General features: G+C 45.2%; 2 protein-coding genes across 2 annotated transcripts; one reads left to right on the top strand and one right to left on the bottom strand.

Annotated features, from left to right (window-relative positions):
- The first annotated feature begins 14,068 nt into the window (after positions 1-14,068).
- Positions 14,069-21,066, top strand: CLDN16 (claudin 16). Its single transcript, XM_009866942.1, has 5 exons — positions 14,069-14,182; positions 18,820-18,922; positions 19,182-19,346; positions 20,430-20,621; positions 20,927-21,066. Exons 1-5 carry the CDS (start codon positions 14,069-14,071, stop codon positions 21,064-21,066), a joined length of 714 nt encoding a protein of 237 aa, XP_009865244.1.
- An 8,599-nt stretch (positions 21,067-29,665) lies between these two features.
- TMEM207 (transmembrane protein 207) lies at positions 29,666-33,713 on the bottom strand. Its single transcript, XM_009866941.1, has 5 exons — positions 33,639-33,713; positions 31,776-31,813; positions 31,315-31,359; positions 30,725-30,867; positions 29,666-29,814 (listed from the first exon to the last, which is right to left on the bottom strand). Exons 1-5 carry the CDS (start codon positions 33,711-33,713, stop codon positions 29,666-29,668), a joined length of 450 nt encoding a protein of 149 aa, XP_009865243.1.
- Between the last annotated feature and the right edge of the window lie 25,683 nt (positions 33,714-59,396).

The raw sequence follows: 59,396 nt of genomic DNA, 5'->3' as shown, positions 1-59,396 counted from the left end.
AGCCGGAGCTATAACCCCCTTCTTCCGTGCAGAACCCCTCCGTGAGCCAGCCCGTCGGACGGGGGAGGTGGAGATAGGGCTGTGCCAGCCCCCCCTGCCCTGTTGGTCTTTGTGTGACCCCCCTTCCTCAGCCCAGCCCAGTGCCAACACTGCAAGGCAGGGGCAGGGGGGCATTTCCCACCTGGCAGCCTCACTGGCCGTCTCCCCCGGCACCCAGCACACCTGGGAATAAACTGATACAGAAAAAGCAATAGAAAAGTCATGGAAATTATCAGTACTATGATTTTAAAGGGCTTTCAAAGAGGCAGCTGAGTAAACGCTCATCATCCATGTACAAACGTTGCCAGCACCCTAAATCCAAACTTTTGAATCTACCATTTTACTAAGGACGATGTGCTGCACATCTTTGCACTACTGGGTCTCTCTTAAAGGGGAAATTTCGCTTTTTGAATGCTTCAGTGATTTGCTAAGGTTTATTGAACAAGGGGATTACAGACCAGGAAGGAGTGTCCCCTTTCTCGGGCGTGTATTTGCGCAGTTACTCTTGTTTCCCTTTCTCCGACGTGAATATTGGAGTATTGACAGATCTGGCCTCAGAACAGGAGGAGTAAGAAAAGGCTGTCTCCTCCAGAGGGTAGGGAGAGCAGCCGCCATGGCCTGGGTGGTGCTGCCTGCTTTCCCCACGGGCTGGATGGAGGGGACGTTCAGCCTGGACCTGCTGTCATCCCAGGCTCTGTGATAAACAGGTGATAATTACTGATAAAGGTCCTGCTGGAGGTAGGGATGGGGTTGTATTGTTTTGACACCGTGGTTTGCTACATTCTGATGACTTAGGAGATTTTGCTGGAGCTGCTTCCTGAGATTTGCAAACAGACAAACAAACAGACTCGTGATTACCTGGCTAGTCCTGCGCAATGCCGGGGAGGGGGGTCAAAGGGGAGAAAACCGACTGCAATCTCGCCACAGCGGGCAGAGACAAAGCAAGGCTGGTTTGCTCTGAAAACACTTGGGGCTGCCGGTCCCCAGCGTCCGGGCAGCAGCGCTGGTGTGATGAAATCCAGCCTAGTTACCTGGTAGCAAACTTTTCCAGTCATGCCTTTTTTTTTCACTTTTGAAGGATTCTGCAGCTGAAGAAACGGTGTTTTCCTGGGTCCCTGTGGATCCCAGTTTTATGGCTTTGGGAGCAAAGAAGAGGAAAGCAGCAAAGTTTTCTCTGGCAACGCAGAGATAACAAAGTAGATGCATCTCTGTGTGCATCTCTGAAGAACCGTGCTACAGGGACGAACCAGCATGGTGCCGGCTGCTGGAGCTGGTCCCTGGGAGGAATGACTCCTTACCTGGTGAAGAGTGAGGGCAGAAACCCACATAAACCTGAGGAGAACGGGCTTAGGAGTGCCTGGATTTGATCGCTGACGTCTAGGTAGTCATATCAGTCAAATAATGCCCGCCTGCAAAGGAATGTGCAGTGTTCCCAGGTGCTTCAGAACACTGAACTGACTCATCCCCTCTCCTGACCCTTCTGCCACCTCCCAGACAGATTAGGCAGCTCCTCACTGACTCCTGCAGTGCAAGGTCAGCTCTGGGCAGTGGTACAAGTACCAGAGACACTTTTGGTGGGTTTAGATCCTTTGGCTACAGATCCAGAGCAGCCAGGAGGGGGAACAGAGGTGTTTTGTGTGGGAACGACTTGGGCTGTAGCACTCTGACCATGCTGCTGGCTCTTGGAAGGACTGCAGTTAATGCCCACCCTGTACAGGGAATAAGTTGGGTTCAGGGTTTGTCCTGGTGTCACCCTTTCGGGCCAGTTTGTGCCAAATCTGTCCATCGTGTCTGGCTTCTGGGACACAGAGTAGGACACCATGCGTCCTCAGTTTCTTCCCCCTCCAGAAGGACACAGAGATTAGACTGAAGACAGTCTTATTCTGTGAAGGGTGCTGTGGGATTACAGTCTACCACTGCCAGGAGAGGTGTGCTGCGTTCCTGAGGGGCTGTACAGAAGTTCCATTGCTCCTCTGTCCCTGATGGGTGCTGTACTGGGCAGTATTACTGGGTAAATGTGTGACAGAGCGGCCTTGGCTCAAACAAAGGTGATGAGATACACTGAGATACACACACATGCTCCTGGACATCCCATAGTCCACATAGGCTGCAGCATAGGCTCTCCCCTGTGCCTTTGCACACACTTTCGAGACACAATTTCTATGCCTGCATCTTGCTTTGTGAAAGTGAGAGCTTAAAGACAAGATGCTCATATATCTGACCATTAAACACCCCTGACAACTGGTATAAACACCTGGTGCACAGAATCCCAGCTTCATGAATAGCCAATTTATATTTTGCTTTCCAGGGACAATTTGAAGTTGATACTTACTTCTCACATTTCATTAAAGATTTCAAAACCCAGGAACTCTTTCTGTGGACATCACAAGGAATTTACAGAGCAAGATAAACACTGAAACTCCTCTTTTCCCCTTCATTACTCATCAGTGTTGTCAGTGCTCTGGAATTTGCACAGAATTTTACAGCATCCCTGGGAGCATCATGCCTCCTCTTCTAGACTTCCTTCCTTTCTTTGAGATATGAAATATCTTATTTCTTTTCTTTAGATGATTGCCTGCACTGGTTCAATGCGCAAAATACATGCAATATTTACTCAATAGTCACACAGCCTTTCCTGCTCCGCCTAAGATTCTTTTTCACTGAAAGTTCCAAAGAGTTTTCACTCTATTTTTACCTATTTTTTTCTACCTGGCTTTTGGGGAAATACTGTTCCTTCAGATCATTAATCTTAGCTGAAAGACCTGGGTTTATCCAAGATGTTGCAATCTCCTCAGTATTAGTTAGGCTAAAGTTACTCCACTGCTGACAGTCCTTAGTGACCGACCTGTTCTTAAGTAAGCATGTGAGTCTTCGTTTTTGAGCTTTACAAAAGCAGGATCGAATGTACATAGACAGTTACTGAAATCAAACTGGGACGCTTTATTCTGCAGGTAGACATACTTCTCTAATTGCTCATAGACATTGTCCTTATGTGCAACAGTCTTTGCTGCACTGTGCAAATGCTTAACTCCTTGGTCATATTGCTCCTTTGGATGTTGTTAGTCAGATGATCAGCCTCGCCCCCGTACTCAGCAGACATTTGTGCTCTGTGGGTAGTAAATGATACCTGTTTCCTTTTCTGGCAAAAACAAACTTTAACGCTTGCCAGGACTTGCAGGTGAGCAGCCTGGTTTCCTCTTCCCTCGGATATTTCTTTGGGAAGGTCTCACTGTGCAAATGCCTGTGTCTGGAGAGCACGGGGTCACTTGTGATCTCCTGTCCTGGCATCCCCTAAAGCTGTCCTCTGGGCTGCCCTGAAATAATCCTTGAGCTAAAAATGATGTATTAGGGGGAAAATGCCTATTCTGATTATAAGTTATTATAAGTTATTATAAGTACAGGCAGGTGTGCAGAACAAGCACAGCTGTATAATCCTGTTTCAGAGCAAAGAAACAAGCTCCACATCTGGACCAGAAGACGGGAATGGCCAGGCAACATCAACCCAGCTTGTTGCTTCAGGTGGCAGCCAGTCAGAGAGCCATGGAATAACACAAATACATAATGACTCTAGCCCAAAATTTGTTACAGCCCACCCTGATCCATGTCCGAATATATCCTGAGCCAGTGCCAGTACTTTTAAATTTGCTCCATAAACCTGGCACTTTTTTTTTTTTTCCCTTTGGAAATTTCTGGCACCTGCAACATCCTGCAGCAAGGAGGTTTACTCTTTGTTCCACAGGGAATTACAACATTCTGTTTCGTCTGAATCCTATACCTTGCTGTTTCATTTGATGTCCCCAAGGTTCTGGGGCAGACTGGTGGGATCATGTGCATTTACCTCTGATTTATATTGTCTAGGAAAAAAAACTTTAAAATTATTTGGTTATTTATCTGCAGACTGCTTTTTCTTCTCTCTCTTCCACTTCCCTATCCATCCAGGAGAAACACTTTTTAGCTCCAAGCACTGCTTTGCAAGGCAGCGTCCAGATGTCTTTGCCCAAATGTCAGGAAGATCTACAACAGCTACAAATCTTCCCTGTGATTAGTCCAGACTGTGTCCAACCCAGTCTGCAGTGAGGGGCAGATGTGTTTGACCATGGTAGCCGCTGAAGCAGCCAAAGATCATAAGTTTCAGGGCTGCAGAGCACAGTAGCAGGAAGAAAGCTTAACCCTTCATCAGCTGCTCACTGTTGAAGGATTGGCACCCAGTAGAGATTTTTAAAAAGTTTATTGGATAAAATCTACCCCAAATGACTCTCATGATTCTAAAAGGCAACAGGATAGTGAATAGTACCAAAACCAGAGCTTTTCCTCACACATCTGAACTGAAATCTCCGTTTCCCGGAGGAAAGCTCAGATTTCTTCTCTGGAATTGAAATTTGTGGCTGATGGAGGCAGCATCAGTCATAGGGACTGACTGGTGTTTTTTGACTACACACAGGGAATATATTGGGAAAATCTGATTTAAAATGGGTTGTATGAATTATTCCTTCTCAAATGTTGGGGGCTAGAAACACCATAAACCTCCCTGTGTTTGGTCAGCAGACATGACCTGGAGTTCCTAATCTACTGGAGATAAACCAAGCTAATAATCAACCCTCTTCTTGCAGTCATTCAAACATTCATGTTTCCTCACTGGCTGTAATAAAACTACAGTTCTGGGAGTGGTTTCACTCTAAACTTTACATGATGGATTTCATCTGGCTGTAGTTAAAGTGTGCTTATATGTAACACACTGAAATTGCATGAGGCTGGAGGGTGGCTGAACTCTTGGCTTCTTCCCCACACCACCCTCTGGTGAGGGCTTGGAAGGGATCGTGTCTCCTCCCAGTGTCTTGGTTTTCACCTGTTGCCTTTGTTTATTCTCGTCTCCTGAACCAGCAACCCACAAATGACCACAAGGCCTGAGACTGTCCCTCAGAATGCCCGAAAACACTGAAATCATTCCCATCTGTAAACAAGTGGTTTTGGCATGTATAAAGCTGCGCTCTGTGTGTCATTACCCACAGCTCTCAGACTGCAGGGCTGGTCTGTGCAAAGCAGCGTGCTGCTGAGAAATAAAGGTGGTTCTGCATTCGGCCACTCACATGTTATTTACCAAAGTGATACTGGAAGCTCTGATTGCGATTCCATGGCACGAAACCCATCCCATGGAAGCCAAGGAATTTGACCCATACGGTAGGATTTATTTTGCTTTCGATTTTTCTATTTTAGGATTGTTCTTTCACTGGACATTCTGTACCAGAGGCCAGATAGAAAACAAAAGTCGGACACAATCAAATTAATGGAAACAGTGAGTTTCACAGTACTAGAGAGGTAATGGTGGGAAAAGCAGGGAGCTATTGTACTTGATTCTGCATGCTATCTGAAGAAGGCAGTTCTATGTATCATCAACAAATGTCTTTCTCAAAATGCATGAAACTAATCATGGTGCCGGATGATAGGACTGGTGCAGTGAGGCATCTAGGGAAGAGTCTCAACAGTGAAGTGAGGGGTGGAGAGTGTGTCTTGTTGGAAGGGTCAACCACAAAGCGTGGCTGCTTTCCTCACCATGTGCCACTAGGGCTAGGCAGAGCACAGCAGCTGCTGGCGTTGCAGTCCCAGGGTGGGAGAGGGGAAGCAATGAGAGTGAGATCCAGGCCTGACTGAGAGGGAGAGCAAGACAGATATCTCTGTGTGTGTCATACTCAAAGCATGAATCATGAGAGATGGGCACCAAGGTCCCAACAAGATAAAATTCACCTCTGGCACCATCCATGGAAAAGTTTTCTAAGCGCGGTTAGAAAAACCTCTCTCAGCTCCTCTAGGGAAAGGCCTCTGTGAAGATCTAACCCTTGATATCCAGTCATCCTGTCTACTCTCACTGTGTTCCTGGTGCCTGCAAGGTCTTGGTCCTGATCCTCCAGAGAACAGTTATAGCAGGGATCACACTTCTACACATATCTCACCAAATGTCCACCAGGGACTCAGTGATTTGTGCTTATGTACAAGCTTAATGGCCAAGTTAGAGAACGAATTTCCTGAGACTGGCAAGTTAAGAATCTGATAACCTTCAGGATCATCACTGAAAAATTTTCTATCTTTGTAAGAACCTCAGGTCATTCTACCTCAAATCAGATGAAGAAAAGAGGAGGCATTGGAATGATACAACAAACAGACGGAAGGAGGAAGAAGAGAGGATGCCTCATGACTAGATGTGAAATCCTCTGCCAGAGTTACCATCATGAAGCCAGAGTTACCACGACTTATGTTGCTCACCCAGTGAACAACTAAGCCATCAACCTTGAATACCCGTGAGTCTGGTTTTAGGGCAGCCTTCATGTCAAGGAAAAACCCAAGCCATAGTCAGCGTTTTAGAGATTGCTCAAAGATTCTCATCCCAGGATATGGCTATGTCTCACTTTTTTGTGCCTGGACCACAGCCTCTATGCATTTCCTCAGTCCTTATGACATGTCAGGTAATTGGTGCTGGGAAGATAAAGTGATCCAGAGTCCCTTCAGGGCCCCTCAGCTCAAGAGAGACATGGAACTGCTTGAGAGAGTCCAGTGCAGAGCCACAAAGATGGTTAAGGAAGTAGAATATTTCCCTTATGAGGAAAGGCTGAAGGAGCTGGGTCTCTTTAGTTTGGAGAAGAGGAGGTTGAGGGGTGACTTCCTTAATGTTTATAAATATGTCAAGGGGGAGTGTCAGGAGGACGGAGCCAGGCTCTTTTCAGTGATGTCCAGTGACAGGACAAGGGGAACGGGTGCAAGCTGGAAAATAGGAGGCTCTGCAAAAATATTAGAAAAAGCTTTTTCACTGTGAGGGTGACAGAGCCCTGGCACAGGCTGCCCAGGGAGGTTGTGGAGTCTCCTTCTCTGGAGACTTTCAAAACCCACCTGGATGCGTTCCTGTGCAATCTACTGTAGGTGATCCTGCTCTGGCAGGGGGGCTGGACTAGATGATCTTTTGAGGTCTCTTCTAACCCCTAATATTCTGTGATTCTGTGATTCTAGAATGGCTCTGTGATAAACTGCTGCAAGATTTGTAGTTCAGAGTCAACATAAAGGCTAAAAAGATGAGGTTTCAGCTCTCTTTTGGGGTTGCTGAATTCAAGTCACTTGCTCATATTGCTAGGAATTCCTGTGAGGATCTATTTAACCTGACCTTTTTTGGGATGTACTTGGGTACTGGAACAATTCAAGATGTCCAGATTACTGTGCTGTAGGAAACCTTATGACAGGCCAGAACTGGTGAACAATTACTTGGCATCCTCATGGATATGCTGGTCCTGTATAGCCATTCTCCAACAAGCAGTTGTCTCTGTAAAGTGAGAGGAGCAGTAGGATGGGATTTGTAGGTACTGATATTCAGTATGCTTCAGTTGCCTTTAAGACACTGAAATCAGAGCCAGTAGCTGTTGCTGGGACACACGTGGCTGGATTTTCCAGTGGGGAGCAGAGCCAAACATTTTAAAAAGTCTTTAAATGTGGCCAGTTATTCTAGTGCCTATGTGGGACCGAAACTCTTGAACACCCTTTGCTTAAGTGCAAGACCCATTTGCGCGGGAAGCAGAGCATGTGCATACGCATGTGTGCAAGGCAGAGGAGGAAGGAAGGAGCTTCTCCCTTGGACTTTCTAACACACACTTTATCATTAGGACTGGGAGAGCACACTGGCAACCCAAGGTCATTATTTCAATGCCTACAGGGAGTTAAAAACCCCAGTTATCTGGCTGGAGGCCAGAAGCTGGAGGTGTTTCTCTCACAGCTGTGAGCTCTTCTCTGCTCATGAAAACTCTTCCTTAAGCCCGATGTACACAGAGACTTGGCTGATGGGTGATTTGGGAGCACTCCTGTGAGGCCACACCCCGTGTTGTTGACAAAGAAGGCACGAATGACGCCTCAGCCAGACGCAGGCAGAGGGAAGGTCTCCTTCGGGAGAGCTCGGATGAGGAACAGCACATCTTCATGAGGAACAGAAAGGAAAACCCAGCCCTATGTGAACCACAACTACCGGGGCAGAACATGAAAAAGAGGAAAAGGACATGCCGTGCTCTTCTCTCCTAGCACGCAGAAACTCCCAAAATCAGGGCAGGAGAGAGGCCTCTGATGACACTCGCTATATAAATGCCTCGGGCAAGATGAGCACTGGGGGCTGGAATCACCTGCTATTCTCTCCTGTCCCAAGGCTGGGACTGAAGCTCTGCCCATATCTCCCCATTCCTCAGGGGGTATCTGTCAAGGATTAGGCTGTCCTTCCCCTTCCTCCCTCCTCTCCCTCTGTGGTTTTGTCCTCCAGCCTACAGCACAGCTTGCCTGCAAGGGGAAGGCAGAGTGCAACCGGGTGTGTGTGAGCAACAAGGGGCTCTGCTCACGCTGGTTTGCTCAGAGGCAGGGGCAGTGGCATCCCCTGCCCTGTCCCTTCCCCCTGAGGGGAAAGGGCTGGAGCAAAGGGGTGGCCTCATGAGAGTCGTCGAGGTGTTTGCAGAAGGCTCCTCATTGCCAGAGCCCAGCTCGTGGGTACAGCACCTCGGGGAGGCAAGACCTGGGGGATCACTCTGCCTCAGCTCTGAGCAATGCTTGATGCGCAGCTTGGATGCTGGGTACTAAACAGAAGAGGGCAGTGAATGTGTGGTGAGGGAATGGTGACAGGCAGGTGGGCAGACGCTGATTTTAAGAGAGTTGCAGCTCCAGAGCTCTGCAGAGAAACTCACCCAAACCAGACCCACACTCACCTCATTGGCTTCCAAAACTGTCCCATGCTTGTGGGCTGTGAATTACAGCAGCATTTTTTTTCTCCTAGCCTCAGCTTCTGCCCTCCTTGCCTTTTTATAGAAAATCAAACATCCTCTTACCAAACTGTGCATTTCTAACCCAGTAGTTACTTTTATTCCCCTTCGATGAGGCTCCTAGAGGATCTTTCATCACGCTCCGATAAGAAAGTTGGTGAACAGGAGCGATGGGCACATAGGTCTGAAGCAGATGTTTCTTTGAGAGGTGAGTCACAAGAGGGGCTGGATTTCAGCCAGGAGAGCCCACAGGGCGAAACGCACGTCCGACAGCCCCTCTCAAGCTAAGGTGAGCTGAGTTTCTGAAAAGCAGCTGCCAGAGCACAAGCACAGCGCAAACCGCTTCCACCATGGGACCTTTCTTCTTTTGCTTTTCCTTATTACTGTGGAAAGAGCTAAATATTCACCCTGCTCTCCCTCGCCTTCCCGCACGATTACCATTGGTAGCACAGACCTTGTGCTTCACTCACATTTTATCGCCTTTGCATCGAGGCACGGGAAAGTTCAGACTCATGGTGAGAAACACACGCTTGGATGAGGATGACGTGGCTGGGACGTGGCAGGGCATCAACAGCCCCCAGGGTGCTTAGGGACGAGGACTATTCACTGGAACTACTGACATGCCAAGAAAAGGTGTGTCTAATGCACTGCCCAGCTCCTTTGCCTGTACACGCCTGCGTGGAGCTGGTATGCAGCAAGGGACTGTGTGCTCTCTCTCGGTGGCTGCTTTCAGGAAATGCGAGTGGTCACGCATGTTTCCACCATAAGGATCTTACCACACCTGTACAGAGAGTGCTGCCCCTGTACAAAAGAGGAGCCGGACTGTGACTCCTCGATCTAAGGCACTTAGTCAGTGCCTCAGTTTCCCCAGCTCTAAAATGGAGGTTAGTAATACATTGTTGAAATTATCTTTCTCAGGTGTGGGTTTTCATAGGCAGCTATAAACCAAAATTTATTGTACTGAAGAGAGGTTGCAGGCTACTCTGAGAGACTGAAAAGACTGTATTATTTATTGCATTGCAATGACTGAAAAAAAAAAATTGAAGGAATGTGTGCAAGCATCATACCTGTGGGTGCAGCATCCGCACACAGAGTTTTTACTTGCCGATCCTTTAAGCTCACCTCTGATAGAAAATACCTTTGCTTTCCTATTTTCTTCTGATCCTTTATATTGCCTGCTTGAAAAGTCACGGGTTGCTCAGAAGTCTTACTGTTTTCATTGGGATTTCCAAGCTAACTAACTCCTAGATCTTTGTGGCCATATGAGCATGGCTGGAGTGTTATATTACAGCTATAATTCATGTGTGTACACATCTCACATGCTCATGCACTGCTCTGGAGCTGAAGACAGTTAGAGATATGGATGGTGATTTATGAAGCAGGAAAATGTAGGGGGTACAACCAGGAGGGAGAAGTGGGAATGGTTGGGCAGACAAGCCGACAGGGTGTTCCACAGCAGCAGAAGATCTCTTGGGGAAATGCATCCTGAAGCTCTCCATCACCTCTGGCTCCTGAGCCATGCCGGTTGGATGAGCCCCTGGCCCTGAACGCAACAGTCGCAGCACTCCCTGCCTGCTTCCTTGCAGTTAGATCCATACGTCACACATTAATTCACAGCGTCACCCCTTCCCTCTTGCTCAAGGCTCCCTGTGACACCATATATTAGACACTGTGGAAGTAAAGGGAGGACACAACCCTTCCCCGCTCATGGGACTGCAACCTCATTGGAGTGTTGCTACAGGAATTGTTTTGTAGGTAGAAGGATGAAAACCAGCTGTGATCCTCCCTAGAGCGGTGGTAGTTTCTATCACTCTGTAACATAATGGCTTGGCTTTAATGTAGAGCACTTTGTGTCAATGAGTAATAAAAGCAATCAACCCATAGTGCATTTGTGTCTTAGCTGGGAGTATGTGTAGATGAGGCGATAAGGCTGTTACATTAACAAAATTTAGCTGCACACAGCTTAAGAGCCCTACATGGCCAAGCCCTGATAATTAAGTATTAGAATACCCTAATACTTCTGTTTGCGTCAAAGTGCTGTAAACGTTAGGTTAGCCAAGAGAATAAGATACAGTTAGCATATATAGTACAGCCTATAGATCCATTTGAAAGCTACACTGAGTCACGTCAGCCAGGTTTTAGGTTATACAGAGACATCTTGGTATATTATTTTGGGAGAACTGTTCTCCAAAGCTGAGGGGACATCTGTTGTGCTAAGTTAGGAAAGCAGAGTATGATAAGAAACTGCTACAGACTTTGCTCCACAAAGATGCTAACTTGTTTTTAAAAAAACCTATTAAATATGTACCTTGCCAGTTTCCACTGAATAAGAATATTCTTTCTAATAACTCCAGCAGTTTCCGTAGGACTGTTTCAAGATACAGACCTAAAGAGGGGTCAAATATTGTGTTGGCCTCTGTCAGATGAAAACCACAAACCATCTTTGTTATATTGCATGTTTGCAGCAGTCTTACACCAGGGAAAACTGGAGGATCCCGACCTGCTCTGCTGCCGAGGCCAGGATGCTCCTGAGCCCTGAGCTGGATGCAAGTGGCCGGTGTGAAGTCACCTCCCGGCCTCCAGTGACTCATGGTCAGGGAAGTACTGGCATCCTGCACTCGGAAGGGTCACTCGCCTGCCTTGCCCTGCAGGGAGGGTAAACACAGGGAGGTGGATGGAGCTGGGAGCTGGATTGCTGGGCATGGGGAAAATAAGCAGGACTTTGCCAAAGCTGCCGTGACAGCTATGGAGAGATGGAGCGAATCACAGGCAGCACTGGCACCTGTCACCCTGCCTCAGTCCCGTGGTGGAATTTGCTCCTTGGGCTGATATGCGTGGACATCTGATGTGCTAAGCTGGAATAGCAGAGTATGATGGATGTGTCAATTACAAAAGCTTGTAAACACCACTCTGGCTATTACCACGGTCCTGCTGTTCCCCTGGGAGTCTTTGCTTTCTGTCTCACTCATGCTTGTATTGGGCACAGTTTCATCATGCACCAAATGAGGAAAAATGGGCCTGTTCTCCTCAGCTGGACTTATCATCTCTGAAAGGTGCTTGTATTTGGGTGCAGGACAGAATAAGGAGGCAAGAAGATCCATATGTCTGTAGTGTATTGGCTGGCTAATTCTCTGCGCTTGCCTCTCCTAGTGACTTAATTCTGTTTGTGGAAGACACTCTCCCTGACTTTCTGAGCTCACCATACCACTTTTTCTGAATTACTGCTCATAACAACTGGTTAAGATACATTGTTTTGAAAACTGGTGCAGCCACAGGTTAATTAACACAGTGCAAGACAAGCACAGGAAGATGATGCATATTATCAGTATCTGTCTCATATCGATGCAATCTCTATCTACGTGGCTAATGAAAGTCATTACGATTTATGGGACCTGCATGGCCAATGCCCTGTTCACGTGCATCAGAACTGTTGGAAACACAACTCTACCCTTGTCAGAGAAAGCCATGGAGTGAAGGTCATGGGTGTTTTTGCCTTATACAGACACTTGGATGCCAGAAAAGACATCAGAAAATATCATATCTGCATAACCATATCAAGGTGTGTGTCTGGCAGAGAAGAAGAAAAGTTGCTCATTTGTCAGCTCATAAGGATGGATCAGAAAACAGAGAGAAGAAAAGCTAAAGTAGCAGAAAGCCCTGGCCTTTTGACTTGGGACTTGTGCTGTCTACCCAGGGTCTCCCAAACCATATGCCGAGGACTTCTGCAGTGTGACCTCTAAGGAAGAGTGTGATCTTGGAATGAAGGCAAAAGATTGTTAACTCTGACAGTAAATCTGCCGCATGATCTTAAAATAGGAATTATAAGGGTTACATATTGAAAGAATAATAAACTTGCTACTACTACTGTATTTGGAGGGAAATCTCGGGGAAGAGGCAGCAAGCTTTGAGCAGTTCTGTAAAAGTACCGACTGGCTCCATCTGGAGGTGACAGCTGAGATGACAGACACCATCAGTTGGGGCCAGCAGACTGTAGGCAGAGCTGAAAGCAGAGCGAGAATCTGCTCCTCCACCCTGTCTTGAAGACTTGCCCACTGAAGGCAGGTCTCCAGTCTTTTATGGCTTCTCTTTTCAAAAATAAAGATCTCTGAGACTGTGATTTTTTTCTGTGCTTTTGTACCTTTGGGATAGGAGAAATGTCTAGTTCTATTCCTCGAAGGTGCCCTGGAGCTCTGCTGGATTTCCTGGCACTGTGAGACGAGGTGCTGAGTGAGAAGCCTCCTTACAGAGGCCTCATTCTTCTGTCCCCAGCAGGCTGCGTGACCCCTGCTCACCCAGAGAGTCCTGCAGGCAAACAGGAAGGCTGCAATGGCAGTAAGTGCACAGGCAAAATCCAGCCAGGCAAAATCTCCCCAACTGGTACTGGCTTGAAATGTTCAAAATTCTCACATGAGTCCAGGCATGAGAAGTAGCTAGGTTTGGCTTAAATGCAGAAAGAGGCCTTTAAAAGCCATCTAGTCCAGCTCCCCTGCAATGAGCCAGGGACATCTTCAACTAGATCAGGTTGCTCAGAGCCTCATCCAACTTGACCTTGAAGATTTCCAGGGATAGGGCCTGTACAACCTTGCTGGACAACCTGTTCCACTGTTACAGAGCTCCATATCTGAGATGGGATGGTTGGTGTTGACTCTGAAGGCCTATGGCTGCTACGTTTTTCCCCTCCAAGTGAACTAGGTCATCAGTTCATCAGAGACCAACAGGGTAAGCAAAGAGCCTGGGATCATGCTAAGACATGAATCAAGGTGTATGAATAAACATGTGAGTGCACACGAGAGCTCTTCTGTGTGTCTCTCGGTAGTGCTCAAAACTTCTGCCCTGAAGAACAAGTTTTGATTCTCTTTTTTATTCTCTATTTTGCTAAAACCTGCAGTGGTACCTGTTTTCCTTGCAAACCCAGGACTCCAGTTACCTGCATGCCACTGCTGCACAACCCCATTGCCCTTCAGCCAGGCATGACAAGAGCTTTAACTGTGCCGGGCGGATTGGCTGCAGCAGCTCCCGTGGGTGCTCTCACCCTCCTCCCGTCTCCGCTGCAGGTGAGAGTTGCTCCTGTGGCCATCACTAACAGATGGCATCTGCAGAAGTGAGAAGTTTCTGCTCTTCGTGGCCATTGGAAGAGGGCAGCAATATGCTGGGACACTGAGCTCTCCTTCTATCCCAGCTTTAAGAACAAGGGGCTGGGCGTTGTTTTTCTCAGCACCCCCCCCCCCCCCCCCCCCATGTGCTGATCACCTGCTAGAATGAGGTTTTTCCTCCAGTATGTGGGCTGTTTTTTCGCTTTTTTCTCCACTGGGTTTTTGATAGCATCTACCTGGACAGACTGCTGGATGGTGAATGCTGACGATTCCCTGGAGGTAAGATTGGGATGGGCAGAGCTGATCTCCAAAGCAAATATGTTCTAGAGAGAGTTTCAGTATCGTTGCTTGGCTCACATGTACCTTTTCCCTATTATGTTGGATAAAAGTGGATGAAAATGAAATTAATGACTCTGGTTAAGAGTAGGGGGAAAGTGATATTTTGTGTAATTTGCTCTGCTAGACTTTTTTATCCAGATTCTGTTCTCACTTATTAAGTTCAGGAAAGGTCTACAGGCTCTAGGTTTAAATGTGCATGAACTTGAGTACAGTTATTCTGCATCTCCAGCCTGCATGAGTATTTTGGAGATGTTTCTAATTCTGTAGGTCAGACTTCTTGGTGGAAAAGTCCAGTGTGTACACCTGTGCTCTTCAAGTCTTTTTCTTAACAGCCCTTGAACTATAGGTTTAGCAGAAATTAATGGAGTAGATGGGGAGTGACATCAGATCCAGCACTCAGAAATATTTTCTCGAACTTGTGCAAAGATTAGCACTCTCATGTTAGAGAAAGGTATTGACAAAAGTAAATTGCAAACAAGGTAGCAGGATGCCACACACATACAAGCTGTGCCCAGAGACTACAGGCCCCAAACTGTCACCATTTCTCCATCACTCAGTACTCCAAGTTCTCCAGCACATTCTGTACGTTTAAGGACTGCAGATTCAAAGTGTGGGAATCTGCTCTCTGGTAGGCTGGATACTTCATGCAATGAAGGTGAAACATTTTCTGAGATAGCGAGTTTGGCCGAATATATCAGGAGGAAACTTTTTACCTTTCCAGCATGGGAAACCAAAGGAACTCCTCTGCACTCAGTGATTGCAATGCAACGTTTAGCTGCATCACATCAAGTATTGAATTATCTGAGAAAAGAAGGCTAAAAGTGATTACAATGAAAATACTTTTTTCTTTATGTCAGAAGAAATCCTGTCAATCTGACTGCCAGCCCTACCCTGGAAGGTGGTTGTAGATGCTGTAGTGGTCATAAATCCAGTGCACTGAGGTTGCTGACGATCAGTGTGTCTGCTCAGTCAGCCACTTTTCAAGGAAAACAGTATGCACCCATTGATGCTGGCTGGGATATCACTCTTCATTTATTGTCTTAGTTTAGGAGATATTCTAGATTCATTTCAGGGAGGTGTGAATCACCTGGAGTCAGCTGAAGGTGTTAGAAAAGCCAAACGATCCCAGATCTTGCCGTCATTTCCAAGAAAAATTAAAGAAGGAAACCCAGCTCCTGAGCAAAGTGAGTCCAGGAAAGATCCAGCCCATTACCCTGAGGCTGTGTAACCTTGTCTTCTTGGCACAAAGGCACCTGCACTGGACTGTCGCAAAGTATTCCATTAACACTCGGTTTGGTTATTATTTTTTTCCTGCTCTGAGTGTGAATACTAAATAATGGTGAAAAATGCCTGTGGCCTTAATACCTGACCAACTGATCTCCCTAATGGCTGTAACGACTCACTGCCTCTCTAAATAAGGAAATGCAGGTAAAACCACCCAGAAAGGTGTGGAGCTCACGGTGGCTCTTGTTTTCTTGTTTTCTTGTTTTCTTGTCCAAAAAAAAAAGTAATTCAGGCAACTTCAGGAAGAAAGGACTCCAGCCTTCAGCATAGAAGGTCACTTGCCTTTGACCCTGGCCCCCAGCAGTTGGGGAGGGTGAAGCCCTCCCTCACTGGGAATGAGGAGCAGCCCAGGAGAAGGAGTCCAGGGAGTGCTGGGAGCAGCCGCCTCTGGTTCAGAGGGGCTGGAGGCCCCAGTCAGTGCTCAGCTCCCACAGCCTCCCCTGCCTCCCCTGCAGAGACAGCCAGGTTATGGCAGCACAGAACGTGATTTAAGCTGGTGTATTCCTTGTGAGCATCAAGACAAGCCTGGGTCAATTTTTGAAGTAGTTTGTACTGGAAAAAAACCATAATCTGCTTCCCAACAAGCACTGTAGTGTGTACACAGTCCCTCCCTGTTGCAGGTGGATTAAAAATATTGCCACTACTGTTAAATGCTGTCTTTTTTCATTTTCATGCTGGGCTTGTAATCATTGTATGTTGGCACCTTTTTACAGTGTGGTAAAACACTGTGACTAACATCTCTCACATATTTGTCTTTTGTGTTTTCCCCAGAAGGGGAAGTGTGTGCTTGTTCTGTCATTTTTGTGTTAGAATTATTTTAATATTAATTATACATTATGCACAGGATATAATTATATATATATATAACAGTCATTACTCAGTTTATGTTTTACATGCATACTTTTCCTAGGGAAAGCAGGTCGTGGCAGCGTGTTTCGTAATCAAAGTGGGAAATGGGGAGTTTGGCTGCGGTGCTTCACTTCTCAGGGAGCTGGGTTGGGGGGAGCTGGAGCAGATTTGCTATGGGGTGAAAGAGGTGATGGGGAGTTAGTGCTGCCAACATGGGTCTGACCACAGAATGAAGAAATTCATGCCCCCACCAGATGCCCCTGCCAGGCCTAACCTCTCTCCTGTTTAGAGCACTGAGTTCCTGTGTGCTCGAGGGTCTGTGTGGGGGCAGATGTCCAAGGGAGTGTTTGAAAGCAGATTAACAATGAAAAGGACAAATGGTGTACAAACAGAAGGGAGGAAGAGATGTCCAAGGAGTTTAAGAGCCAGATAACAGAAACCAGAATAGCTCAGCAGTGGCTCAGGCCAGCACAGGTCCCCCCTCTAAAGCCTGTTCCCATCTCTCCTGCACCAGGCAATGGGACATTTATCTTTACCTGCATAGAGATGGGCTGATCCCTGCTTCTATCCATTTTAGGTGAAAACTGAAACATCCTGAGAAACACGAAACACTTTATCAAGTATTTTCTAGCCTTGGAAGTGGTTGTTTCACAAGCTAGACCATGATCACAACTATTGCACCTTAAGATCTCTGTTTCACTTGGAGGCTGACAAAGCCCAGAATTCTGTTATTTACTTTATAAGTAATTTAGATGAAGATGCTGCTGATAAGATTTAGAAAACAATACTAATGTGAGCAAGTGAGGAGCTGGGAGTAAGAATAAGCCTACAGTGGTTTGGGAGGAACATGAAATTATGTAGATACAAGTGGAACAAAATGTAATTTCATTAAAATAAATTAATTTCAAGCAGAGCCTGAATGGTGGTGAGTAAAGACGGAAGAGGAGCTGCAGATTGATTAAGTGGGCCACGGTAAACACTTACATGTAATATAAACATGATAAGTTGTTTTACATGCCACCGGTCTCTTGAAAAACACAGAGTCAATTAAATCAAATTTTTTTTCAGCACTTCTTCTCATTTTTTGGTGATATTTTTCATTAAATCTGCTACAAAATCTCAGAAATTGGAAGTAGTTTTCATCTTCATGAAACAAAACATATAAATTGTTTTAATTCAAACATAAATAGCATCCTTTTTGCCAGTCTGAAGCAGTGACTCATTTTTACTCACCTTCTGTTCACAGTGCAGTATCACAGAGAAGTTGAACAGTTTGGCCCAGGCATCGCGTTGTGAAGAAAATATTGCAGTTGGCTACATACTTCAATGCAACCTGAATGAGACTTTATTAAGTGGCTGAGATATGTTATTATCTGCTTTGTGATTTACACAGTGCAAGAAAAATGAATTCACTGAGTCATCCAAGCAAGCCCAGTCCCCTTCCCCTGTGTGAAACCCATTCACTGGGAGAGTTTTTCCTTCCATTAACTGCAGCGGGTGTCACTGGCAGCGGCGGGGCAGGCTGGAGTCCAAAGCTGCTCCGACATTAACTCTGCTCCTTGTATGAGCAATTCCAGGAATGTTTTAGAGGTGCTTGTTGCCATATTTGCATTGGTAATGAAAATGCCTCCCGTATTAAAGTGTCTTATGGAAGGCTGGGCTGGGAATGGTATCTACAGCTTCAGGACAGCAGAGATGATTGGCCGTGATGCTATTGCAATGTCTGCCCAAGTCTGGATGTCTCAGGGATGAGTGTGGCTCGGGCACATGTGGTTCCACTGCCGGCAGCACATCGGGAGCCCCAGGGCCAGGATGGGCACTGGCTGCCTCTCATTTTCCAGTCAGTGTTTATGGCCGAGTCATTTGGGGGCAGACCTCCACACGCGTCTGGAGGGGGGCTCACATCCACCCCTCCGGTCTGCTGCAAAGCACTCCTCTACCGCACTGCAGCCACCTCCCATTGAGGGCATCAGGGTCCTGGCGCAATGCCTGCCCTGCCAGTCGTGCTCCCCTCTGAGCTGCTCCTTCTCAGCAGGAGGATGGTGTAAGGGCAGCATGGACAGCAAAGTCTCAGGTCATCTGGTCCATGGCCCTGCAGAGCTCAGCCTAGACAAGTATTCAAGGAGTGATCATACCTGCCCTTAAATGTCTCCTGTCAGTCACTGGCCCAGCTCTTCCCAGAAATTTCCTTCAGATTTTGTTATCCTTACCAATACGAAGTTTTTCTCCTAATGTTTAGTCTGAATTTAAAATCTAATCTAATTAGGAAGGACACAGAAAACCTCGTCCTTTTTCTCCATCTTGCTGCTTTTTTCTCTTCTTCAACATCTCTGCTTCACCATCAGTGTAACTGGACCAGGATTTCTGTTGAAGGGCCTAGATGATTGTCTGCTGTGTTCGTGGATATATTAATTTATGGTCTTCTTTCTCTTCCCAACCCACAGGTGAGTACAAAATGCCGTGGTCTGTGGTGGGAATGTGTCACAAATGTTTTTGATGGGATCCAAACTTGCGATGAGTACGACTCCATCTATGCAGAGCACCCTGGTATGTAAGAGTCAAAGATGCTTCTACAAGTGGTGGGGACACCTGACTGTACACCAAAAGAACATCTGTTCTACTCAGGGACTGGTGATTTGATGCACATACATGTTAGAGCCCTGTTTCTTTTCTCAGTGAGGTATTACTCTCAGCAGTTGGAGAAAGATTCACTCTAGAAAAAAAAACATTCCCATGGGATCTGACCCCATCACTCACCCATATTCCCATGCCTCGTGTGGTAGAACCATCTGTTTTTGTCCTGCAGTGAAACTGGTGCTGACCCGAGCCATGATGATCACAGCGGACATCCTGGCAGGATTTGGATTTCTCTTCCTTGTCCTGGGGCTGGATTGCGTGAAACTCCTTCCTGATGAGCCTCTCATTAAGCTGCGCGTCTGCCTGGTGTCTGGAGTTACGTTGCTCATTGCAGGTATTCATCTGCTGCATCCTCATCCTGCAACGACTCTCTTTAGCAGTCTAAAGCCTTCTCTTATTTTGGACAGAGGAGTTGGTGGTTTTCTGGAGGCTAAACATGGGGGAAGGAACATAATTTTCTTTAGTTGTGCAATATAGCTTCCTCTGGTCACTGCTTGTCCCTAACAACACATCGTTGAGTTTATCTGCTTTCATCTCATGTACTGACCAGGTGACCTGGCTCTGAGTTGGCTGACTTGCATTTACTGCCTTTTTACGGTGAAGAAGTCAGTGTTGTTGATAAGGCAAAGAGATGTAATTGCTGAAGGACTAGAAAGTCCTAGCATCCTGGTTCGGTTCCTGGACCTGCCACAGATTGTGTGACCTTGGGCAAGTCACTTAGGCCAAAATCTCTGCAGCTGATCTCTAATAAAAGGATAATAACACATCTCTCCTGCTTAGGTGATAAATAACCGATTGACTGAGGTGCTTTGCTGTTACAGCCAGTGGGAGAATTTTAAATGCAAAAATAAATAGACAGCTAGTTAGGTACCAACCCATTTCATTTGACTTTATTCCAAGACTGAGCACCTAGCTCTGCTTCAGTATGAGTAGTTTTAACATATAACTCATCCCAGCTACTGGGACCCTATGCAAAACACTTTGAGAGATTCTTTTAGACATCTTTCATTCACCTCCAGAAGTTTGTCTGAAAACACTGTCAAAGTTTTGAAAATTGAAACAGGTTAGAAAATTAAATTCTTGAAGCAACTTTACAACAAGTTGATAAACAAGCTAGGAAGAGAGGAACTCTCTGCCTTTTCCTGCAGAAACATGAGTGCTGTCAGCCAGTGCTGACACGGATGCTGTGAGTGCCAAGCCACAAGGCACGGCCACTGTCTGACAGCACTGCAGGTGGTATCAGTAAGTACCGGGATAAATCCACCAAAGTGACTGGACTGAGATAGAACTGGGCCAAAAGCTGTCCATCCTAAAGACTGGCCCAGCAGACAGAAGGCTATAGCTCCAGATTTTATGTTTGTGATCTCCTCGTGGTCCATCTGGGAGCTCTGTGTGGCACCTCCCTCCTGTCCTGCAGGTCTCCCAGGCATTACCGGCTCGGTGTGGTACGCCGTTGATGTCTACGTGGAACGCTCCTCTCTGGTCTTCCACAACGTGTTTCTGGGCATCCAGTACAAGTTTGGCTGGTCGTGCTGGCTCGGCATGGCGGGGTCACTTGGCTGCTTCTTATCTGGGGGCCTGCTCACCTGCTGCATGTATCTCTTCAGAGGTGAGGAACCGTAGCAGGGCTGAAATACAGTTCAGAGATAGAGCCATCGCTCAGGGCCTGCTACAGGCACACAGGGTGGGGAAAGTCCTTCAAGGGCAGTATCTTCAGCTGTGAAATGGGCATAGCATTATTTCAGTAGCTCTAGAAAGCACATCAAGGTGTTCAGGTGGGAGCTGAAGTGTATGACATAAAATGTGTTATTATGTCATATCTTGGAGAGCTGCTTTCTCTGAATTTCAAAGTTTGCAGCTGAGAGTCACCAAGCACTCATTAGCAGATCATATTTTTCTCCCTCTGCTTCACAGAGACCAGCTCTGGAAGATTCCACTCTGCTTACTTCTTGAGGAAAGGCTATTCCTCAGCTGGAACAATCGTAACAAACATGCATTTGCCATCCTCTCAAACAGCTACTGCCAAAATGTATGCAGTGGACACGAGAGTGTGAGGAGAAGGTGAGCACTCCAGAAGGAGCTCTACTTCTATTTGTAGTGGATTGCACAGAGACCCAAACTCCTGAGAATGTGATGCAGATGCAAAGTTAAATTTCAAGGGTGTGCTGCGTGCCAAAATGTTTGCACTGTGAGAGCTTAAGAAAACCCCGTCCTTCAAGAAAGTAATCTCTGAGAAGATCTTGCTTTAGAGATTCCTGTTGTCTTGAGTGCTGAGGCCAGTTGCATAAGCACGAGCTGAAATAACCAACACAAACTCTTCAAGCATTTGGCTCAACACTATCTGCACAAGTGAGATGAATCAGCCACTCCTGGATCAGACTCCAGTTCATCATGAAGATCCCCAGACTGTGAGATGGATCTGTTCCGTGTCTGGCAATGTGGTAACAGAACATACAAAGCAGAAAGTACAGACAAAGAGAGGAACTGATTGTCTAGCCAACATCTGAACCTTGTGCACCCAGCATGGGGGTCTTCTCTTAAAGGCAGCTGAGGAATTCAGTAGAAGAGCTGTGTTAAATGCCTGGCCCTCTCTTTGACCCATGAACCTCTGCACTGAGGAAACCACAAATTCAGCTACATTCTTCCCTGCAAAATACAATCCTTCTCACTAAGTGTTAAAAGGTACGTTACAGATGCTCTAGAGTCAGTGAGATCTGGAAGTTGCCAGATTCTTTCTGGTTAGTAAAAATTTTGCCTGGACAATGACAGAGTAAGTGAAGATCCAAAATCTGACCTTGTGCATGACAAGATGTCTATACCAGCTAGAAAATAGGATAAACAGTATTAAAATCTGTTGTCCATTTCTATCAAAAGATATTTATATCCAGTTCAGGACTGCTATCCCCTGCTGCAATCCAAGATTCCATAGGCTGGGTGATGCTAGAGCATGAACTACATCTTTACTGGGGTGGGTGAAAAAAATCCAATGTGGTTTAACATGTTCCCTAAGCATGGATACAAAAGTTCTTCCATGCCTTTGAAAGAAAGAGAAGCTGGGACATAGTTTTCTTAGGTTTGGTAGGAACTGCCCAAGTCCAGTTCTTTCTACCATGGGCATCACATCATATGTTTGTGGGCACCAGGGGTTGAGAATAGGCTCTCACACAGAGGTATATCTACTCAGGGGCAGTGGAGAAACAACCCTGGGGTCTCAGGAGGGTGTGCAAACTGTGGCTACCAAGGCTTCATCAAAGGCAGGCTTCCTCCACTGACTGCTTGAAGAGGAGGCTGGATGGAGAAACTCCCTTCCTCCTCCCCAGGCAATATGTGAGCCAAAGGGAGATGGGATGGCTGTGGGTGGAGTAGGCTGTGCCCCAAACAGCACCTCTGATAGCCCTTACAATGGAAAATGAAGGGCTGAGTCCTCTCACAGATTATCCTGGAAGCAGCAGCACAGAACTGACGTGCAACATTAGAACATAACCCAATCCTGACACGGCTCCTGATCAAATAACACTCAGGCTCTGGGACAGATGGGAAAACAGCAGGTCCATCTTGCTTTGATATGGGCTCAAGCACCTCCTTAAGTCTCAGACTATAACTAACCATCTCAGCAAGAGCCCTCCTGGCAACGCTGTTGTCCAGGCAAGGGAGGTTTTGTGCCTGCAGAGTTCACGCTGCCTTGGTTGGCGGACGTTTATGTTTAGCCAGACTGAAAGTAGCTTATTGCCAACAGGTGAGCTATATGGAACAGATGTAAACACAGTAGGAGAACTGTCCTGAAAGGCAAGTACAAGAGCTACGAGCAATGTGATGAATTCACAGATTATAACAAGAATGCACAGAGACCTAGAGGTGACAGGAATTTCTGTCTGTCAGTGCAGGAAGCTGCATCTGGAGCCTTTTTTTTTTTTCCTTTTAATATGCATTTTCTGTAGGGTTTTTGGGGCAGAAGAGCTGGTATGCTGTGCTGGGGCAGGGAAGCTCTGGGGACATTTTCAGGTCTAATTCCCGGGCTGTGTCCTTGCTCCTCTGCTCCTTCTGTTGCTACTGGAAAGGAGAGGGAGGGTGATTGCCCTGCAGAGGCAAAGCTGTGCTCAGCCCCTGCTTTAGTGCCCACACCCCTGATCCTCCCCAGAGAGGTAAATGCTCCCTTAGCCTCCCCAAGTGAGGAGAGATGCTGCAACGCCACAGACTGCCCCAGCCTGACTCACTCAGCAGAGAGATGGTCCTGAGGAGGAGATGCTGAGCAAAGACATCATCACTTGGACCAAAATCCTGAATCAAATCCTTCCCAGACTATGCAGCCAGCACGTTAGCCCTTCTCACTAATACTCGTGGACACCTGCCAGCCTCTTGTTGCTGTTTGCTCTAGCTTTTTCTGAGTCATGAAGATTATCTCTTGCTGGGAAGATTTATTTATTGTTCAGCAGAAGAGAAATAGTCTGGGATTGCCTGCTAATGCTGGTGTAACTACAGATCTCAGACCATCTATTTCTCCTGTTTTGTCCAGGATGTTGTAGTTGAGGACACTCCTAGGCCTTTGTCCTAATGGTCTTCAGCTTATTTTAAGGTGGTGGGAGCTGTTTTGTAACTTGCAAATGTGGGTCACACCAAGCAGGGGCTCAGTGTACACTTTGTGGTTGAATGTCTATGCCCTGATCAGGGTTGAATATAAAGGACTGGTCTCATTAGTCCCTCCAGCCCTGTGTTCCTCCTGGGGATACACAAATAAGACACACACATACCCCAGATACTACCTTAACTAAGGATCCAACATCCTCAGAAGATCCTTCCATTCAAAGAATGTACAGACAGATATTGTTTGTATAGAAATAATGTTGCATAAACATTTGTGAGCCTTTCTCTTCTCTGGTATCTACATAGAATAAGAGCCAATTCTTTAACCATACTCCTGTTCCAGCCACACTCTATGGTAGCTTTCAGGGGTCTATCTCCTGCACAAGAGGACAAGGAAAGGGTCACAGCAACCCTTAGATTTGCCAGATTAATGTTTTCTAATAATCGGTCCAATACTGAATTACTTCATTATTAAAATCCTGCTGACAGTCTGTCTGATGTTTTGATAAGTTGTTAATATTTAATCGTTAATCCGCTGTTTGATTTAATTCTGACTCTGATTTCATGATGGAAGTATTCGCTCCTTATTAGCTCATTACCATGCAACAATGCAAATCTAGTTTAGTTTGGTTTTTTAATTCATTAGAAAGAAACCTCTCAGAAAGTATACAGGACTTATTTTTTCTTTCACAATCACAATTTGTCCCTAATGCTGTCCCTCATGTTGCAAGTGAGCTCAGACATTAAGGAATTTCCTTAATATATACCTGCATCTCGTTCACTATGGGATGATTGTCATTGATGATTTACCAAGGCTCTTTGCTCAGATGCAATTTCCAGCCGAGGCCCAACACCTAATTATTCAGTACCAATAGCCTTTTAGCCTTCTCCAGACTTTCACTAACTTTCAAGTTAGTGAACGTACTTTTGTACGTTTTTAGCATCTCAGCCTCATTGTTTTCTTTCACAGAGTATAGGTAGAGTCAGGGACTTAGCTGCTTACTGGGACTCAAGTTCTGGGCTGCCCAGTTCAAGCGAGACAGGGAACTACTGGAGAGGTCCAGCAGAGGACAGTGAAGATGATTTGGAAACTGGAGCATCTGTATTACGAGGAAAGGTTGATAGAGCTGGGGCTCTTCAGCCTGGAGAAGAGAAGGCTGAGAGGAGACCTTGTCAATGTCTACAAATGTCTAAAGTGTGGGTGCAGGGAGGATGGAGTCAGATTCTTTTCACTAGTACCCAGTGACAAGACAAGGGGCAACAGGCACAAGCTGCAACGCAGGAAGTATCATCTAAACATGAGGGAAAATTTTATTGTGAGTGTGACAGAGCACTGGCACAGGCTGCCCAGGGAGGTTGTGGAGTCTCCTTCTCTGGAGACTTTCAAAACCCACCTGGATGCAATCCTGTGTAACGTGCTCTAGGCAATACTGCTTTAGAGGCGGAGCTGGACTAAATCGCCTCTAGAGGTTCTATCCAACTCTTAACGATTCCGTGATTCCTTGATTCTGGGAATCCCATGTTTCCTCCCTGCTGTACTTGCCTCATAGTGTCTCCTTGATCTTGGGGCTCGCCATTGTGCTCTTCACTGATAGCACACAGCTCAGTGCAGACTGTCAGGACCCTGGCTGGTTTCAGGTTATGGAAAATACCAAATTCTTGCAGCTAAGTTCTTTGCTAAGTTGATTTCATGCCTTACAAATAGGTATTGATTTCCCAATTTGAAATACACAAGTGAGAGAGAATAAAACAATGAGACATGCAATAGCTGGCCCTTTCTGCATGTAGTACTTTGTATTCTCACTACCTTGATCAGCCTTGCTCATAAGTACTTTTAATAACTCCGGCTCTAATTAGAGCTCACTCTTACTGTGACCTTGTGAACAAGACTATCTCCTATTGCAGTTGCACAAGTATTTTAAAAAAATACATATTTTCCACCTTTTGTAATGTGATTTTGGTGTGAATTCAGTAGATCTGAACAATTACTTTCAGTAGATAAGAATGTGACCTCAGAATTCTGTTTTCCTTACATATTGTAACATATAACATACAATAAATGCAGTTTTCTTTGAGCGTTGTGTTTCTCTAATCCCACATCCAAGTTTTGTCAGAAAGGTGCTTCACCAAGTGATCTGCTCTGACTCCCATGAGGGAAATCACTGCTGTTCTGGAAGGACACACAAAAGGCAGAGGCACTTTGGGAAAGTGGGGTGTGATTTTGGAGGCTGCCCAGAATTTTGGCAATAGCTGCAGACCCCAGACCCCAGCAAACACCTACAGCCATGGCTCTTCAACAGCTATAGACTTTATTGCCAGTTCAGACACATCTACTTATAGTTATTTAATATCCTTTCCAAGAGAGAAGAGTAAAAGTCCACCAAGTAAATAAAGTTTTCTCTCTCAGCTGGGCCTGAACCCCCACAGTTTGCCCTTCCAAATATGTTGAATATCGTGGGCAAGCAATTAATGACCAAAATATTCTGTCCAAGCATTGTTACAGGGAGTGGAGAACAATTTTCAACCAGTAGCTCTTGGCTCCCTGCTGTAAGATGTCTTTGAGTGAGAGAGAGAGACTTGTGCCATCTAGTGACCCGAAGAGAGTGAGCATCTGTCCTGAACTCTTCGTACACAAAAGCCTTTAGCACATAATTCAGTCTTCAGACCACAATAAAAAAAGAGATTAATGAGCATTTGTATTATTTTCATATCTTTCATGTGCAACCCTCCTGGCAGCCCTGACCGACTCCCTGAGTCAGCTACCTTTGGTTTTGCTCTATTTTGCCTGAGAGCCTGTTTATGACTTTATTACTCAGCTTTTGATGTACAGAGGCAAAAGTCCAGCCATGTGCCTCTCTGCGTTCCCTTCGTCTTTCACTTCCAGATGGCCACCAAGCAACTAGCTCCTCTGTACTGCCCCCATCTTCCCCTCTCAAGGCTTACTGACAGCCAGCTCTCCCACAATACCTCTGCCTTCCGGTGTTCTCTGTTTTTTTTTAAAGAAGTTTGCCATTTCTTCTCAAAGTCAGAACGAAATATAAGTCAGGGGATGAGTAGCACCCAGAGAGTCACGGCAGAAGAAATGCTTTTCCAAAGTAGACCCAGTTCTTAAGGTAGTGAATTATAAAGAAATGGCTAATCTTTCCTTAAAACTCTGCAAACATCAGTGAAACTTCATTAACTGCCCTCATTAAGGGCTGACTGCTTACAAAAGTGTGAGAAAGCAGGCAAAATCTCTGCTTTTGTAAGGATGGGAACAGAGGTCTGGAGAAACCTTACTCATTCTGCTGGAGCACATGGGAATAAGGGGGCATGCTGAGGGAAGTATCTTTCATCGTCAACAGTAGGTCAGTGGGGCCAATCCAAATACATCTGCAGATGGAAGGAACCCATCTCTTTTTCCATTCCAATGATCAGGAAGCCAAGGACCGGGGCAGTGCCCAGCTGAGCCCCCTCTCAGGCTACTCTTCTTCTCCTAGCCAGCAGCAAGATCAGTTTATAGCCCACAGAAGTAACCCTACACAAACTGTTTTTTAGATGGCTCTTGGTCTTCAGCAGTTTTTGCAAATTCCCATGGCACCTATTGTGTTGCACAGGTACCACAACACACAGGTCCTCCCACACTGGTGACTCTAGGTGGCACCTAATTTTGCTAAAGGCAGCAGCTTGCTTTACTGTAAGCCAATTGACACGATCTTGATGGAATAATTTATTTCCTTTTGTGAATAATTTTATTTATTTTGTGAATAATTAAAGCACCCCAGTCACAAAGCCAAATGCATTTCACAGAATTACAGAATCACAGAATGTCAGAGGTTGGAAGGGACCTTGAAAGATCATCTAGTCCAACCCCATTGCCAGAGCAAGATCATCCAGAGTACACGCACACGAGTAGCACAGAAACACAAACCTGTTCTCACGAATGTTTCTGCAAGAGCAGCAGCCTCCTGGGCGCGTTGCTGAGAGCTTCGCTTGCCCTCTATTGGGTTGTTGGGGAAGAATTTACCGCCTCAGTAATGAGCACTGCTTACTGGACCTTGTGAAAGAGGAATGCAGAGTGATGGAGCCTTTGAAACGAGGGCAGTCCTTGCTCGTTAGCCTCTCCAGCCATCTGATTAGAAGGTGACATTCAATGCAGTTAAAGACAGAGGTTTGTTTAGAGGCTAGCAATTAATAAGAGGGAGTAATGTTTTATGCAGCATGTAATGCAAGCAACCTGTGGAGTTTGCTTCCATGTAGGGATCACTGAGGCAGGTGCAGTGTGTAGGTGGGAAGGAGGGGATGGCTGATTAAATGCCCACTAGCAGGCTATGCAAGCTGAAGTGACAAACATAATCAAATCTCATGCTTCAGGGCATAAATTGAAGGGGTTGAGTAGCGGAAGTAGTTATGTATATAAAAGGTCTGATCCTGGGAGCTGCTGATTACCTGCAATTCTTACTAAGTTCAGCCAGTAAAAGGACACTCAGGGATTGCTCGACTTTTCTACTGGCTGAGTTTATACTTGTGAATTTTCCTTATTAATAAGCCCCATAATATTTTACGCTGCTGGCACAAACATTCATTTTGCTACAGTAACATTTATTTCCTTTCACACAAGAGTCAAACATTAAAGCTGCTTCTAAAATAAGATTTTATGGAGATAATTTGTTGTGGTGCTGGCAGAGGATATGTCTCCCAAAATACGCTATAATTCTTTATCTAGCAAAGGTACTTATATAGCCTCATTATGAAAATATGTGAGCACTTCATAAGCTTTATGGATTTACTACCTCGTTTCCTTCCTGGGCAGAGGGACTGGCACTAACCCCACTCTACAGGTGGGGAGCTGCTCTCCGAGGCAGCTTGTGGGCTTCCATTAATCTTTATTAATCTTTTAGGGTACCTAAGTTGGATGCAGCTCCTCACTTTGTGAGCTCCTGGCTCTCTGGGAATGCAATGCACAGTATGAGGTGTGACATTTACCTTCTGCACCAAAGGAGGTCTGATTGCAGCCTCCAGCCCTCACCATTGAGAGGGCAGAGGTAGAGAGGTCAGGCAGCCTGAATTCAGCCTTCAGTGACCTGCCCACGACAAATAAAGGAAGTCTTTGCTTTCATCTGGAATCCAGCTAGCGGGGAAATTCAGTGTCTTTCCTCTGTAATTTGAGAACTAGGTAGGCTTGTACATCCCAGGAATGGCTTAGGTAGAGCTGATCCTGCTCAGGTATAAGGCAGTCTTCTTGAAGTCTCTTCCCATCCTGTCTGCAGTGGTTATCTTGAAGAAAACGGCATTCTTTGTCCTAATAAGTTTCCGTAGATAAATACCAAATACCTAACCCCATAATTCATGTCTGTGGGGAAATGCCTTGTGGGTCCTGGGCCATTCAAAGCCCATAGGTGTGCAATGCCATGGCATGAGCAGATGGAGAGAGTCACCATGAAATTAAGAACGGCTCAAATGAGCAAACTCCCTTTTTTTGTGCATGCTCTGTAACCAGCTCCTGCCACTGCTACTCCCCTCCTAATCCCCATCTCTTATTTTCACTCCCCAACCATAAATTTGCTGCCTTTTGCACTAGACAAATCTGATATGCTGTGCTAAATATTTTAAATGTGGCAAACGATCCTTCATCACAGAGTGGCATGATTGCATTACAGTGTATTAGAACAACATGACTTTGCCAGAGGGTGTTTGTTGGCACTGTGCCGAGTGCAGGAGGCAGCCCAAGTTTAAGAAGTAACTATCAAGTCATTTATCAACATTCCGTCTTAAAACACATGGGGCTGCACCAGCTCAAGCAGTCTTAGAGAGAGAAATATGGAGGTTGAGCCAGAAACCCTGAATACAGACAGACCTCTGAGGGAACATCTTGAAATCCAGGGCCTTATCAAAATGTCAAGCTGAGCTCCTCTGACAGATTCAACACATGTTTTTGGCATTTATTCTGCTGCATTTTGTCTCCCCTTTTAGGTTCAGATGAAATATGTGTTGCTTTTCAGTGGAAAGGGCTGATTTGATCTCACACTACTGTAGCATAATGGAAGATCTCCAACGAACCAAGTGGAATAGCAGAAAGCCAACACGTGGGGCTTAGAGCTTGTTTTCCTTCATGATATCCTCATAGGATGGAGGCAATTCAGTTCCCCCAAGGCTGAACCGTGGCGCAGGAGAAGAGGACGTCTCTGCAGTCATGCAGGGGCTCGAAGATCCAGACAACGGGCACTGAGGCACTTCACTTGCTGGAAGAAAGCAAAGCCATAACTGTACAGCAAACAGGAGTGAAGAAGTGAGAGGGGTGAGCCTGGGAGGAACTGCCAAACCACTTGGAAACAAGAAAGACATGGATGTAATTTTTGAAGCATGGCATCACAAAGCTTCTCACCACAAACTCCAGATACAAGAAGGGAAAACAGAGGAATTTGAGTGGGTTTTGGGTGGGTCTTCCCTGTGGAGGCACTGTTTGTGACCACCCAGAAAGCACGCAATACCTCCTCTGGGAAGGGTTTAGTCTAATGATAGAATTAGCGTTGTTTTTGTTGGAGGAATTGTTGTCTGGCCCAGCCTGCTGACAATATGCCAGGTCAGTGCTAAGTGAAATACACATTCATTATAGCCTAGTCCTCAAAATTCTGGGTGCTCCTGGGGAAATGCTGAGAGTTGCTACCGTAATAAATAGCACCCACGAAGACGAATTGCTGATAGACCCAGGGTGTTTCAGCCAGTTGAGCTGCCTGCTGATGTAGCTCAAATAGACCGGTGTGGTCTTGCCTGAGTGAGAAATGCAGGTCACGCATTGGAAAGTGCTGCCTGACCCCAGGCAGTGCCTGTGGCTGCGCGTGTTGGGCAGCTGAGTGCCCTGGCACCAAGGAGAAGGTCTCATACTCCTCCGGTGTTAGTGTGGCCAAGCTCCAGCTGGGCACCTTTGGGGCTGAGGAAAAGCGGATGTGCCCTGCTTAAATACTCCAGTCCATGTCCCGAGCATCTCCCCAAGATGCCTGAGCTGGGCACTCCACTGTTCACCAGAAACATGGCATCCAGCTGCAGCCTGGCTCCCATTTAAGTCTGACCATCTCTTACTGGGCTGTGGAAGGGCCATGGGAAGCCTGCTGGGGCCAGGGGGACCTTGCAGAAGGTAGGGAGAAGACTAACCGCAAAAAGCGTCCGAGCTGCTAAGCGCGAAGACGGCCAGGGTGCGTGGGTGGGGGAGGCAGCTCCGCCGCTCCAGCCAGCACTGCAGGCAGCAGCAGATCCCGCAGGACAGGAGCAAGGCCAGGAAAAACAACATCAGGAACCTGAAGCAGAGGCAGCAGTGGGGGGAACAGTCCCATCATCATTTGTGGGCAGCACTGACAGATGGCTGCATGTCTTCACATTTACATATTCATTAACATCTTTTTGCAAATAGCTGTTAAATATTGTGGTTTCCCCATCAATGTACTGGACATGATCAAAGTCCCCTGAAAGCAACATCTCAGTGCCGAGTGCTCAGTGCCGAGGCTGGCTGGAAATTCAAACATTTCCCCCTGAAATCATTCATCAGTTTTGCCCAGCTCAGTTGTCAGCACACAGTGAAGAGGATATGGATAAATGATTCCCATTAGTCAGTAAAGACAGAACACAGGGACAGCCCAGGAGCAATGCTCTCTGACTGTCAGTTTCCCTTAATGCCTTTCTCTCCATATATTCATCAAAGAATATTAGTTGCCAGTTTTTCCCTGCAAAACAAATCTGAAACTTACCACACATACCAGCTGCTAAAGTTTTCATTGCTCTGCCTGGTGCACCTAACAAGGGAAAAATAAAAGGAACTTTCAGTTCAATGTGAGGGGACTGCATTGGCTCCAATGAATGTCTACCAACACAAATAAAAGCATCATCAGTAAGTAGAGGATTGAGAAGTTTTCCTCCATCAAGGGAACTCTATTAAAAGTTTATCTATGTAGATAGGAGCAGATGCAGATGACGTACGAAGCAGCGTGAAACCGGTTTGCCTTCCAACAATGGCACTCGTCACCACTGTTTTTGATGAAAATCCAAAGGGTTGCCAACCTTCCTTTCTTCTTTTGGAAGAAAATCTATATGGCCTTTTCCTAGAAGCCCTTGTTGTTCCGTCATGCCAGCGTGCCGGGCAGGAGCACAGCATCCCAACAGAGCCCAGGGTGGGGGTAGCCGCAGGTGAGAAAACAGAGACAACACTCACCTCTCACCAAGCTCGCAGTCCAACTCAGAGTCTGCTAACTGAAAACACACATGTAAATCAGAGAGAGCAGATTGGGGGGTGTGTTTATTGTTTTTGTTTGTTGATTGTTGTTTTTCCTATAATTTATCAGTAGAAATACTGCTCTTAGAGTAGTAAGTTGGAAAGGAAGAACCATACATACGCTGGCCCCTGTAAGGATGAAAACCAGACGTCTCCCTAGAGACCACATGGCTGAACTCCTGCCTCTGCTCGTCTCTGGTCTGAGCTAGCCCATATGGAAACCAACAGATAACCTCACAGAACGCTCAATAAATCCATACTTTGCAGATGAAAGCTAGGCCGAGGTGAAAGCATTTCTTTTGATGTGAAAAAGGGAAAAATAAAGCAAGGAAACACAAGCAGGTGTCAAAGACCTGTTTACAGAACTGGGTCTCGCTATTCAGAACCGTTGGATGAAAACATCCTGTGACTAAGTTCTTCATCAATAGCTCATTTGCCAGTAGCTAATTGTGAATGTAATTGTGAATTTGAGCTGTTTTGACCAGACATGTGCTCTACCCAGCATTTTCCTGTGTTTGGATAGTAGTGGTGCATCATTCCCAGAGTCAGGTTTCAAGTATTGCAAATATGTGAGCCTGAAACTTGTTCTTCAGGTATATTTTCTACCCTCCGCTCAAGCAAGTTTATTTTTGCAAGCCTTGTTGATCTTAGGCTCAGTTTCAGATTATCTGAGCAAAAAGTAACTGGAGCAGTTCATCAGTATGATTGAATCAAATTCAATGCAATTTTTGGCTGACTCGCATCAGGGGTGTTTTAACACTTGCCCAACTTCACTGCAAAAACCTTAAGATCAGATAGAGAATTGCCTTAATGCTGGGAAGCAGAATGAGCATGATGGAAGAATTTTGATTTAATTATTGGAGAAAACTATCAGAATGTAATTTGTAAATCTTTACTTTGGATTTCCTTCTGTGTATACCCAAAACACACAGAGATTTCTGACTTTCTTTGAGCTGAACTGGAAAGCTCTGTTCTGTATTAGAAATTTGTATCAAATACATATAACTGAGAAATCTCATATTACATCTGTAATTAATAGGACTTCTTTATAAGGATTTTTTTTTTTGTGCAAAGCTTGTGTTCTCTAAACAGCAAGAAACGACCCCACAAATATCTATAATGTATCTTATCCTGTGCACACACTGACTTGGGTCCCTAGTTTCAACAGAAGTCTTTAGGTTTTTCATAAAGGTCTTTCGTAAAATACATCATCTATGAAATGTCATGAGTGGTTGAAACCCAAATGAGGAATAGAGAAAAAGACAGAAGCTTCAACTCTTCCAGACGTGTCCTTTTAGAACTGAGCTAATTTACCATGTCACACATGAACCCTGATGTAGAATACTTTTTTTTCTGCACTTCAGCTGATTATTAGAATAACAGGTCAAACCCAGGCAGCTGATTGCTGTGATTAATGCGTAGCCTGAGTATTCTTCATGGCTGAACAATAACCTCTTGACTCCCTTTTATCATCCTCCAAACTGCCTCAGCAGAGCTACATTAGTGTAGTTAAACTGTTCTGAGGCAGTAATCTATCAATGCAGCCAAACACTCACCTGTGCTGCTGAAGACTCATACTCTTCCATTTCAATAGCCAGGGACAGAAGAAAGGATTAAGTCAGTCATGTTTTCTCCACATTAAGTGGAATCATTGTGAACATTAAATCCCCCCCAAATTCATCAGGTCCTCAAAAATTGTTCCCAAGAAAATAAAAAGGGCTGATGACTAAATTCTATAAAGGTTGAAGTCTCCCCCCTCAAAATCCCTAAAATCAGCCTGGTCCCAGTGAAGGGTTTCGTTACCTGGAATAAGGTTAAACATAGAACTCCAGCTCCTCTGATCCATGAAGCAAAACATAAAGCCCTGGGTCTCTGCATCACTAGCAGGAGAAACGTGGGAAGAGCTTTGTTTCCAGCAGTATTTTACCCTCTGTTATTTGTAGTTTTTAAAACTTTCTGCACATTGTGCCTTCTGCCATAGAACACATCACCCAATGGCTTCCCGTGCTTCAGAAATTACCGCTAGCCGGGGAGTGAATTTGGGTTTGCATGGGCACACTCAAACTGCTGCTACAAGTTAAAGGAACACTAGTTTAAGGTCAGCACCTTGCAGTTGTTTTGGTATTTTCATAGCTGTTCACAGATTCCTGTTGCTGAAGCTTAGTTCCATATTAACCCACAGCTGTATTTAACAAGACTTGCTACAAATACTGGAGATCATATTGTGAGGCCACGCTTTCATTACATGCTGCCTTCAGCTGCAATTCTGACATTACAGAAAACATAGAGCTACCTCCAACCACCTCCTATGCCCTGTGCCTACCACCTCAGACATGTGCACCAAGGACAGAGAAAACCCTTCCCAGCCTGAGACAGCAACCACCAGCACCTCTACTGCTGTTACACAGCTTCCAGCGGTTGGTTTGCTGGGAAAATGCACCCAAAACCCCACACATCCTCAATGCTTCTCATAAGGGATACAAAATTTTGTTGCACAATATAAAGATCGATTTGATCCTGATGGATACATCCAGATGATGCTGTTAAACCAAGGTGGAAGATGGTTTGCCCGGTAGCTCTGATCACCGCAGAACGGATGATCCCGGTTTGTTCAGCAGTCGCTAATAGGTTGTCACTGAAGTTTACAGCCTGTGGCTGAATTGCACCATTAACTACAGCTCCTCCAGATTTAACACAAAGGGTGTTGCTGTGAATATGTTTAGCCGTCACTCCAGAAGTTAAGTATTATGCTGTGATGCCATTACTTCAGTAATGATTGACAAAGCTAAGCTGCTCTTGAGATACACCTCTGTGGTTTGCTTCAGCTAAAAGGTTGAGAAGTCTAATGAGCTCTGATACACACGCTTATCCTAGGTTTGTTATTTATTGCTAAAATATTGAATAAACCCAGTCCAAACCCCGGTGTTCTCAAATGTTTACTTTCAGCTCGCTACTAATTAAAGGCAAGACTCTTGAAACGATGCCCTCTGAGAAAGCATCTCTCATAATGGTGCTAAGTGCATGTGCTACACAATATAAATAGTCTGAACATGTTGGTGTCCTGGTTCAGACCAATCTTTTTCAATTTTGTTTAACAGCAAATTTCCAAAGAGATTTCTTAGCTGTTTTCTTAAAAGAAAAATCTCCTGCAGTATAAAAATATGCACAGCCTTGCTGGGAACCTTGTGACTCTTAAAATTCCAGGCTTCAAAGAGATCATCCATCAGTGAACTAATTTCAGATTTCTTCATCTCACAATTACTTCTCTCATGCCAGCACCCAGAGTACTTCCAATTTAGAGCTATCAAATGGATCTCCCCCAGTATTTCAGGAGGCAGGTACCACAATGAGCTCCTGGTACTGAAAAATAACATATAACATCTGTTCTAGGTCTATATCTAGATGAAAAGGGGAATAATTGAATCCTGCCATTGCCCAGCTTCCTGGCCTCGAGGCAGGCTTTGAAGTTTTCTGCTGGCTGGTCCCATACAGAGGTTTCAAGTGTTGGTGGCAATTTGTGGGGCCTGTCCCTGTATTCTCAGTAACTATGTCAACAGGAGAGAGCTGGCCGAGAGGGGGTCCATGAACAGCCTTGTATTTTGCTGCAGACGTGATCTTGATACTGAAAGGCAGCAGGAAAACTCTCCCTGTCGGTGATCTGCTCAACAGCTAGAATACAAGAATGTCATGAAGAGCCCCAGCACTTGCTCTAAGGCAGCCAGGACCTGACATCAAAACCCATGGTGGGTTGTGAGCCTGCCTGCCTCCTCCCTGCCTACTGTGACAGTGCTGCCTTCAGGGCTTTGCAACACCAAGAGACTCATCTTCTGGGTAGCTCTATGTCCAAGGGCTATCTCCAGTCTGAGGGATTTTTTTAGGCTTTTTAGCATTCCCCCCAAAAGGAGATACTTGCACACATATGTATATACATACATGAAAGGTAACGCCTGCTCCCTCCTCCTCATCCACTGACTGAGGAGAAGTTTGGTATCTCTTGCCTCCTCAATCAGTTATATCCATCTCATCAGTGGACTTGTGAGGCTGCTCTCTGATAGATGTTAACTCATGACCATTAGATTAAAAATCTGTTATTTCCTAGTCACCTTATGTCGTTGCTAGGTGACAAATGCATCTCCCAGGCAGCAACAGGCACTACTGCAACATACAGCAATTTATGATTGTCTATTATCTCTTTGGTTAAGGTGCCTGTTACTTTCAATGGGAGTTGATGTGCAGCTCTAGGATCACCCAAAGGTGACTTTTAGAGTTGCCACAGAAACCACCTCCACTGCAGGCTGGTTTTTGCTGGGCTTTGTGAGAGGGGATGCAAGACTGGGAGACAGGAGAAATTTAGGAGAAGCTGATTTAACTTGTCAACAGTGCCAAGGTTAGATTAGGGGTCTGAATTTCAGGAACTGAGCTCGCTCTTGTATGCATGTGGTCTAGGAGTGATGGTCTTGCCGGCTTGAGTGTCACACTACAATTTTCAGTAATGCTCTTGGTTTGAGCCAAAATTTCAGGGAACACCCGGGGGACCTCTGGAATCTGGTGAGAGTGGGAGGGAATTTACGGGCAAATGGAAACCCACACAGAGCCTCTGGCAGCTTGTAAGCACAACTAGCAGTTTAAATCTTTTACTTAGCTGCTTTCAGAGCATTTGATGGCTTCCAGGGATAACTCTTAGGTAAACAATCACCTTGCTAAGCTCTGACCAACCTCCCAGTACAGTCTGGAATGGGACTGTGAAAGACTTTTCCAGAAAGAAGGAAAGAAAGGATAGTGGCAGGAGAGACGTAGGACAGACACAGGGAGGGACATAGGACAGGATGGAGAACACAGAGATGTGGTGTGGGAGACAAGGGAAGGCAGGGCAGCCCTGCTCTCTATATTAAGGTTGACTGATAAGTTAATTCAGCATTTGTTGGCTTTTTTATGACACAGTGTTTTCACATCACTACCACAATCAATTTTTCCTCCAGTCCAAGACCACTGGAAGCTCTCCCCTCCCTGCTTGACTTCTCTGCCATGGCTGGCTCAGTCTTTGCTTTTGCAGCTGCATCCTCAGCATCTGGGCTCAGCCAGGCTGTGAACAACCCAGCTGTGATTGTGTGTGTCCCCCCCCCATCCTGTGAAGACTCAGGGCAGGTGAATTGAGTTTAACCAAAGAGAAGGGTGACAGGGAGGACTGAAGATGAAACATTGCTTCTCTGAAACAGGAGAACTAAAGAAGGTTCGGTCTCATCCTCATAAAATGAAAGCTGCAAGGAGTTGCTTGCTCCCTATAAACACACTGAGATGAATAAATCCAGTGCGGGGGAGAGCTATTTAAGCTAATGGCCACTGCTGGCATGGGAACAAATGGGAGCAAACTGGCCATGAATAAATTCAGGCTGGAAATGCAAAGAAGGTTCGCCCCATCCGGAGCAGCGAGGTTGTGCAGCAGCTTGTTCGTGGGAGGAGTGTGGGCACAAAACCAAATGGCTCCCAGAATGGAAGTCATCGAGCTCTCACAGGGGATGGAACCTTTTGCTGACCCAGAGCGTCATTTTCTGTCCCATGGAAACCACCCTCGTTGTTTCTTAGACCCTCAAATCTGTCTACATGTACAGGAGTCAGCCAAGACAGCCCGGGTCTTGCGTGAGCAAGGAAGGATGAACTCTTTAAAACAAGCCTTGGTAGAGCTGGCACAGCCTGTTGTCTTTCAAAAGGATTATAACTAGTTGCTGCTCACTGATGAATACAGCCCTTTGTGAGCCTGTGTGGGGGACGTGCTGCACAGGGGGAAGGAAAGACTCCAGGCACTGATTTAAATGAGTGCAAACAAGGATGACATTGTTCTGCTGCATCCTCCCCAGGAGCAAGGCTTTGCAGGTCACCCTTGGATCTGAGGCAACTGCAGCTACCTCCGTTGCTTCGGATGGTCCAGAGAGCCCTTTTGTTTGTTTTGGTATATCAATAGGGAAAATCCAGCAGAGAATAGGGTCAGTGAAGCCTTTTGCCTGGCAAACCCCTGTTCCAATTTTACAGTGAACACATGAAATACTGCAGCATGTGAGCACACATGGAAGGATTTAGGCAGGAGCTTTCTTGCTCTGGAATTCACAGGGGGAAGCAACTTTGAGAAGTGTACTTTTCCAGCAAGTGTCTTGTGTATGCTGACAACTCTGGTACTGACTCTGCTCTCACCACTAAAACCAGAAAGCAGTGTTTTACAGATAGCTCTGTTATGATGGGGCAATGGGAAGATGAAAGAATATAGAGACGTGGTTTGTCATGTTGTTTTTTTAACTCCACCCAAGTTAAGTTTTCTTCCAAAAACTTATGTTGGATCCTAAAAAAAAGTACCAAAATAACAGGAGTTTAGCTAAGCCTAACAGTTGTTTGGCTTTAGAGGAGAATTCAGAGCTCAGAATTACATTTTAAAATCTGCTGCACCTGAAGAATAAATGGTAGTTTGGTTTCTTTTATTTCTGGCTTCAACGTTAGGGCTTGAGGTAATTCTCAGCTCTGTCACTGATGTCCCACATAGCCACGAACTTCTGTGTAACAGCCCACCTGGAAAAAGAGTGTAAGAGACCTTTCATCTCAGAAACTCTCCAGACAGGCACTGTACCTCCCACAGAGCACACCAGAAATCAGTTCAAAGGGCTGGATAACCCTTGAGACTTGAGAAACAGAAAAGCAGAATTAAAATTAAGGATAAAGCTGATAAGATAAAAAGCAGCTTGAATGAAGGGAAAGATGAAGTACACCAGAAATACAGTCAAAGTAATCACAAGCAGAAATTTTCCCTTTGGTTTTATAATGTGAAGTTGAAGCTGATTATGGCTACTTGAATCCTGAAGCCTGCTGCTATTCTGTTGTGCTCAAACAGGTCCTCTTACTCTTAATCAGTTAAAATTGTATTTGTATTCTAATAATTAGAATTTATATTCAAGGTTTAATTATTTTTCTTAATTTTTCTTCTTTTTTCGTTACTCTTTTGCCAGGAGCTAAGAAATTGCTGTTAAAAATTAAATGTCTTTTGTATTTTAATCCCTGTAATTTACTTAGCTGCTGGATGCAAAAAGACAAAAGCAGAATAAATTGCTTGGAATCAGATAGAGGCTTCATTTTCCTCTGCCTTTGAGTTACTGATATCACATTGGACACCACATGGGAGGTTTTGGCTGAGAAATTAGCATGAGAATATCTGGCACATCCTGAAACACATTTTCAAGTCAATTTTCCAGGCAGAACCACTTAGCAGTGGATGCTGAAATATATCACGCTGCCAGTCATCATCAACTGGCACATGCGCTACTCGACCAAGAAACCCCGTGGTCCAGGAGTTAGCTCCGCAAGAGGGGCCACACAGACACAGGAACATGTGCACGTTTCTTGGTGCCTCCTGCAACACCCAGACCGCAGGCACCAAAGTCTCCGCATGCTGTGCCCTGAAGTGATGATACCTGCTGGCATTTCAGCTTAAGGCTTCCTCAGATTTTGCAAATCCCCATTGATTCTTGCAGCAGTTGATGGCTTACAGCCTTACCTTGCATCTTCTGTTCCTGCCAGTTGCCCTTTACACGTTTATTTTTAATTGTTGGGGGCCTCAGGTGCAGCCCATCCCCTGCCAATCTGCCCCCCAGCCCACCTGGGCTCTAGACAGGGAAAAGCACTAATTTCAGATCCTCATTTCTTGCAGGCAGAGTGAGGTCAGGATAGGCTACAGCCAAATGCCTGTGCACCCAGAGTTAGGGAGGGCTCACAGAAGCATTTATAGATTCAAGAAACACAGCAACAGCAACATTCCTCTTGTGACAGGTAAAAATTCAAGTGCTCTACCTGGGAACATAGTGAGCTGATGCTCGGGGCGAGAGGCTATGTACCCACCTGCCTTGTGCTCCCCAAGCATGCTGCAGCAGTGTAGGTGGGATGAGGGTAAGGATGAGATTGTGAGGCTCCTCTGGGCTTTCTCTTCCTCCACATCGGCCTCCAGAGTCCTGCAGCACAGCCGGGCTGCCCTCCCGCCACCCAGCTCAGCTCAGCTCACCTCCTCTTGAGACTGGTGCCAGGGTAAGAAATGATGGCTGGGAGAGCAGATGGAGAGCTCACACCTTCCTCCCTGCTCTCTAAGAGTTCACTGTATGTATCAACAGATGAAGACAGAGGTGGGGATTCTTCCAGGGCAGGCAGAGACTGCAAATAAGACCATGCAAAAGGCACGCTCAGCCTAGCTCTTTCTTGCCCTTAACTTGCAAATCCCCCACCAGCTTTACTGTTTCACTTAATTGCACAGTTTTATATCTTCCCCTGGTAATAAGTCTGAAGAACACACTCCTGTCTTGAAATTTAACGCATTCTAACAGCAAGGCTCTGTACGTTTCTTTTTTTTAACCTGTGCCTTAAAATTCACTCTCTGATTTCCCCACTGACTCCTGCTTCTGCTCCCTCAAGTTCCCTCTGGCTAAACAGCATCTTCCTAGCAAGATGAATCCACCCATGCTCATCTCCCCTCCCTAGAGGTCTGGCTCAAATTCACCAAAAGCCTTAAATTGCCCTAAAGCAGGTTTTTGTAATCCCTCCATCTCTCACAGGCCTTTACAGCTCTGGAAGCGAAAGGTGCAAACATTCAGAGCTACCCTCAAAAGAGGTGAGAGGGGTCATGTAGGAGGGGAAACAATCTCTCCCCCTTTTGGTCTGATGATAATCATCTCTTCTAGAGCAAACAAACTCCAGCTGGCAACTTTTGTAAACTCCTTCCTTGTATTTGCAGTTTGATTTTTCTGTATTGCAAGAGCACTTAGATGTGTAGGGTGCTAGGGGCTGTATGAACGTAACACTCCTGACACACGAGTCTGGATGACAGAGAAGTGACGTTCTTCTCAATTTCACTTGTACAGCAATCAGTATTAGATAAGGATCCAGTTTTCAGATATATAGATCTATATATGCCCTGATTCTATGAGAGAAGAAGAAAACATTTAGCTTGCATTGTCTCTTGGGATGCTTAGGCACAATATTTGAGTGACTAAGCAGTGTCTTCCAGGGCCTCAGTGGCAGCTCTGAGGCTGGAATGCAGGCGTGCTGAGGTTCAGCTGTGTTAAGTATCATAGCTTGCACATCTAAAAGGCATGTCTGGGGAAGGTTTTCCTAAAGGAACATCCTTGGAGCCGCACAGCAACAGCAACATGAACACTGAATCATAAAATCATAAAACATTTTCATCTGGAAAAGACCTTCAAGATCATTGAGTCCAGCTTTTGTCCCAGCCCTATCAATATCACTAAACTATGTCCCTCAGCACAGAATCACAGAATGTCAGGGCTTAGAAGGGACCTCAAAAGATCATCTAGTCCAACTGTCCTGCCAGAGCAGGAGAATCTGATCTTGCTGTTGTGTTGCAGCTGGGACACAAACTGAAGGCTTCACAGCTGAGCAGCAAACCTGAGAAGAGGCTTTGAAAGCATGTCCAGCAAAGATTATGAAGGTTTGTTTAAGAAGGGCAAGACTACATCTACCCTTCTCTTAAACACCTCCAGGGATGGTGACTCAACTGCCTCCCTGGGCAGGCTGTTCTAGTGCCTGACAACCCTCTCAGTAAAGAAATTCTTTCTAATATTCAACCTGAACCTTCCCTGACACAACTTAAGGTCATTTCCCCTTGTCCTGTCACTCACCACTAGGGAGAACAGACCAACCTCCTCCCTGCTACAGCCTCCTTTCAGGTAGTTGTAGAGAATGATAAGGTCTCCCCCGAGTCTCCTCTCCTCCAGGCTAAACAGCCCCAGACCCCTCAGCTGTTTCTCGTGTGACACAAGCTCCAGATCCTTTCCCAGCTTGGCAGCTGCCTCTGTACCCTCTCCAGCACCTCAGTGTCCCTCTTGTAGTGAGGGGCCCAAAACTGGACACAGTGCTTGAGGTGGCGCCCCACCAAAGCCGACGACAGGGTCATGATCACCTCCCTGCTCCTGCTGACAGCACCATTCCTGATCCAGGCCAGGATGCCGTTGGCCTTCTTGGCCCCTGGGCACACTGCTGGCTCATGTGTCCTCAACACCCCCAGGTCCCTCTCTGCCTGGCAGCCGCGCCCAGTTCCCCCCCCCAAAGCCTGTAGCGCTGCTGGGGGCTGTTGTGGCCAAAGTGCAGGACCCGGCATTTGGCCTTATTGAAACTCATGCAATTGGCCTTGGCCCAGTGATCCAACCTGTTCAGATCCCTCTGTGGAGCCTCCCTACCCTCAAGCAGATTGACACTTCCACCCGCCTTGGTGTCATCTGCAAACTTACTAGGGGTGCACTCTACGAAAATCACAGCTAAGACACCCACCCTATCTCCTGCGCACAGACCTCATATTTCTTGAGGTTGTCATCCATACTTCCATGCTCTCCTTACTCTTGCAAGCCCTGGTCTCAGGGACAGAAAGAATGGACCTAATCCTGCAAGGTGCAGAGTTCCCACTGCCTGCAGTCAGGACGAATGGTGCTGGGTCATCCTCAGGGTGAAACCTGGGCAGTCTGCTCCTGCCAGGGATGATGTTGCACCAGAGGCCAACAATGCACTGGCTACAGCCAGTGTGAGCAGAGTGGGCCCTGAATGGAGCACAACCATCTGTGAATTTACTATTCCTTCTCAAATGCTAATTAGTTATTTACATAAAACTTTGGAACATTTTAATTAGTTGCGTTAATTTAGAATTCACGGAAAGAGAGCTATAAAAGTCTATTATACGGGACGCTTATTCAAATGAAGCTTGAAATGGCACATGGTGATGTACTCATGAATCTCCTGCCAAGAGAGCGAGAAGAGACGGTGGCCACGCTCTGAGTGAGGCATGAGGGAGACTGGCATTTCTGCTGCACTGATTAAAGCTGAGAAGCTGGTCCTGGTTTGGGAGATGGTCTTTTCCCACTCAAGGTCTCAACTTGACAGCCCCAGACCCATATTGTCCCAATGTTGTATCTGATGTGCCCTTCTCCTCAGGGAAACATTCACACTTCTCTCTTTTCTACCAGTCAGTCATTTTTCCCAAACTTGTAGGAGGTCACTATTATGTCTGAGTCGATTTGAGATAATTCAAGTCAGACTGAAAGTCACCAGCAGTTTGTAGAGCCATCAGCCTGTCAGTCAAACGATCACTCTGCCCTGTTTCTTTAGGAGATTAGGCGATGCAAACAAATGCACTTCCAGTATGGACTTGCCAGCCGGGCTGTAAGCTCTCCTTGAACTGCTTCAGAAGCCTATGATGTTCAACTCAAGCCATGAGATGGGAACCACAAGGCAGCAAACCTCTTCTTGCTCTGTGCAGGCTGTGACAGCATGCCCAGACATTGGTCCTCTGCCATCCCACCTGTGGTTACTGCCTACACTGGCAACAGAAGCAAAAGCTGCTGGTCCTTTATTCTTAAGGCAGGTGGAGAAAGATTTTCTTTCATCAAATTCTTCCTTTTCTTGGCACTAAATTCAAATAAAGCAAAGCTATCTGTATGTGGCTAGACTGATAACTTTGTAAATCCATCCATCTCATGTTGTCACAGGATCTAAATTACAACATCCCCATTAATCTCAAGGTAGAGAAATGCCCAAGCAGCTATATAAAATAAGAGACACTCTGCCCTAAGATTTCATCTGGCAGGGAAAATTGTTTCCTATATAAAATACAGCACATATTACCTCTTGAGGTTAAAGACTTGATTCCATAAATCTAGAACTACTCTAAGTATGCTTTTACTTGGAAACTGTCTTCCTCGAAGGAAGCGTCACACCCAGTTGTGATAGAGCCGCTATCTGCCTGAAGAGCTCGAGCGAGGGAACCACAATGCTATACTCAAAACATTACAAACACAGTTCATGGGTGGTGACATTAAAAGCAAAAGGCAGCCACAAACTCTTCTCTCCTTCATGACAAAACATCTGTTGGGGCTCACAAGAAGTCTAGGAATATTTTCATGTAATTTTCTAAAAATCAACAGAAGACTAAGAACTTTGCACTGAAACAGATCCATTCCACTAAAATCAATGGGTCAGCCAGGCTTCCTGTACTTCATTGATGATCCATAGTCTGATGTTTTGCAGGCTACGGGGCAAATAATGATAAAATGATCGTGTTTTCAAACCAGAAAGATGTTTTGGGCTGCATAAACTCCATGGATATCTATTACTCTGCACAGATACTGGAAAATGTAAGCCAGTGTTCATAGCAGAGAAAGATCACAGAGGACTGTCATGAGAGGCAAGAGGTGACTATCAGGAGAAAATGAATGTTTCATTAGCCTCTAAGTTACGCTTGTAGAATAACAAGCAGGAATAAGTCCTGCTATAACACCTGTCATAAGAAGAGTGGAGAACATGTAAAATTCAGCTCTGTGTTGTCTGGGAAAGCAGGTGGACCACTTAACCCAGGAATGGACTAGTTCACCTGGAGGCAGAATAATTAACCTGAAGGTGACTGCCTCTATCCCTAATGGCTTTAGCTTCAGAAGAAAGGATTCGGCATAGCTTAAGACCATTCAATCCATTGCGGTAGGTAAGTTGATTTGGTGGAGGTCAGCCTGGGATTGTTGTTTTAGTCTTCATCACTGAAGAGCCTGAAGATACTTTGAGAATGACTGCCACCATCGAGGCAAATTGGAAATATTCTCTGGGCAAGAAGGTGCCCGATAGCAACAACAGAAAGGAATGAAAGTAGAAGGCACTGGCAGCCAACTGGCAGGTATTTCATGGATGTCAAATCCTTTAATCCAACCTTTTAAAGCCCTGCAAAAGATTTTACAGCCAGTATAGAAATGCTCCATGAAATACAAGGTTGTGGGAAATTATTGAGAACAAGAGCCAAGCACAAATCAGAAAGAAATTGGACATCACCATGGAAAAGGAGAATTTGCAGAACAATGAAGTATTTTTTGGAAAGCCTTTCTGTTTTGATGCGTAAACTATATTCACACTAACAGAGGTGCAGAAGAAACATAATGCATAATTACTCTCTTACTTTCCTCTAGCCGTAGTGGGAGCCAGCACACCAGAACTGTGCTCAGCAGAACAATCCCTAGTTCCAGCTTTGGCCTCTTGCTATTTATTCAGAGTTCGCCCATTGACCTATCTTCTTGTCACAAAGTGATTAAGTGCACATGTCAGAAGGACTGTCTGCAACATAAAGCAATCAGTGAAAGAAAAAGGGAACTGGAGGGTATAAAACAAGTAGCTTTTTGCTAGTGACTTCACTGCGAAGGAGCTGAAAGTCACGGCAGGGCAGTGGCACATATCAGGACAGTCCAGATGAAAGACAGGGAAGCAGTTGGGGAGCTCAGCCCAGAAAAAGCACCTGCAAACTTGTGTTGGCCTGAGCATTGGTCCTCTTCTCCAGATACGTAAAGGCAGGCTCCCAGGGTGGGCTTGGAAAGGTCGGCAGAGCATCACCTCGCTGGGTGAGGTCCACTGCAAACCTCCTTCTCACCACGCCCACCCCTCACTGGTCTGTCCCAGTGCTGCACGACATGAAAGCCTACATGGAGGACCAGCTCATAAGAGGAAGGGACATGCTGTCTGGCCCTCTGAGAGGAGGAAGCAGGCCCTCTGTCATAACCAAAAAAAGAATAGACTTGGTCTCAGCATCTTCCATGTGCTGAACTGTGGCTTTAACTAACTGAGGAAAAACGTGCAGGGGAGTAATGTTAAAACATGGTTTGGGGTGTTGAGGTTGTGGTTTGGATTTGTTTATAATTTCAGTACCTTGCGAACGAAGAGAAGTGGCAGAAACTAGTGCTGGAGAGCATTGGGCTATGGCATCAGGCCCGGGGGCATTAAGAGATGATGTCCCAGCACCTGACGGCTGTCCTGTGCCTCAACTGACAGCTTTGCCATCTCCTAGGCTGGTCAGGACTCTCCACAGCTGCAGCCAGGGTGAGAGGAAGAACTTTAACAAAGGGGTAGATCTTTCCTCAACAGCTGGGAAGGCTGGGTAGATTTGACTTTACACTTCATCAGAAAACAGTTTCGCAAAGCTTGTGTACTCAGGTGATGAAGAATTGCACTTGGCAGATAGCAAATGCACATCACATCCCCTAAATCTTCCCTAAAAGCACATCACAAATTAATCTCTCTGCTGGAGTTCTTATTTTTTTTTTCAGAACATCATTTATCAATTTAATTTAACATTACTTCAGTTGCTAAGGAGTCATGATTGGAAACCTCCACCAAACAGGTTTCAACACTAATGACTGGTCATCTAATTGGAAAATATTAAAAAAAATCAAGCTGAAGTCTACCCAGTCACACTGCACACAGAGACATGGAAACATTCCCTATCATACATAATAATACTGTTTATTAGTCAGGATTTGTAATTGTTGGAGGGAACAGCAGAATTGCAAAAGGTTCAATAAAAGTGACTGGCAAATTAATCTCATTATGCTTGAAATTGAACTGCTTTCCATGCTCCTGGCAGAGATACCTCAAGGATATTGAAATTGCCTATGCCCCTGTATTGCATTTCATATCATGATCCTTCTGCTTTACACAGTAATGCAGTAAGTCTCCATCAGGGCAGTGACAGGAAGGGGGATGTTAGTGATGTGTGAAATGATGAATAAGACTTCAGGAAATATTTTGAGGAGAGGGCAGTGAGGGGGGAGCTTTATTACATTATTGGGTCACCATCGACTTCAGAAATCCAGAAATTTTGCGCATCTTTCAAATAATGATCATCAAATAGGGGGAAAAAAGAAAGAGGTTCAAGGCTGGTTCAAATTTCTGCACATCCAAAAATGTATGTTCACTTCAATTAAATCTTGACCTATTTTTAATCAAAAGAGCCCGCTGTATCTTGCTGTCTCAGAAGACTAGCATCGCCAGTAGGATGCTGAAACCTCGGGTCCCAGCTCACTGGGGAGTGATGGAGATTTCCTTGGGGCAGCGCGGTGCCAGGGTGGTACAGGGAGGGTCTGCCTCCGCGGGGGCTGGGGTCTGCACCCCGAGTGTGTCCGAGTGTTTCTCCTTACTGCCAGCACTGCGGGGGAGGGTTAGAGCAGGCACAAGGAATGAAATGACTTCCCTGGTATCATAGAGCAGGTCTCAGATACACTAGAACCATGAAAATTAATCAGGCCCTCCCGCTCCCAACCCATGCATGGCACGGGCTGGGGAATGGCACTGAAGCCCACCATGGGGGATCATGAGAAGGGACCTGAGCTGTCAATGAAAGGGACAAAACAGAGAGACATGTCAGTAATTTTTCTAGATGAGTATTTTCAAAGAAAAAGATAAAGCGATGTTTTGAATAAGCTCCTGCAACATAAATAATAAATAAGCAATATAATATCTGTATACAGGCATACACACATACACACGTGCATTATGAAGAGCTCTTCTTTACTCATTAATTCCCTTGGGAGTTAGAAAATCACAGCTGAAAATCATTTGTATGCTAAGACAGACAGAATTTTCTGGGTTTTACTAAGACAATAATTTTTGGGCAAAATAAAACCCCAACAAATTAATGTAGGCCGTACCCAACTTTGTCTAAAAATATAAAGACATATTTTCAAAAAGTAAGGAAATAAAAAAGCTGAATGGTTATTATACTTGCAATTTCATAAGCTTTAATTTTATAACACTATTCTCAAGACCTGACCAATTCAACCATTGCATAAGGCTTGTAAAAAACTGTATTGCTCTGGGACTAGTTCACAATGAAATGGTGCTTGGGGGTATCCACAAGAAAAAAGGCAAAATTCCCCAAATTTGATTTTAAGTGGGCTTAGACCATTGCTTCCACTTCCTCGTTCATCTTCAAAGCCCAAAAGTTCCCAGTTCTCCCAGCCATGCTCAAGTGTTTGACGATTGGGCAGGTGGGCAAGGTCTGCTTGCACCTGCCGTTCCCCGCTCTCACCACTGGCAGTGGTGGACACAGGCGGTTCCACTTCCACCCTCGCACCTCCACTTGTGTGTTGCATCTTCAAACCACAAGGCACAAATCCTTGAGCAACAGCATTTGATCTGATATTGCACAATCTGCTGAGCAAAGAGAAATCGGGAAGATCAGAATAATGTCTACCAGCAGAATGAGTTTGATGATTCTGATTGATTAAAAAAAAAGGCATTAAAAGTTTGAATGTTTCCCCTAGGCATTGAGAGGATGAGACTGAACACTTGAAGTGACTTTCAATCAATATTTCCTGCAGTTTTCTTGGCCTTTTGCAGTATCCCTCTGACTTTATTTCTGATTTTAGACAGTGAAGATTTAATTAGTCATTGCTCCCCCTGCTCTTGGAATCCAAGTAGCTCGAAGCACTCATATTTACTGAATGTCATTAGGTCACAGTGATGAAATAGCTGTGCTTGTACTCTTAATCCATTCCTTATTCCAAACATAAGATAGAGCTGTCTTTGCCTGGTAGTTCTTTACCAAGTAAAGCCCTGGACACTGCACCAAAGCACAGCAATGGGAGGACCAATGGACTCATCTTCCATGCTTCTCTAGGCTATAAAGAGGACAACAGATGCCTTGTGAATTATTGCTTTGCATTTTAAGCTTTCTCTCTTGTGTTGAGTGCAAGGCTGAGGCGTTCCTTATTTTGTTACAGAAACTAGCAGTAGTAGATTTCATCTACATCATGCCTGGAGAGTTGTTTCAGGAAGAGATGACAGAAGCTACCAGCAAGTACAAAAGCATGTGCCCTTTGGATGCATAACCAAAACGCAAAGGACTCACCTGCCTTCTTCTCAGAGCACAAGCATACCTGGCTACAGTGGGTGAGAAAAATAGAGAGTTGCTGCCTGGGGATTTGCAACAGCTCCTTTCCTCTGCAGGCAGGCACATGAGGAGACCTGAGGGATTCACCAGCTCTGCTACATGGGGTGCATGTACTCCTGCTTTAGGCAAGTCTCTAGCACTCCACCTTGCTTGGTTTTTCACCATCTAGAACAAGCCCCTGCAAGGATCTGTGTGACGGTTGTACCAGAGACCCCGTTCCAGAGATGCAAAACTGCACGGTGCCAAATACACCCTTGTTAGAGCTCATCAAGAGCTAAAGTTACAATGATATCCATCATAAATACTCTCAGGAATGACAAAACCTCATCCTGCAGCTGGTGAGTTGTTGGCTGTGCCTCGCTGTTTGTAAATATATGCTGAATATTTTGAACAAATAATTCTTAAACTTCAGACTCATCCCTTCAGGATATTCCCTGGGGACAACTTGCACTTCACAAGAAACTGATTCCTCATTCAACAAATGAAATGTTTGCTAGAACAGCATATTAAAAAACCAAACTCTCTGCTGTTATACCACCTGACAGGGCCTGGCTTTACCACCCTGCTGCTGCTCAGCCCCCAGCCCATCTTGCAGGACACGCTCCCCTGATCCCTCCTCACTCTGCACTCCTCCTCCTCATCACCAGCAAACACCTCCGTAGCTAACATTTCTGAGGTGGTCGTGGCCCTTGGGGACTGGACCTGAGACACACAGAGCAGAGGTGTCAGCCCAGAGTCACTTAAGAGTCCAACCGCATGAATTCTTCCACCAGCAGATGCAACATCTCTGAGCTGTTTTGCCTCAAACATCAGAACATCGAGCAAGTAATCAAAGAGCTGTTACTCTCGCTCTATGTAAAAGAGCACTTAAACTTGTCCTTAATTTGTAGGATATCATTTAAGGTTAAGCTCATGTTTAAACAACAAGCAATATTTTTTTCCTTTTAATTAAGATTTATACAAGTTCCCATCTGCAGACTAAGTGATGAGGTCCTAATGAGCAGAGAGTCTAATTATGATCATTCTGTAATTGAAATAATGGTGTGCCTCAGAATAAGACTATTATGTTGCTAGATAATGGACTAATGAGCTCCAAAGAAGGACTAACAAAGGTCTGTAAAAGACTGTTGCAGTTCTTATGACGACATGCCTACTTGCAAACACCTCCATGTAGCATTCAAACTTATAAAATGTAATATATAGTGTGACACGTCCAAAGATTTATATCAAGGTGATGGTAATGGCTGAAGGTCAAGGGCATGCCAAAAGCAATGGAATTAATTATTAATACAAGGGAGAAGAAAATAAGCCAGAGAAGGCTGCATGAAGTGATGTAGGAGACAGGTTAAAAGTATCAAAAGGGAAGTCAGCAGGAGTCAGCACTAGCAAAACAATCAACACCACCACAATATTGGTCTCATCAGCTGAAAATGGCTCCCTCCACATTGATGAAATACACTTGAATCTGATATTTTTTCTTGCCTAAATGAACATTTCTAATCATGAGCTCCACACATTCCTTTTTTCTTCGTTCAGCTGGTCAGGAAAGAAAAAATAATTACAGAATGTTTGTTTAGAAATTGTCTGGTTCTATTTTGGAGTTTGCTTCTGGTGTTAACGAATGCGACTCCATTATGTCATTTATCATGTGAACAGTCAGGTTGAGGAACATTTTAAATCAGAGGCTATTTTGGTTTGCATGAGAAATAACCCCACAGAATAACTGACAGCATGTGTGAGCAGAAAAATTCCATGCCTGAAAATGATAGGTTAGGTGATTTCGTCAGATAAAAAGCTTAAGAAAATCTCTTTCACAACAGCAGAGCAGAGTGTTCATGGGGAAGGGAAGAGTTGTAGCCCCTTATTTGTCCTCATGAGGAAGTGCAGATTAAAAGTTATTTAACTGGCTTGCTAGGAGAGATTAATTTTCTGCTACCTTTTCTACTATCACCTATTGCGAGGGAGAACTTTTATTTAGAGCTTGAACATGCTAAAAATTATACTCTAAACCCGACTTAAGTACAGATGACATAGGTTGTAATTATATCTGAGGTGTGGCAAGAGCAGGAAAGTGGAGATAAGGGGAGGCACCAGCCAGACATTACACACGGGTACATCTGGAAAGTGTTGAGTTGTCACAGCTCTTGCCCCAACAGCTCCCTCACCATTGACCAACATTTGCATCAGAAACATTAAATTCCCCATGTGACACTGGAGCACCAGGGACCTGGCTTTTTCCGGACTTCCTATGGCCCAACGCAAGGGGCTTGTCCATTAGGGTGGGATCTCACCCTATCCCCCATCCCACAGACAGGTGTCACTCTTTGTGAATCTGAACACAGTGGTTTGGGCTCAGAAAAAAGGACAGTGAGTGGGAGCACACAACCATGCGAGAACAAACTGGAAATTTCCTCTAAGGGTATTTTCAACTCCAGAACAATTCTTTAACTGATTGCACAACTGTGGGTTGAGAAACCTGTCTGAAGTGACTGGTCAAAGGATAAAACATCCATTTAATAACATGCCCTCCTAGTAATAGTGGAACAGTTGTTTGATAATACTTCGGGTAATATCTTAAAGGCTGTAGGTGACTAATAATAGCAGTGCCTTTTTTCCAGAAATATAAAAGTCATAAAAATGATGGTTTAGAGGGACCAAAACTATTTATAAACTGAAGAAGAATTCAGTGAAGAGTTTTGACTAAAAAGGAGTGGAGAGGAGAATTTTAATGTGCCTGAAATAGAAGTCAAATCTTAAAGAAAAAATGCAAATTTTGAGTGTTTTAAACGACTTTAAAAAAAGTTGGGTGGCTCAAACATGAAAGGACACCTTTTGTTTGAGATCAGATAAGATTTTATGTTTACTAGGATGAACAACGTGGCTTTGAAATGTCCTCTGACTTCAGCCTTCTGAGGATGGGGAGAGTACTTCAGTTCAGCCAGGATCTTCCACCCATGCTATACAGAGAAACAATAATTCAGAAAAATTTAACTGAAAAAATAATAAAAGTTCCCAGAAGCACTGACTTTCATCATGGTGTTTATTGTTCATTTCCTTTTGGCCAATTACTCTCTTCAAAAGTTTCCCTAGCGTATTACGAAGACTAAGTGTTAAACCTGGGAGGACGTTTAACTTGCAGCCTGTCGAGCACATCTTTACATTGCTGGTTAACGACTTGTGAACTTCATTGTCAGATGCTGCTTTGCGACTTTGCATCTCCCAGCTGATGGCTTTCTGCCATGAGCCGAGCAACTGCCGGGGTTCGAGGGTGCCTCTCGCCCTTGTGAAATTCAAGTTCATTCTTTTTCTGCTCCCATCGCTTTCTCCCTGCAAATTTATGACTTGCTAACAAATGCGTTCCTCTCGATTCCCTCCTCTTCAGTGATCTTTAAGATCTCTCATTTCATAAGGAAGAGGCAGGTGGGTGATCTGCTTCCAAAAAAAAAAGTTTCCGTAAGTGTGGCTTGTGTCTTAAGGCTGCCTAGCATCTACCCAATTTCTGTTGACTTAACGCAGTCTTTTTTTGTCAGACTGCATAGCAGTAATTAACTGCCCTAACCAAAGTGTTTTCCTCAAGGTACCCACATTCCTGTGAGAGCTGTAGGTTGTTGTACTCACACATGCAGGCAGCATGCTTTCATCATTCTTCAAACAAATTGAATATTTCCTCTGATATCTTTACAGTTGTTCTCTAAACACCATCCACAATTAGTGAAATACCCCTGTGGCTCACCCATTCCTTCAAAAGCCTTTGTCCAAGCTTGTAATGCCCTATGAGGCTAATAACATTTAGTGCACCTTTGCAAATTTTGGCTCAATCCCTCTTCCTGCTACAGGAAAGAAAATAGTCCTAAAGGCTTCTAATTTTGCCTTGAAGATAGATGTTGAAATCCAGGGCTAGAAGTTACCGAGAGCATCCCTAAGTCCTGCCCTCTGCTTTCACGGAGCTCATGAAGACATTTATAATCATACCAATTTCCATTTCAAAATTCATCTGTTAGGCTATTTTACCCGTCCTGCATCAGCCTGCAGGCTGCTTTCCTCCCTACTGCTTCAGGAGGTAACGACAAAGGGAAGGGGGTTGGGTCTTTAGCAGAAGACACTCACGTCCAAGCAGCAGCAGCAGCATCGCTCTGACACAAGTGCCAGCAAGGCCAGCATGTCTCCCTGCTCCTGCCACCCAGGCTGGTCCACTGCAGCTGCACGGGGCTGCATTGCGCTGCTCTGGCACCCGGGAAATCAATAGCAATCGGTGCAGGAGGAAATACAGCACGTTCCTAGCAATGGCGTAAATGTAAATTTATTACTCGGAAGCCTTCTGTAATGTAAATCCGGTGAGGTCAATGGACTTAGAGCAAAACTGGCCATTTTGCTTCATCTGTTATGCCCATTTTTGTAATGATGGATAGCAGCTATTAAGAGAAAAGAACTTTCAAATGTCTGGAAATACACAAACTTGGGAAATGAGCTGCAAGGATGCCAGAAATTACTCTCTGTGCAGTTGGGTATTCTGCCTAACCACAAAGCTGAACGTTGCCAAAAACCTCCACCAGCGTGAACTGCTACAGCTCCGTGCATGCAGCGCTGATTAACAGGAGCAGAGGGTCCTGCCCTTTGGTTAAAACACGCCAGTCTGTTACGGCGGAATTCCCAATTTTTTTGGCAAGTAACAGCATCTCCCCACATCAAGGCCTTGCTAACCTGCAGCTGCCCTCTCCAGGGCTTGTGTAAGATTTTCTGTAGTTCCTTTAGTTTGCTCTTACAATCTTCTGTTACTTGTGTAACCTTTTTAAGAGTTACGCAAAAGGAGTGTTTTCCTTAAGAAATCCTTAACTTATGCACAGATAAACCGAGAATCTAAAGGCTAATGTTGCTTCATCACTGCTGAAGTGAACTCAAAGATTTAAAAGGCCATTCTGCAGAACAAACTTGCATTTTTAGGGGGAAAAGTAAGCTGTTACCGATTATAATAATAAGCTTTTGGAATGTGCTAATGGAATTTTTCTTATTCACCAGACATGATGCTCTCTTTTTTCCATAACTATTGTAGTTCATTATTGGACAGTTACTCAGAAAAGCTGGGGTTTCTTCAAAAAAAGAGACTATTGAAAAGCAATTAAAGCATCAAAATATCTGTATAAACTTACGTCAATTCAGGAAGTATTTTACAATAAGGTATGATAAAAACATGATATATTAAGGCTTTTCCTACTTTCTTAAGATCTTTTAATTGGCTTCATTCACCTATGAAAGACATTTTGTTACCCCAGTGTCATTTCCCTTTTGCAACAGCGTCAGCAAACCATCAGCCAGAGAAGCGAGGTGTCTGAAAACAACTCCAGAGGACACTCTGTGTAGGAATATCCAGCAGCAGGGAATTGCCGAGATGACCAAGGCTGTATTCAAACTATCTAGCTTTAAAAATCTACTGACAGCCTGCTGCTTCTCCCTGCCATCAGTGAGCAAGCAAAGTAAACTTCAGCTAATTAATGCCCAGGCTCAATACTTTCTTCCAAGACTGTTTGAGACAGATGCTAGTCTTGCCCGACTGAATCACCAGCCCCATTTAAGTGTCCCTGCAAACTCCATGGTCAGGCAATTCATACAGGTTTGGTAGAGAAGCGCAGAATCATAGAATGCTTTGGTCTGGAAGGGATTTTTAAACGTCCAACCCTCTTGCAGTGGGCAGCAACATCTTCGGCCAGATCAGGTTGCTCAGGGCCCTGTCCAACATGACCTTGAATGTTTCCAGGCTTCTACCACCTCTCTGGGCAACCCATTCCAGTATTTCACCATCCAAAGAGTTTCTTCCTCATAACTACTCTTATTCTATATTAATTTAGTTTAAAAGCATCACCCCTGGTCATACCCCAACAGGCCCTTTTAAGAAGATTATTCCCATGTTTCTGAGAGTCCTCTTTTAACTACTAGAAGGCCACTGCAAGGTCCCCTCAGAGCCTTCTCTTCTCCAGGCTGAAGAATCCCAGCTCTCTCAGCCTTTCTTCATAGGAGAGGTATTATAGTCCTCCAATAATTTTTGTAGCTGTCCCCTGGATCTGCTCCAACAGGTCCATGTCTTTCCTGTGCTGACCACACCACAGATGGAGTCTCATGAGAGTAGAGTAAAGAGGCAGAAGCACCTCCCTTTACTTGCTGGTCACATTTCTTTTGAGGCAGGCCAGGATATGGTAGGCCTTCTGGGTTTTGAGAACATATTTCTGGCTCACATCCAGCTTTTCATCCACAAGTACCTCCGGGTAGGTGGATACTCAGGGGGGTATGAGGGCTGCTCTCAATTCCTTCATCTCCCAGCCTGTACTGGTATCAGAGGTTTCCCTGTTGCAGGTGCAGAACTTGCCCTTGGCCTTGTTGAACCTCATGAGGTCCACACAGGCTCACTTCTCGAGTTTGTCCAAGTCCCTCTGGATGGCATTCCATCTCTCCAGAGTATTGACTGCATCATACAGCTTCACGTCATCAACAAACTTGCTGAAGGTACACTTGGTCCCACTATGTCATTGATGAAGATATCAAACAGCAGTAGTCCCAGTACGGACCCTGAGGGACAGCACTTGTCACCAATCTCCATCTGGACACTGAGCTGTTGGCCGCTACCCTCTGGATGCAACCATCCAACCAATTTCTCATCCACATCTCTCCAATTTAGAGAGAAGGATGTTGTGGGAGATGGTGTAAAAGGCCCTACAGAAGTCCAAATAGATGACATCCATAGCTCTTCTCTTGTCTACTGATGTAGTCACTACATCATAGAAGGCCACTAGGTTGGTCAGGCATGTTTGAATGTGTTGTGCAGAAGGATATTCAGGCATCCTAAACAGTGCCCAACATGTGCGTAATTGTGGGTGAGGTACTTGCCAAAGTTGAAGCCTTTAGCGGGATGAGAAGATACTCCTCTCCATCACTGATTTGAAATAGTTTTAGCTTGTATGAAACACAGACCCATAGGACTGGAAAATATCTCTGGCCTTAGGCCGTATCAAACCATTTGTGACAGAGATTTGAATGGACTTAGGTGCAAGTCATGTAAGGTCAAGTTTCCATTTGAGAACCATTTGCATTAGCAGTTCTACCACCACAGTAACACAGAGGAAGAGACACTAACAATATTTAGCACATGAACATGGGCAACTATTTGCTACATCCTCGGGAATAAATGCAGATGAACTCTTAATGAAGCTGGACTTCCAATCCCTGCTCATTGTGCGGGGTTTTTATAGAGGTTCACACTACATGCCTCACTGGGGAGCAAGATGATTTGAGATCTAGTTCGGACATAGTCAATACAGCAAAGAACAAAGGGCCCGTCTTAGTCAAGCTCACCTGACACAGAAACAATTGCAACTCCTGGCACATTTTAGAGAATGAGCAGTGCATACCTGTTCGAAAGCCATGCATGCCTGTGCAGCTGGGCACAGGTTCCTTGCTGGAAAACGGCCTCAACAGAAAATATTCAGCCCTTACATGCCTGTGTGGGTAAACTCAGCTTCCTGACAGAACCAGATGGGAGGTTCATGTGCTGCTATGTTAGAAATGTCTGTCATTCTCCTGCTTCTTCTGTGTCCTGTGTCTTGGGTTATCAAGCGTGCTCTTCTCAACGCCAGTTAAAACGTAGGTGTAAAACACAGAAGGCACGTTCTTTTATAACTACATAGACTATAATTATATGTAGTCTAGGGTTTGTTTCCTGAGCTAAGAAGGAGGAAAAATGGGTTAGGTGGGTGTGAGTAAAGTAACAAGCAGGAACATGTCTTTTAGAGGTTATGAAACTACCTTGATCTCCTAGGATCAGAAATGCTGGCTAAGAACAAACAAATCAGGAAATTGTGTGCAGGCTGAGAGTTGGGACAAATACAAGAGAACTGGGAACTGACAAGGGAATAGTAACAAGTTTCTGATCCAGGCTGGGAACTTAGTATTGCATGCAAAAATGGAGGAGAAATATGAGGTCACCACTACAGCTTATTTGCAAGAAGATAAATGCAATCGTGGGATTACCAGGTGAGAAATGGGGACTTTATTGTCATTGTATGAAGCATTAGAGACCTCCTTCCATTTAATACTGTAACTACTTTTGATCATCCATATGCACTTTAAGATTAATTGAATCCAGAGCAGATGGAGAGAAGAGGTCTAAGGTGAATTGAGTCATTTAGGAAAGAAGACTGAAAAGTCAGTTCTCTGTAGTTCAGGGGGGTGGAAAGGAGGCACGAACCACCTCCATAAAAATACTTGAGTAAGGAGTGGTGAGCAAAACAGATACTGAAATGAGAGCCGATGCTAGTGTCAGAATATGTGGGAATAAACTGGTGATGCAAATGACGCGAAGGTTTCTGACCATCAAGGGCATGGACAGTCTGGGAGAGTTTCCCAGAAGAAGTAACAGGTAGAAAACACAAACTTGTTTTAAGTTGGAGCATGGTCCTTTCATGAAAAGGGCCATAAGCAACATTGTGCCTGGCATGGCACGGCACAGAACCAGGCTTCTTCTGTGCTTCTATCTCTAAATTGCATAACGAGAACAGAACAGCAGCGAACCAAGGCCTTTGGCCACTTGTTACCAGAGATCCGTGGAATATTTTCGCAGCAGTTGCAATGCCAGCAGCTCCAGTGTCCTGGCTAAACACCAAAACATTCCTCTGCTATTTAAGTCCCCCCGTGGTTTCACTTAGTAATGCTACTCTTTGCTCCTCGCCCAAAAATTGTGGCACAATGCTGCTTATTTCTGCTTAAAAAATGTTTTCTATTTACTGAATTGTTCTTCATACTGTAGTATAATTCACTCTAGGGTGTAACTGTGTTGCATTTTAACCTGCACAGAAATAGCACGCGCAAATGTGGAGAGAGGATGAGAGAAAAAATAGCAATACAAAAATAATCCTTATGACAGCATTGAGCCCAAGTGAGCAATATTAACCTTATTTTACTGTTGGGAATTGCTGATTCTTTTAATCTATAAGCAAAAAGAGTTTGAAACCTTTCCCATGAAAACACAGTAAGTAGGTGTGCTTTGGGGCTTTGCTATCAGCTGTAGCCTTAAAACAATCTCTGGAAACTTGGTCTTGAACTTTAATTCATAAGCCTTTCAACGAAGTCTGAAGTTGAATTCTGGCTTTCCATTGAAATCAGAGAAAACTAATGACACTAGCCTAAAGACCCTAATTTGCACTTGCAGGCTAGGATTTTGGAACACTATGAATTTGCCAGGGTGCATGTGTCAATGACTGTTAACCTGCATTACCAGTATTACAAGAGTGCCTGGATCCTCCCCAACAAGAATAATGACATGTCCAATCCCAGATCTGTATCTATGGATGGCAGATATTACGTAGAACAAGATATCATTATTATTATTATTTAATTCTTGTAACAATCATGGGAGCAGCTGAGCTACTCCCACGGCTGCATTAAATATCACTACTAAAATATGCAATCCTTTTGTTATTTCATCTTCCATGAGAAAAGTGGACTGTCGTATTTCAATGGGAGATTTTAAGCACGTATTTCTTTGTCAGTACGTTGGAAAGTACAGCTCACAAAATGTGCATTGCTATTCCAGTTTTGCCTATATTCAGTAATGCAGCCAAGCGTGAGGATACCTAATAGCTTGGAACTTGAAGTTGCGGAGGTAGCATAGAACAAAACACAAACTAATCTGCCCTAAGAATGGGGTAAATTAGCCTACACAGAGCTCTGCCATAACAAGCTACTTTAATACTTGGATGGATTTGTGTTAGAGATGGCTTGAGTAGAGCTGACTCTAAGCAGAAGCCAAGTAGGCAAATTTTCAAGGGCATTCGCCACCAGGACGTGAAACCTGCTGACAGAAGAAACTTTCTGCCTAATTTTCCTGTGCCAGAGCTCAGGGAAGAGAAGGGGAAAGATGTGCAGGAGGAAGAGCTATTCCAGGCGGAGCAGCCTCCCATTGCAGCTCCTTCACACCCGGAGGCACAGCCAGGCCACAGCCTTGGAGGTGGGGGGGGGATATCAGGTGTGCCCAGCTTGAGGAGCTGGGCTGGGCTGACAAGGGCAAGAACCCCCTTTCACAGCAGCAGTGTCTGTGCGGTATTGTCTCACACAGCCGTGGAGAGAAGACAGGGAGATAGATGTGTGCTAGCAGTGGCTGCGAGAAGCTGTGCTGGGTGCCCTGGCCAGGCCTTGCTCTCCAGGACAGGTTTGTCACCGAGGAGCTTCACGGGGTGGAGTGAAACTTGGCTTCTTAGATATCCTGGAGCCACCTCCTGTGGATAATGACTGAACTATTGAACTCTGTCCAGGTGCTGCAGCCAACAGTGGTAAGGAGTGCCGCCGCACTTTGAACCAACAGGAGTTTCCTCAGCACTGAGGCTTTGCTGTCAGATTGCTGAGAGGTGACAAAAGCGTGAAAACGGACAGGTTCACTCGCTGCCAGGATGGAAAAGCCTCCCGGGCAAACCGAGAAAAGAGAGCATTTCCCCCCAACTGGAGCAAGGGGGGAACTAGGAACTGCACTGATCACAGAATCACAAAATGGTTTGAGTTGGAAGGGAACTTAAAGATCAGCTAGTTTCAGCCCCTTGGCATAGGCAGGGACACCTCTCACTAGACCAGGTTGCTCAAAGCCCCGTCCAACCTGACCTTGGACACTTCCAGGGAGGGGGCTGCCACAGCATCTCTGGGCAACCTGATCGCTGTCCACGTTCTCCAGGTGAAGCTGCCAGCTCCAATTTCTGCATATTCCTCTTCCACTCCTCAGCCTCTCTGGCATTTCTCTTGGAGTCTGTTTCAGGTGCCTGCTCCTCATCCATCAACCAGTTCAGCCTCATCCAGGC

Source organism: Apaloderma vittatum, unplaced genomic scaffold (assembly GCF_000703405.1).
Source record: "Apaloderma vittatum isolate BGI_N311 unplaced genomic scaffold, ASM70340v1 scaffold39783, whole genome shotgun sequence".
Lineage (NCBI taxonomy): Eukaryota > Metazoa > Chordata > Aves > Trogoniformes > Trogonidae > Apaloderma > Apaloderma vittatum.
This window is presented reverse-complemented; position numbering and strand designations above follow the sequence as displayed.

Excerpts from the sequence above, each read along its gene's own strand:
- CLDN16 (XM_009866942.1), top strand. The coding sequence starts at position 14,069 with ATGAGGTTTTTCCTCCAGTATGTGGGCTGTTTTTTCGCTTTTTTCTCC. Across the intron at positions 19,347-20,429 it reads AGTTACGTTGCTCATTGCAG|GTCTCCCAGGCATTACCGGC; the intron begins GTATTCATCTGC and ends CCTGTCCTGCAG. Across the intron at positions 20,622-20,926 it reads CTGCATGTATCTCTTCAGAG|AGACCAGCTCTGGAAGATTC; the intron begins GTGAGGAACCGT and ends TCTGCTTCACAG.
- TMEM207 (XM_009866941.1), bottom strand. The coding sequence starts at position 33,713 with ATGCAGAGACCCAGGGCTTTATGTTTTGCTTCATGGATCAGAGGAGCT. Across the intron at positions 30,868-31,314 it reads TTTAGCAGCTGGTATGTGTG|GTTCCTGATGTTGTTTTTCC; the intron begins GTAAGTTTCAGA and ends CCTCTGCTTCAG. Across the intron at positions 29,815-30,724 it reads CAGCTCGGACGCTTTTTGCG|CAAGTGAAGTGCCTCAGTGC; the intron begins GTTAGTCTTCTC and ends GCTTTCTTCCAG.